The 52,286-nt window shown below is 35.8% G+C and overlaps 7 protein-coding genes, 1 long non-coding RNA gene and 1 pseudogene across 9 annotated transcripts; 5 read left to right on the top strand and 4 right to left on the bottom strand.

The window, feature by feature from the left end:
• Nucleotides 1–11,477: 11,477 nt before the first annotated feature.
• Nucleotides 11,478–12,424, bottom strand: LOC137581274 (uncharacterized). The gene is made up of 3 exons (XM_068295486.1): nucleotides 12,255–12,424; nucleotides 12,086–12,199; nucleotides 11,478–12,025 (listed from the first exon to the last, which is right to left on the bottom strand). The coding sequence occupies exons 1-3, from the start codon at nucleotides 12,324–12,326 to the stop codon at nucleotides 11,588–11,590; spliced, it is 624 nt and encodes a 207-aa protein (XP_068151587.1). The 5' UTR covers nucleotides 12,327–12,424; the 3' UTR covers nucleotides 11,478–11,587.
• A 7,578-nt stretch (nucleotides 12,425–20,002) lies between these two features.
• NLaz (Neural Lazarillo) lies at nucleotides 20,003–21,847 on the top strand. Its single transcript, XM_068295186.1, has 6 exons — nucleotides 20,003–20,087; nucleotides 20,145–20,253; nucleotides 20,769–20,899; nucleotides 20,957–21,036; nucleotides 21,098–21,196; nucleotides 21,460–21,847. Exons 1-6 carry the CDS (start codon nucleotides 20,065–20,067, stop codon nucleotides 21,693–21,695), a joined length of 678 nt encoding a protein of 225 aa, XP_068151287.1. The 5' UTR covers nucleotides 20,003–20,064; the 3' UTR covers nucleotides 21,696–21,847.
• Nucleotides 21,848–22,127: 280 nt separating this feature from the next.
• Nucleotides 22,128–23,092, bottom strand: LOC137581086 (transforming growth factor beta-1-induced transcript 1 protein pseudogene; annotated as a pseudogene).
• Nucleotides 23,093–23,399: 307 nt separating this feature from the next.
• On the top strand, nucleotides 23,400–24,306 carry LOC137581234 (apolipoprotein D). The gene is made up of 4 exons (XM_068295426.1): nucleotides 23,400–23,733; nucleotides 23,788–23,876; nucleotides 23,938–24,036; nucleotides 24,094–24,306. Exons 1-4 carry the CDS (start codon nucleotides 23,423–23,425, stop codon nucleotides 24,231–24,233), a joined length of 639 nt encoding a protein of 212 aa, XP_068151527.1. The 5' UTR covers nucleotides 23,400–23,422; the 3' UTR covers nucleotides 24,234–24,306.
• Nucleotides 24,307–24,507: 201 nt separating this feature from the next.
• Nucleotides 24,508–25,601, top strand: LOC137581233 (uncharacterized). The gene is made up of 5 exons (XR_011033108.1): nucleotides 24,508–24,556; nucleotides 24,616–24,852; nucleotides 24,911–24,984; nucleotides 25,050–25,148; nucleotides 25,205–25,601. It is a non-coding gene; the product is annotated as an uncharacterized lncRNA (long non-coding RNA).
• A 3,199-nt stretch (nucleotides 25,602–28,800) lies between these two features.
• On the top strand, nucleotides 28,801–29,680 carry LOC137580957 (probable pseudouridine-5'-phosphatase). The gene has a single exon (XM_068295107.1). The coding sequence runs from the start codon at nucleotides 28,855–28,857 to the stop codon at nucleotides 29,584–29,586; it is 732 nt and encodes a 243-aa protein (XP_068151208.1). The 5' UTR covers nucleotides 28,801–28,854; the 3' UTR covers nucleotides 29,587–29,680.
• Nucleotides 29,681–29,682: 2 nt separating this feature from the next.
• On the top strand, nucleotides 29,683–30,858 carry LOC137580956 (probable pseudouridine-5'-phosphatase). The gene is made up of 2 exons (XM_068295106.1): nucleotides 29,683–29,868; nucleotides 29,940–30,858. Exons 1-2 carry the CDS (start codon nucleotides 29,760–29,762, stop codon nucleotides 30,716–30,718), a joined length of 888 nt encoding a protein of 295 aa, XP_068151207.1. The 5' UTR covers nucleotides 29,683–29,759; the 3' UTR covers nucleotides 30,719–30,858.
• A 1,461-nt stretch (nucleotides 30,859–32,319) lies between these two features.
• Nucleotides 32,320–33,241, bottom strand: LOC137581288 (pseudouridine-5'-phosphatase). Its single transcript, XM_068295497.1, has 2 exons — nucleotides 33,079–33,241; nucleotides 32,320–33,020 (listed from the first exon to the last, which is right to left on the bottom strand). The coding sequence occupies exons 1-2, from the start codon at nucleotides 33,143–33,145 to the stop codon at nucleotides 32,365–32,367; spliced, it is 723 nt and encodes a 240-aa protein (XP_068151598.1). The 5' UTR covers nucleotides 33,146–33,241; the 3' UTR covers nucleotides 32,320–32,364.
• Nucleotides 33,242–40,626: 7,385 nt separating this feature from the next.
• Cdlc2 (Cytoplasmic dynein light chain 2) lies at nucleotides 40,627–41,553 on the bottom strand. Of its 2 annotated transcripts, XM_068295075.1 has the most exons (3): nucleotides 41,492–41,553; nucleotides 41,328–41,412; nucleotides 40,627–41,275 (listed from the first exon to the last, which is right to left on the bottom strand). In XM_068295075.1, the coding sequence occupies exon 3, from the start codon at nucleotides 41,239–41,241 to the stop codon at nucleotides 40,972–40,974; it is 270 nt and encodes an 89-aa protein (XP_068151176.1). In that variant the 5' UTR covers nucleotides 41,242–41,275; nucleotides 41,328–41,412; nucleotides 41,492–41,553; the 3' UTR covers nucleotides 40,627–40,971. The 2 variants fall into 2 exon arrangements, with proteins under 2 accessions (XP_068151176.1, XP_068151175.1); XM_068295074.1 differs by having other exon boundaries at nucleotides 41,328–41,506.
• Between the last annotated feature and the right edge of the window lie 10,733 nt (nucleotides 41,554–52,286).

Genomic DNA, 52,286 nt, shown 5'->3' with positions numbered 1-52,286 from the left:
TCCAGACCAATGTACAGTGGGAATGCTTTCTAAAATGCTAATACTGTACCATTGAAAATGAATGTTTTTTCTGCTTACTATGTATTTTAAATTAATTAAAACCCTCTTCTGAAATTAAGCGGGTGAAATTTAGAGTTTACAAAAGAATTTATAACTTTAAATTACGAGAACATTTTATTTTCTGCCAACGCTAGTGACACTTTAAAAATTGTTAGACCATAAACAAAAACAGCAAGGCGTGCAGCAGTAATTGACTTTGTCCATCCTTCTACTAAATTCAATGCTTAAATTAATATATTAATCGACCCTATTTTTAAAGAAGACTTTTTTTTTGTTGTTATTTGTTAGATTAAGTGCCTACATAATTTACCAGCAAACCAAAATTTAATTGATTTAGACGTTACCAGAAACTTCATCAAATTTGGCCACTGTGCATCGGTTTTAATTATAAAACAATGTAGTTGATTTCATTATAAAAAGATTTAATTCTGCTCAGATCGGATGTTATGCAAAAGCTCGTTATGAAAATTACATATTCCTTAATAATCTACCTCGTCTTAAATTCCACTGCTGGATTCATTAACGGTATTCAGGATGCGGTATCGATTTGCTTTGAAATAAATGGCAAAAGTGCAAATTACTCCTTTGATTCGGATAAGGTTTCCTTTGAAGAAGCTCGATATATATTAAACCTTTCATCCAGTGACTCTTTCTTGGACGAAGGAATAGTTATTCCTAAAAAGGATGAACGCCGAAAACTGGTGAACACAGAGGAATGTAATAAAGTATTTGGTGAAAATCAAAATGCCACAATCACAATTCAGATAAGTGACGACCAAGAAACCACTATCACTCTAAAGAACGACGCCAAGCTGAATGCAGTGCGTGCTGAATTAATGAAATCGTTGCCTGAATATTATGGAAACAAAAAGTGTGCGGACTTATACTTTTTGGACAAAGAAGGATATGAAGTGTCAAGAGTGAATGAAGTGAAAACGCAGTTTCAGAATATTTTGTCACCCAATTCTAACATTATTGTAAAAAACAGATTCATTCAAAATCGAACAAATGTGGAAATTGAATGGCTCTTAAAAAGTTGGCCAGTTCAAGTTAATATGCGTGCGTCTCTAAGTGATTTGCGTTCTTGGATCACCAATCCAGGCGATTGTCCGAACTTGAAGATGCCACTACATCTTCCCGATAATCCATTATTCAACACTAAAAACAATGCAGATAGAACCAATTGGCTTGCCAGAGATAAATATGCAGAGCTTAAAAATGTACCAAAATTTAAAAGCATGAAGACCTATCCGACGGCATTAACTGCACCGTTCCGGAAAGAGAAGGAGCTGATCATCGAGTCTTACGTGTATACTACAGAGTCCTTGATCAAAAGAATATACTATGTTGACAGCTTGGAATTAAAGAAAATTTCATTTGCTGGTTCCAAAACCGATGATTTTTCTGGTGATGGCTTCAGCGTTACAGTGAAGACCGCGAGTCAATTTAAAATATTGAACAACCTAAAGTTTTTGTTATTTATTGGACTTCCGTATTTCGACACTGAAACACTTCTTCTACTGAAAAATGTTCGATCTACAAATAAAATAGCACTATCTTGGGATAGCATTGTTTTAACAACAAATAATACTGAAGCAGTTGTTGAAGTGGAATACTTGGATCATCAAGTTGATTATGTGTATCATTGTGAGTTATTTGAACACCGTGCCAAATACAAGCCTTATTCCTTGATGGAGTTTATAGCTACCGATACAAACAAATGCACCTTTGACACCGTGGGAAGTCTGCGGAGCGCTAGCCATTTGATCCTTAACAAGGAAACTGTAATTGAAAAAGGCGAAGATCTAACAAAATATCGATATGAAATCAGTGTAACTATGACTCCATATCGTAACGGCACATATTCATGTTTTATTAGGCGTGGTCGTCGTCGCAGGAGCCCTCCATCGGGCAATGTTGATATACATCATGACGAAATAACAATGGGTAACATCGGAAAAGGAAAATACATAGGCAACATATGGGAAGGTGGTTCTTGTAGTAGAAGCGAAAATCGTTTTTCCCGTGATAACAAAAAAACATTTGAGTTTAATGTATTTATTTTCAAGTCACAAGAAATAGCCGAAAGAATAATCGGAAATATTCCAGCTCTGTAATGAAATTCTTAACTTAGGAAAACACAAATTCAAAATTGTCAATATATTACAACAATCAAAAATTAAATATTCTTTAATGTCTTACAAATACACAATATTGAAATATTCAAGAAGTCTTTGTGAGTTGTTTTAAATTAATCTTGTGTACCCAACATATTGTGGTAAAAATAATAATGTATTAGATTCATTTGGCATTTCGTTTAATAAGATTTTAAAAAGATCTAAAAACTCAAAAATACTGAAAAGTATTAATCAAAAATGACATCATCACTTGGTATTTTACTTCTTTTACGCTTTATAAACTTAGTGCAACAATTTCAATAAAAAAAAAAAAAACGTATTCCCATTTCCGAATGAATTTTTTGCATTTTCAAATGGCCTCGAGTAAATCAAACTTCGAGTTTCCCTTTTTCGTAAAAACGCCAATAAAATTTCAAAATAAATCTGGCATTCCATTATCTGAAATAATTCAATGAAATAATATAAATAAAAGTCGCCAATGGTCAGCTTACAAAAGTACTCACTTTGGAAAGCCCAGCAAAAATGAGCATTAAGGCACTACAGTGCTTCAATCAAATGCTGATCCATTTAAATCACCTCTTATTTCCCTTATCGCTATTTAGAGGGCAAAGAGAATTCTGAGAATTCTCTCTTAATGTGCTTGTTTCACAATAACGCATAAACAACGACAGGTTTAATCGCTTATGGACCCGAGAGCATCAGAAATAAATATAAAGCAATGTTACTTATTTCAGTCATTGAAAGATTGTCTTGGTTTGGTTCAGATCAATTGCAAAAGCTCGCAATGAAATTTGCATTTTCGTTAATAGTTGTTTTTTTTTTAAATACCTATTTCGTTTTTGGCAGTGCTCAGGTGGTGGAATCGATTTGCTTTGAAATAAATGGCAAAAGTGCAAATTATTCCTTTGATTCGGATAAAGTTTCCTTTAAAGAAGCTCGATATATCTTAAACCTTTCATCCAGTGACTCTTTCTTGGACGAAGGAATAGTTATTCCTAAAAAGGATGAACGGCGAAAACTAGTGAACACAGACGAATGTAATAAAGTGTTTGGTGAAAATCAGAATGCCACAATCACAATTCAGATAAGTGACGACCAAGAAACCATTATCACTCTAAAGAACGACGCCAAGCTGAATGCAGTGCGTGCTAAGTTAATGAAATCGTTGCCTGAATATTATGGAAACAAAAAGTGTGCGGACTTATACTTTGTCGACAAAGAAGGATATGAAGTGTCAAGAGTTAATGAAGTGAAAACGCAGTTTCAGAATATTTTGTCACCCAATTCTAACATTATTGTAAAAAACAGATTCATTCAAAATCGAACAAATGTGGAAATTGAATGGCTCTTAAAAAAGTTGGCCAGTTCAAGTTAATATGCGTGCGTCTCTAAGTGATTTGCGTTTTTGGATCACCAATCCAGGCGATTGTCCGAACTTGAAGAAGCCACTACATCTTCCTGATAATCCATTATTCAACACTAAAAACAATGCAGACAGGACCAATTGGCTTGCCAGAGATAAATATGCAGAACTTGAAAAAATACCAAAACAAAAGGCTATGGAAACGTATTCGACAGCTTTGACTGCACCGTACCGAAAAGAGAAGGAGCTGACCATCGAATCCTACGTGTATACTACACAGTCATTGAGCAAAAGAATTTACTACGTTGACGTTTTGGAAGTGGAGAAAACATCGTTCGCTGGATCGAAAACTGATAAGTTTTCTGGTGAGGGCTTAAAAGTCATAGTCCGATTAGCGCACCCATTCGGAACTTCCTTTAGTCAAAAGCTTTTGCTATTGAAAGATGTTCGATCGACTAATAGCTTAGCGTTAACTTGGGATAGCGTTGTCATTTCAACAAATAACACTCAAGCAGTAATTGAAGTAGAATACTTGGATCATCAGGCTGGTAATTTGTATTATTGCGAATTATTTGAACACCGTGAGAAATACAGGGCTCACTCCTTGATGCATTTTTCATCTACCAATACAAACAAATGCACCTTTGACACTGTGGGAAGTCTGGAAAGCGCTAGTAATTTGATTTTTAACAAGGAGACTCTAATTGAGAACGGCGTAGATCTCACAAAATATCGATATGAAATAGGTGTAAATATGACTCCATATCGTCAGGGCACATATAATTGTTGGACTCAGAGTGGTCGTCGTCGCAGGAGTTCTCCACCGGGCAATGTTGATATACATCATGACCAAATAACAATGGGTAACATTGGAAAAGGAAAATATTTAGGGAACATATGGGGAGGTGGAGTTTGTAGCAGGAGCAAAAATGATTTTTCTGATAATAACCAAAAAACTTTTCACTTTAATGTATTTATTTTCAAGTCGCAAGAAATAGCCGAAAAAATAATCGGAAATATTCCAGTTATGTAAGACTTTTAACTATAGATTTTATTTGTTTACTTGATAATGTAACAAAATGTTTATTCCATAAAATTTTTAATTACAACACTCAAACATTAAAAGAAAGGCTTGACGTTTCATTTATCTTGTGTACCTTTTTATAAAGGGAATCGTGATTTTTATAGCATTCGGTATGGTATTCAAATTTGGCCATAAAACGTTTAACTAGATTAAAACAAATACATATGTTTTTATTGAATAAAAAGATTTAATTTATATAAAGTCTAGATCAAAAAACTTAAAAAATTCATCGACATATTCGCTCTTAAAGCTTCAAATAATTTTGACAATTGGCTTGAAACTTTGTTATTAAATTAAATTGTGTTGTGTGTATTTAGACAACTAACAAGGAAGTTCAACACAATTTCAACCAAAATATCAGTCGAAAATGTTTTTTTTTTATTCCCCTTTAGGCACTTTGTGGCATTTTCAAATCAAGAGTGCCAGCAAGACCAAATAGACTTTTGATATATTGAACCAAAGAGTGCTTGAGTCTTTGTTGCTTACCTTGAGGCGGATCTCATTTATTCTTATAAAATTTTTAATCACCCGAAGGAAGCCAAAGTTCAGTTCGCGTTTTAGCCATAACCACAATTCCATAACTGTCAATACCAATTAGTTGAGGTGGCTCAGAAAGGACTTGCAATTAGAAATTCTATGATTTATTTTTATTATTGTGACTTGTAACTTTATGATAAGTATTTATTTATTTTTTTTCGTAATGTAGTTAATAATTTAGAAAAAGTGGAAATTTTTCAAGATTAGACTAAATGCAATTGATTTTTAAAATTTTTCAATTTGACATTTCATCTCTTTACGTTAGAAAAAAATGACTCTATAAGAAGCAAATTATTTCTTAGACATTGTATGATCTAAATTTGAAATTTCCAACTACTAAATGTTCAGGAAGTTAAGTTGATTTGCATTTGAACTCAATTGAATGATAACTGGCCTGAAAATCTTTGTACAGAATTTATATTTAACTATATGGAATGCTAACTTTTAAAGATTTAACTAATTTTTCCATTTATCATTTTTGTGGTACAAATTTTGTGGGTCAAACGCAAGACAAGACAATTATATGCCAATTTGTGTGCCTCAAATATCAAATTAATAACAATTGTGGCCAATCTGTCACCAGGGAGACTCAATCTTGTTTAATTTTCAATAATCGAACTTAAAAATGGACCTTTCTGGGATAGAAGGTTAACTTTATATGTGTCCTTGGACAATTTCAAACAAAAGATCAGTATAAACTAATTTTCAGCTAAAATAAACTGGGCTATTTAGCATTTTGGCTAGAACATTAGTCAAAAAACCTAACATAAGTAATTGGATTTGTTTACAACAAAGAAAACCTTAGACAAAAAAAAAAAAAAAAAGAAAGAACAAAACTTTTAATAAATCCGCAAATTACTTTATAAGCAACTCGTTCTTCTCTTGCTCTTGTTGTTGGCGTTGTGTTCCTGTGCCAGATGATGACAATGCGAGGCGCGATAAGGATTTGTGGGAACCATAAACCAAAGGACAAGATGTAAACTGGCTTGTTTGGCATTAAAGTTAATTCTGGTAGATGGCAGATGTCCAGACAGGAGTTCTGTTCAAGTCAGAGCATAAAAATTGCCGCGTTGGCAGTTTTTATTTAGCTTTTGTTAGTTAATTTGTACACCATTGTGTTTGCGTGGTGTGTCCAGGACCTTGCCAATGTCCCTGTAAGCTTAACAACTACATGGCAACTAACTATGTCTATATATATGTACATATATACGAATGTATATATGTGTATAAAAAGCGTTGGCCTTTTGCACTTTTTAATGTAATTCAATTTCAATGAAATTTAATCGTCCATACAACAAACTCCAGCCACCATTCCTCTTTCTTTCAGCTCTATTTTCCATTCACTATAGTTCATCCTTGGTCCATGCTGCTCTTAACATTATTTGCGTCATTTTGTGGTGGTTAATTTTGCAGTGCAATGCCGCTTTTACTATTCAATTATGTTGCCGCTTGTCGCCTCGTAGCAATTTTTTATACACTCTCTCCACAGACTCCTTGCAACCTTCGCCACAGACTCCACCCACACCGCTCCAGTGTGTTTCCTTCTCTTGTTTATGGTGGACAAGAGTCGGCATCCTGTTCCTGCTGATGCCGCTGCCTTTTGTCCTCTTATGAGGCACATCAACGCGCTAATGTCACACTGGTTGTATGTGTGTGTGTGTGTGTGTGTGTGTGGGGTTGTAGTTGTTCTTCCCTTTTTTCATTGTTATGAAAAATTAAATAGGCATAAATCATGCTAATGGCGCATTCAAAATTTATTATGCTTTAAAGCATCGCAACAAAAACGAGACAAAACGAGAATTTATTTATGTATTTGCAATTATATGAGCTTGCATTTTGATCGGTTCAGGGTGGATTATTTAAATGACAGCCAGTGAAACAAACTACACACGCAATATACGAATAAAAAAGAAGGGTGCCCAGTTAGGTCCCCTCAATTGAGACCAGAGTTTGGTGTTTGATGTTGACGAGCGGGTGGAATTTGATTTCAATTAGATGATTAAGGCAACTCATTTCATTAGAAGAAATGATGTCACACAATTGGTGCTGTTTTTTTTGGGGGGTGAACTTTTTTCTAAGATTGTTTGACATTCTGTCTTTTGTACGAATCATTTTTGTACTCTATTAAATTAGCAGTCGTTTAGCTAAAAGGATTTTACTATCAAGTTAAATAACCTACTATCTATTAAATCTTCTAAAATATATCTTAATACCTCTGAATTCTCAATTAGTGTATTAAGATCAACTTTGAAAGTGTTTTAGATCAACACAGAAAACCATTAACATTTGGAAAAATGATTCATCTCAATATAATGCAGAACTAGAATTCTGTAATGTCTGTTTAACAGTTCGTATTCTCAACTTTACACAAAAATTTAAAGATTAAAGGAATGTCAAAATAAGTAAAGACTTGATTGAGATAACAACGATTTATAATTACTAACTGATTATTTAAAAGAATTATTTTCAAAGCAATCGTTTTTGGTCTTTAAAAACGTTTTAGGTGCATACAAATGTTGGCACATTTAAGTATCTACTTTACGCATAGTTCTCGGTTTTAAAATCTAAAATTTCATTTCGCAGCTCAGCTGGGAGCAATGCGCTTAGTCCGCGTTGGTTATAATATTTAATCCGAAAAATTGGGGGCGCCCAAGGCGACCCACATAATGCAAATTGCTCTTATAATTTGCACAGCAGCGACGTCATTCATCAGCCTTACAACGCAAAAAAGGAAAGGCAGCAGAGGCAGTCGAGCTGGCAGGCGGTTAGTTTAGACAAATTTCTAGGGATTAGTAGCAGCAGGAGCAGGAGCAGCAACGTTGCCAGTTGGCTGTTGCCGCTGATGTTGCAACATTCTGCAGCAGCTCAACGTTTTAGCGCTTCGTTCCATTTATTATGACTGCGTTTTATCTCGTTTTTCTCTGGGTTTTTTTCTTCTCTTTTTTAGGTTATTTTCATTGCCAAATATATATTTCAAGTGGGTTCAACTGCGTCGAGCATTTTATTTGGTTTTCGGATTTTCTCTCAGCCATTTGCAGGAGTTTGTTGCGAATTTTTCATACGCACACCCAAAAGTTGACGCCTGCTGTGCAAAAAAAAAAAACAGAACCATCTCTATATATATGCATTTTGTGCGGATACATTGCAGATCTACATATATAAAGTTACTAACATTGGCACTGAATGCCAAAAAAAAACCCTGTAGAGTGAACTATGTACATCCTATTTGTTGGGTATATTCGTGATGTTTAGAAAAATTGATTAATCTTAACAGACTGAGAGGGGAAAATATTTGAAATTCAGGTTCTTTCCTTTCATTTTCTTTAATCTGTTAGTTACAATCCTGTCAAGCTTTTATAGATGGAAAATATGATGATGAGAGAAAAAGTTTTCAATGAAAATTGTTACGTCATTTTATTATCAGCCAATCAAATTAATAATTTTGAGTAGATTGATTGATTAATATACAATTAATAAAAAGAACTAGAGCTAATCAAACTCCAAACTAGACATAACTAAAGTTTGCTTTGGTCATCAACTATCATTTATTAGTTACTCATATTTGTTTATTACTTGTCATCAATGTTAAATAATTCACTAATTCATCTTAAATACCTTATATATAGAAAGAACTCTGAATTTATTAAAAAGTTTCTTATTTGTGGACATTATGCATCTCTTTCGTATTCTAGGTGCTCCATTTAGTCTACTAACTGCTTTGGTAAAATATTCAGTGCTTTTAGTTACCATTTTTCTTGCATGTTGCAGGATCTTTTTGTTTCTCACGTTGGTAGGTGGATGGCGCACCTAGCATTGTGTTGTTTACATGTTCATTCGCGGGATTTTTCACTTGAAATTGGAAAGTCGATGTCGACATTTGTATATGCATCTGTCTGTGTGCATGTGGGTGTGTGTGTGCGGCATACAAAAGAGTTAAGTCCTCACCAAAGTTTCCTTTAGTCTGTGTGGGATGCTTTTACCTACCTTCTCTGTAGCTATCCATTCATTTTTTGGGCTCTTGGCCAGTCTTTCTCCCATTCGCCATTGTTGCATTAAATGAAGTTTGCGATTTGGGTTTTTTTTATTTTGCTATGGTATTTTATCCTGCTTTGCGGTTGTCCTGTATTAAGCTTGTTATGGCCTTAATTTAGAGGCAGCCTTTGCGAAATCGCATCAACGCAGCTGGAGATCGTTAAATAATTCATGTCAGACTAAAAGAAAATCGGAGGGGAATCAGACACACACCCACACACATCTATATACAGATACATCCATACATATATAGACAAAACGAAATGGAACGAAAACGAATGAAAGTCAAATTAAGCAGTTGAAAACGTTTAGCCTGGATATTTGCGGGTGTAGGTGTAGGAGAAGACGCAGCTGGGAGTCCAGGATGCCGGGACACACGCCTGATTTACGTTGCAATAATTTTCATCTCATTTTCATTACTTGCTTGGAGAGGCAAAAAGGTGAGAAACACAGAAAGTAGCAGCTTGAACCTGCTTGCCACTTGAGTTTGGCTATTTATCATTCCCCTGAAATGGGGTATGGAGTATAAGCCAACTTTGGGGTTCCTTTTTGGTTATATGTAGGCCTTACCTAGTCTGTAGTCCCGGGTTACTATCTGCTCCATGTTCACTTCTCATCACCCTCTTATACACGCAGCTGTGAAGTTTCCATGGTGGATACACATAACTTTTTTTTTGTTTTTCATCTGAAAACGCCCTTCCCCCAAAAAGTTGTGAACAAAAAGGATCAACAAGGCACTCAACACCAAGCAACAACAACAACCACATCATTGGGAATGAAAATGTCTGTGACACTTAACAGTGGCAACAGATTTACATCAATTATTGAACTGGTTCATGGGTAACAGGTGGATTGTAGGTAAAAAATGAAGGACGAGGCCAGCCAATAATAACCAATGACAACTACATTTTACTATATGTGTTTGTTGTGTAGGAGAGGACTTTGTATGAGGTATGTATATATATTGACAAGAGTTCAAAAATTATTATTAAAAAACTATCAACCTAACTATATTTAACAAGCACTGGCCACTTTGGCCTTCAGCTAAGATGAAAACTACATCCATACACCAGCCTGGGATTCGAAATCGGATCCTCGTTGTTCAGTTGGCTAAATGACTGAGCCACTTATAAAACTCATCTACCGAGGACTCACAAACTATCAAAAAACTAAATTAAAATTAAAATAAATAAATCAAAATCGAATTAAAGAATTTTAATCTTATCTTTGTGTTATTATCATTAGTTTGACGTGTCTTTGTAAACGCGTTCTTAGGGAATTTAAAAAGCTCATTAGATTCTGGTATAAAAATATCATTTAAAGTCTACAATTGAGAATTTTCTTTTTCTGTTCTTGACCTAATTAAGTTTATATTTTCCTTAAAAAAAAACAAAAAACTAAGATTTTCCTTTCACAAATCCTCTGACTACATCCGCCTCATTAGGGACAAAGCCATTTTACGTTTTTATTCCATTTAATGCCGTTTGCAAATGCAAAAGCGGATTTACCAAAGCCTCTGCTCCATCCATTCATTCATCTCTCAAGCCTTTTTGGCCGCAAAACTAAAAAGGCAACTCAATTAATTGCACGCATCCATTAGATATTCCGAGCACAGTTCGAGAGGAAACGATTGCAAAGCTATAAAATAGCCAAAGGCCGCATTCAAAAAAGGACCAACAATGGCCAAGGATATATAATCTGTTCATATTTGAGAGGTCAAACCACAAACAAAATTCTTACCAAAGAAGATGTCACGCAATGGCCATGGCCCAAAGGGATTTTGGGACCAGAGAAACAACAGAAAATATTATATATGACATTTGGTTATGAATACTAATGTGAGGCAAAAGAGAAGTAGCTGGGCGACAAACGTATAATATCGAACTTTAAAAAGAACAAGAGTTTTAGACTCGTTTGACTACTTAAGGGAAGGGGGAAAATTCTTGTTTTGACAACTCTCAAATCAGTTAAACGGATAAAGACAAAATTGGTCTTGCTTAACGTTAGTATTTGGACAATGTGAAAATTTGTATACTCTCAGATAAAAAGAAACCCCATACAAATTTGCTAAAAGATTTTAATAAAACTCAAGACCTAAAGTCGTGGTATACCTCGTCAAAGTGAGGGTAGAGAAAATGAAATTATTTTCAAGATTTTATCATACTTCATCGAACTAAAAAGGAAAAAATTGTCCGCCATAATCAATTTGCAAACAACAGAGCAGACAGAGTACCCTAGCCCAGTCAACTGAAACTAATATGTCTCCATCAGATATTGGCAATAGCCAGAAAAAGTTTATTTAGTATAACCAAATAAATAAGAATAAATGCACTGAGACAACTGGGTTGGGGCAGATGGAAATTCTACTATTGTTCAATTGTTCTTTTTGTAGGTTTGCTTTCGGCAGAGATTACGCAGGACATCTGGCAGTGTCCTGCCCGATAAACTGATCACTTGAGAGGGCTGCAGTTTGCTCACCATATTATAGACACGCTGATGTTGATAGTTGATCGAGGGAGCGCCATGATAGATTTTATCATCCACATAGACAATGTCGATTCCCTCATCGACGATGCGAAGATGATAATGATGAGAGCGCGGAAAGAAATTAAGCTCGTTGCCCAACTCTTTAGTAATAAGAACATTCTTATCACTGGCCGTAAGCTTGATCAGAAAAACGACCACATCAGACTCACTGTGAGGCGATTGGCCAGCTGGTAAAGCTGTTATCTCCAGTACACAACGTTCGCAGCAAATAAGCTCCGGTTCGTATGGTTGAAGAGCATGAAAGGTAAGCAATGTCGAGTTTGGCTAAGGTTGGAAAAATACATAATGAACTGCAGAATAAATATCAATTTCCACGGAACTCACATTAAAACGCCTGCGATAATTATCCAATAGTTCCTCGGTGCTATAGATGGTGCCATGCCAACGTGGTGGTATGTAGACCTCGAAATCCGATGAGGTCAACAACATAGTTCCGTGCTGGCCAAGTATTATCGTTATGTGTGAAATATATTCAGTTTTCGTGAATTCTTACCAAATCATAGGGATATTCTTTCAATGTATCGGCTGTTACCTCCTTGGGTGCACCAAAAGCGTCTAGAAACATGGCAAAGTATTTCCGTAAACTATTTCGCTATTAATACCAATCAATTTTGCTTAAATTCACATTAAATGTCATATAAAATATTGAATTTAACTCAAAGCCTGCTATTGTCCGGAATGTAATTAACAATATATCGATAATATTTATATAATGGAGTCTGGTCACACTAAAGGCTCTTTCCAATTCGCCGTTCGTTTATTCCAGTAGTGAGTCCAAACTTAATAATAAATCTTTCGAACTATAAATGCAACCAACTTCCATCGCTATTCTTTAAACTATTCTGGCCTTAGAGAAAGCCCAACTTAAGACTATTTGACAATCGAGCGGAACTAAAATGATTTATTCAAGCGTTATCTCTTTGCATTCTTTGAAACTATCACCAGTTGTCACAATCCGCTAAAACATGCCGACCCAGAACCTCCTTTTGAGTCTGCATTGCAAACGGGTTTAAGTCTTACCACTAAATAAGCCTAAGCATTGTCAAAACTGGACATAGTAAGGCCGCTTAATAGACATGTCCATGGGTGGGTCATCCCGACGACAGGACTTATAATTTATTACTCTCAATGTGTGTGTGTGTGTGAGTGTGTATAACTAGCAAAGAGGAAGTGGAACGAAAACAAGGATGGGGATGAGCATGAGTTGGGCTATGTGTGCGTGTCTTTGGATTGCACATGGAGTTGCTTTTGTGGCTGTCAGTGTCGTCTGTAATTGTTTTCCTAATGGAAAGCCAAAACCCAAAAGCATAACCGCCGCACTTAAGTTGTCAGGCCAATGTGGTGTGCAGGCTCTCTTTGAACGCAATTTATGAGATTTTACCTCTAAGACCCTCTTTCCAAAAATAACCCAAGTGACTTGAATAACTAACTGGCAATTGGGCTAATTAGGAGTTTTGGCAACAACTTCAAAACTCAAGTTTGGTTAAGAATTTTCATGCGACTAGTTGCAATTCGACATGCTTATCATAAGGTGGCAATTTTTTTTTTTTTTTTGGGATGGATTCTTATGTCTTTCTCTGAAATGTGCAAACATAAATTATACAAAGTGTTTTGGTTCCATTTTCTTTGCTCACGTAACGATTTGGCGTCACATGTGTGTCTAAGTGATTTTCAATAAGTTGGAATATATATATATACATTTTTTTCTCCTTCACGGCTTTAGTTGACGTGGGTTTGGGTCAAAGTTTTTGGGGCACGATTTTTCACACAGCTACAGATGTCTATATATACATACATACATAGAAAACTGGCATAATTTATGGAGCTTGGAGCAGACATGTGTGTGTGTGTGTGTGTGTGTGTGTGTGTGGGTGTTGGGCGGGGAGTTTTCACAGGCTTCGATAATGACGAGTGATTTCTCATGGCATAGAGAAACTCTGTTGAGGGTTTCCTCATTTTGCCAAAGCACCAGCCATTTGCAGCAGCTGCGACCTTTGACATCCCAGAACCGCCAACACCAACACCAATGTCGACGATGCCGCCGCCACCGAACGATTCAACCACGTTCCAAGTCACTGCATGGCACGTAAAAACAAACTTGATTTTCGGCCATCAAAAACGCCATCAGTCTTACAGTCGTTTCCCTTCTCTCCTAAAGTCCCTACGCGGAGTTTCTTACAAATGTTTCGCTTTGACTTGACTTGAGCATATACAAGACGTGCTTCAATATTTCTGTGAAATTATTTTTTAATCATAGTGTCAAAACGAAGAAGAAGAAGAAGAAATCACAACTTTTTGGCATTGCTTGCATTTTGGTTTCTTTACCAGAAAAACCAAGATCTTCGTCTTAATTAACTTAATTTCACCACAAAACTTTTCTAATTTCGAAAAAAAGGAGCCTTAAAAACTACGATTTGCCATCGATGGACATTTGTTGGCTTTGGCTTTTGTAGTTGGTTTTTTTCTGCTCCTCAAAAGTTCTATGAAATGGCAAGCAAATCACAAAGCCAGACAAGTCAAGGCAGGAAAAAAGAAAAAGACAGGGAGATGGAAAAAATTGCAATTGTGACAATGCTGACAATCTGCAGGCGACAGGCAGAAAGCAGAAACAGGCATCTCTAGACAGGCAGACGGCAATTTCTTCTCCCTCCCATCCACATCTACTCATTCTCTCGTTCACTCTCATTCCTTGGCCACGTCAAGCAAAACGGCGACACTTACAATCAGTATGAAATTTACGCGATTTTCATTGCGGCAAATGGTTCGTTTTTGGTATTAACATTTCTCAGATGTGGGCGAAGTATGATGAGGGGGATAGAAGGAAAGTTAGCAGCCGACAACTTGTGCCAATTCTCATATCTCTATACACTTTAAGTCTAAAATACAGATATATTTCTCTTAGACTTCTTAAAAAAACTAATATTGTATATCATAACATAACAAAGCTAATATTGGAAATATTTAATTGAGTGAATTCTTTTTAGGAATGAGAAAAAAACTCAAGCAAGTGAAAAACTCTTAATTCTGCCATATAGCCATCTAGACCATCTAAACCAAGAAAAACATCAACATGATAGAAAATTTTAGGAATTTCCTTTTAGTAGTTCTTCAGAAATTCTTACAATTCCAACACTTCTTCCAATATGCAGAGACAGGGAACAGTTTCTCAAATAGACATTATTCTCTTTATTATTAACAATTTACAATTTAGGGTTAATTATTTAGAATTTAGTATTATATTTAGTAATTTTTCATAAATAGAATTAAACATTTCTTTCTAATCCATGTTGGATTTCTAAATTGATTTATTTTGGAAAGGGTATTGGCCTATTCGTCGTGGTAGAAATTTCGTATAACTTTCATCTCATTTTTCCATTTTCTTTGGTTTCTTTTTCTTTTCTTCGTTTTTTTACACGCCATAACCAACAAACAGGCAAACAGCTCGCGGCTGCCACGAGCCAAAAGTGGCATCAGCTGCACTTGGCTAGGATATATCCTGCTTGCCACCGCCTTTACTCTCCTCTTGGGTGTGTATGGGTGTCTCTCCCTTGTCCTATCTGAGCACGCACATGACTCCCAACTCATGCGCTGGCTCTCTGGGATAATGCAATAAGCGTTGCCAAACGACGCCGTCGACGTCTTCGTCTTCTTGTAACTTTGAGCCTTACAACAAACAACACGGCGCTAAGTCGACGGCCACGATAATAAAGAGAGGGGGGCCAAAACGAAAAGAAGGGCAGGAATATCTGGTGGGAGTCCTGCCTAGCGTAACCCATGTGTGCCAGACAGGTTATGCGCTATAAAAAATTTAAGAAATTGCCAGCCAAAAAACGACAATACTTACGAGCATTTCACAAATCAAAAATACTTTTTTCATGATTCCAACCCTGGCTCCCCTCTCTCCCAAACTTTATCTCTTCCTTTGTGTTCGATATTCCCCCCCAATACAGGACTTGTTGTCTGCAACTGATGCCCAACATGAGCAAGACGAAAAAACAATGTGCTAAATAAATTATTTGCTCCAAGATGAAGGAAAAAGTTGCATACGAGGGAATCTATAAGTGTTTAAGTTGCGGAAAAGTATTTATGATATTTTCGTTTTACGATGCCATAAGCTGACGACAATTCAAAACTATAGAGAAATTGTCTGTAAGTATATAGAAAAATACTTTTGAGGGAGACTAAAAAAACAGCATCAGCGAGCTTGGTAGAACAACTATTTTCAACTTTTCAAAGACTGAATAGAAATAAAAATAGAATAGAAATAGTCGCAGAGGGTTAAAATGATATTAAGATCAAGATTTATTTTGATTAACCAGTTTTTTTTTACTAGATGTGTGTATTATATAATCTTTGTCGGACACAGATGAAAGGAACTGAAGAACAGTCTTTCATCCCCATTAAAAGTTGCCCTGAATATCTCCCTCTCACCGCCCTTTGCTGCTATTGAAAAATTATGAAAGATGTAGACCTGAAATGTTTGCAGGAGATTCTTTAAATACAAGGTGGCGCAACAGATGTCATCCGGCGCAAAAGAAGTCATCCGATGTTGTTGTATCTATTCATTTTTAAACAAAAGCTCAATACACAAAACTCAAAATTTTCAAAGCATCAAACTCGTTCTTTTAGTAAAGCATTAGTACAGTAGGTAACTGTATATATAGCCAACATTCACAATCTTTTGGTTTCCACTTAATTTACTTTTAGCAAATAAACTCTAAAAGAATTTTCAACCAAGTTTCTTTAGTTAAGATCAATTGCAGCAATATACATGATGTCCAGCAAATAATTATTTATAATTAAAATAAGTTAAGAAAACATCAAAAATAAAGGAATAGGATAAACAAAAATGGATTAAGAGGATAAATAAATAAAAAGTTATTTTTATCAAACATAGATAAAGATTAGAAAAAAAGATGGAAAAAATCATTGAGAAAATAATATAAACATTTGGCCACATTCTGAAGAAATTTACTTTCATTAAAGGAATTGGGTTTTTTTATTTTTTGGAAACCCAATTTGAATTTAATAGCTTCTCGTCAGTTAACTGGTAATCTTTGCAGTTAGAGAGAGAGAGAGAGAGAGATCCTCCATTGTCCGAATCTCGTCTCGTTTAATCTGCCAGGGAATTTGAAAAACTCTACTTAATTGCAGCTGCGCTCTGAGCATTCATGCCCTTTGAAAAATGCTGGAAAACAGTTTTCCTCAGAGCGTAATATCCTTGCAACATGCAAAAAGGGCAGCAGCAGCAGCAGAAGTGGCACTGGCAGCAACAACAAAAGGGAGGAGAAGCAAAAATTGCGTCATGTTTTCCTATTCCCACGCATTCTTTTGCCAGGGCTAAAGGTCATGAATGCATCTCCGCCCAGTTGATGTTTGTTATTTAGTTTAGGATGAAGCTCTGAATCTGCTCCATTTGGTTGCAATATTGTTGTCATTAATTCAATTTTGGTCAGCAATTGGTAGTTTTTAAAGGTAGCCACTTAATTAAATGGCCGGCACACGCATATCCTGTGGCCAGGACACTGATTTCATTTTAAACCCATATATGTAAATATTTTTTTGTTTGTTAAAATAAATCAAATTACATTGAACAAAATGTGCCCATAAAGCGGCATAACCGCAAAATATTCATGCACTTAAAAGGGTCATATGATTGAATTGTGTGTGCGTGTGTGTATACCCTAGATACATATATGTACATATAGGTGCAGGCATATGTATGTATATGTGTGTGTTTTCATGGGATTGAATGTTTTTACCGAACAGGCCATGGCAGGCTTTCGTCCATCGGCTTATGGTTTATACTCCTTTTGATCAAATTATCCCTCTCTGGCATGGTCTGGACTTGGCTTGGAGCTGGTGGTGGGGAGGAGGAGACCCTCAGACACAAATTGCACCTGTTTTTAAACTCAGATGTCCGGCAAATGTATACATATTTTAAATTTAATTACTACACGCTGCGAGCCACAGTGTTTAAAACAAAAACAACAGCAACAAATCCAAGCAGCCGTCTATCCAACCATCCATCCATCCATTTGACCAACAGCCAACGCAATCCTTTCATTTGTCGCCCTGCAAGTGGCCAACGTCATAAACTCTTTTTCAAAAATAGTTGACCTGGCCATTTCGCATTTCTCGCTAGCAGCATATACATGAATAAACGGTTTCTACCTTTAATGACGAGGGCCAAATTAGAAGTTACAAACGCTCTCTAAACGCCACAATGACCTTTTCTAAATTTTCCAGTTCCATTTCTTTTAAATTAACATGGAGCCTTCATAACTATTTTTTAGCACTGATCGAGAAAGTATTAAGAAATTTCTAAGATGTTTGAATAATTAATCTAGCCTCACACATAAACTATGTATATGTACAAAAATTCTGCCAAAAATCAACCCCAAGAGAATCCTTAGAATGTTATGGCCTACTCTTACTTTTTGCTATTGTCCTTCACTTTTACTTTCTTGTTAAATCTTAGTCTCTCTATATATAAGCAAGTATCTGCCTTGTATAATCTATGGATCAAACTATTTTGTATTTTTTACTCAACTTTCTTAATCTCATCAAACATCCCTCGTGCCTGCTTGAACATATCTTCCGTATAAGTATTTGTTTACCTATTTTACCTTTAAATGTTTGCCCCAGAGAAAATTGTTGCACATTTAACTCAATTTGTGGTTGACATTTAATTAATTTAATCATATGTAAACGGATTTTTTATTGCAAATTAACCGCATAACATCTGGATCTGACTACAGACAGAAAATACATGCCAAGAGAGTCAGCAGACTTGCCATTTGAAAGCATGCCACAGATGGCGCTAGTTGAAACAACCACACAGGAGGCAATAGATGGCGGAAGCAAATGGATTCCACTCTTGGATAAGAGCTTTTTGCCACCCATGTGGAAGGCAAGTGAAATACATTTTCGTATATGAAATATATATTATAAATACAAAGGGATTAAAAGTATAAACAAACTTAGTCGTAAAGAGTATTTGAAGTGGTTATTTTAAACTATTTTAGGCATTTAAAATCGTTTTTTGCTCTATGTACTGTTCAGACCATAAGGTTATTTATTTGTATTATTTTAAATTATTTAAAAAAAATGTTCAGCCATTCCCTTTGAATTATAGCCATGAAGTATTTAGCTATTGAGGAAGTTAAAATTTAATTATTTTTAGTAAAATTTTATTTGGAACTTTTAAAAACTTCTACTGATACTCTAAACGTTAATAGCAATACGTAACATAATTTTCAATTGTTATTCCTATATAATACTTGTGTAAGCATTATCAATAATATATATTAAATAATCTTTAAAAGTCTATTATCAACTATAGTAATAATACATTCTAAATAATCAGCAAATACTCACTACTTATTGGTTATTTATAAATCTTGTGACTCCCACCAATTTGCCGTTGCTAAAAGTGCAAGTTAATGGTTATTGAGTAAACAAAAGACTATTTAGCTAGCCTTGCATTAATACTTTTGAGTAAGGTCAAGTTAAAACCAGAGGCTTACTTTGAAAATGGCAAAGTTTACATACCCTAACTAGCGTGATTTGCAAATGATTGAAACGATACTCTTTTTGCAAATGGTAAACCCTCCAAAAGATAATTTGACAATCGTATGTAAAATATACAAATGTCATAGATTTCTTAATTGTATAAATACTTAAGCTTATGCACGATGTCTTTTGTGTTTTTACCTCCTCAAATAACCAAACATTTACCTTACTATAATAATTATCTATTTGTAAATTTTAACATAAATCGTCTAGTTCTAGGGTAAATAAAAACCAAAAGACTCCAAAGTTTATGTAGGTCATTCACACGTTGACTCAAATTCAAGCAATTGGCTTAGTAAGCGAAATCACTGACTAAGCTAATATTTCAAACTATCACAAATGTAAACCTATTGACAGAACAAAGCAACGAAAGCAAAAACGCTTCACGGAAGACCTTATCAATAACTGCACACATTTGTAATCAATGTAATTAAAATTTCTTTGCACATTTGGCATGTGAGTCTGTCTGGTAAAAGCGACGCGCTCAGCTAGTGTAACGAGAACATTACGAATACACCTTATCCAGAGATCGGCTAACTATTACATATACATATGTGTGTATGCATATGAACACTTTCCATTTTCCACATTCGGCGTCGACGCAGTTGGAAAAAGCTTTTGACTTAAAAGCTTGTGCCTCAGATGCAACATCTATAAATGATGCACTGCAGCGGGAATTGAGTTTCAGTTCTAATTGAACCGCATCGAGAAAACGAACTTCAGTCAGCATGAATTATCATTATCAGCTGGGGTAAGCATTTGTTGTTTAATTTTGAGATCTTAACTTATTCTCGTTTTGGGAAAACAGATACAAAGTGATATTTCTAATCTGGTTATGTGGAAATGGCATGGCTCAGTTGCCATTCCCTGGTCAATGTCCAGAGGTTAAAATAATGGATACATTCGATTTGAATGCGGTAAGCAATTTGAATTATATCAATTGCAATTGATTGCATGAAATTGGACTCTCGAATTGATAAAAGAAAAATTGTCAACAAACTGTTTACACAGATTGCGCCCTTGGCGTTTTGAAGTGCCTTTTGTTTAGTTACTTTATTACTCTTTATGAAATTCAAAGATCTTAAGTATTTCTTTGATGACAGTAAGAAAACTTTATTTGTAGATTTTTTCGTTTAAAAAATTTGTTAAACAGGTTTCCCATTGATGGTACGTGATGCCAAGGTGATAAGAGATTGGATGATTTTGGCCTCTGTCATGGGCAATTAAGCATTTCTTGTAGAAGAAAATTTTTTGCTATTTAATTTTAGCTTTTGTCGATGGTAATATAATCTTATGCCAAAGTTTCTAATTTTAAATATTTCCAGTTTATAATAAGATCAAATCTTAGTTGTATGCTAGTCAATTATAATTAAGTGTTGCCTGATTTACTCAATACACATTTTGAGAATAACTTCTCAATTTCTTGTTTCAGTACTTGGGAATTTGGTACGAGTATTCGAAATATCCATTTGTCTTTGAAATAGGCAAAAAATGTATATATGCCAACTATGGAATTATTGATAATAGCACCGTTTCTGTAGTCAATGCGGCCATCAATCGTTTGTGAGTAGATATTATGTAAAGTTTCCTTTTATGATTAAATATTAATGAGTAATTTAGCACTGGCAACCCGAGCAATGTAACAGGAACGGCGAAAGTTATAGCACCAGCTCAATTGGCTGTCACTTTCTCTGCCAATCGTGAGTTTTCATTTTGGTTAAACTATTGGCTCCTCTTTAATTGTTCTTTATTTCCCAACAGAACAAGCAACTAAACCCAATTATCTTGTATTGGGCACCGATTACATATCATATGCCGTTGTCTATAGCTGCAGCAGTGCAACGCCCTTGGCTAATCTAAGTAAGTTGAAATGAGGAAATCGAAAAATTGTCCCATTGTTATTCATCAGACAACTCAGGCATAGAACTTAACTGAGTACAGGGACTGAGTCTTTGGCTAATTTGTCATGCAAACGACAAGTCAATTATTCCATTTGGCATAATTAATGCCAGACCATAATTAATTGCAGTTTCAACTCAGTCTCGTCGCGTCTCGCCTTTGGGGGCGTCATTTCAACATGCTAATTACAAGCTTGTGACCTTTGGAGATTTCTCAATTTGCAGGAATCGTTTGGATATTGACACGTCAACCTCAACCCACACAGGATGCCATCGATGCGGCTTTCAAAGTTTTAGATGATAATAATCTATCAAGATCATTGCTTATCGATACCATACAAAACGATAATTGTCCTCAATTGGATGTAAATGGCACTGCCATCAATTTACAATTGGATAATGTCGATCCAGTAGATGAATTTGCTACAACTGTTCTGCCCGATGCCATAGCCAAGGCATGAGAATGGCTAAGACGCTTCTATGAGCGTCTGTTTGATATATTTGTAAATTTTGTAAGTAATTAAATGTGAAATATATACAAGAGCATGGCCAAAAAATATATTGGAGCAATTTTTTCTTAAGCTCCTAATCAATACTTAATCGATAAACGAAATCATTGTTTTATTACAAGAACAGTTCAAAAAATGTTTAAGCTAAAAGAATTACCTTACAGATATGTGGCGATAACCAGAAAGATAAAGATCTGAAAATTTATGATGGCCATATTAAGTCTTGAAATGAACATTAACATAAATCCAAGATGCAGTTATGATGTCAAAATGGCATCTATTCTCCAAGATATTATACAAATTATTATAAATCTTGACTACGCCCAAACCTCCCTTTTTACAGTCTGTTTTGGACTTTTATATTTAAATCAAACAGTTGAGTACTTTGGTCTCCATTTGTGTTTTTATTGTTTGTGGCAACTGCATGTGGATATTTATATTGCGTAAATGGCGTGGATATTAGCAAGTAAAAGTGTTATGGGTCTAAGGGTTTCGAATCATTCGACAATCCAACAAAAAAGAAAATGTTTATGGGGGGAACCAATCGATATCCAATCAGGTGTGATTGGAATGGATTACAAACTTATCACTGGCAGGCTGGACAGATGGGCTTATCACCGACCACGGTGAAAGTCTGACTAGTAATAGGATTCTCGCATCGATTGCAACAGAAGCAATCGCGATGCCACTTCATATTCATGGCCACCAAAGCGCTGTCTGTGATCGGCTTCGCGCACTTGGCGCACTTGGTAGCAAACGCATCCTCGTAGTCCTGCTTGCAATAGACCTTGCCTTGTCGCTCGAAGAATGGCTGATCGACCAAAGGTTTCTTGCAGGCTCCATCGCAGCAAAAGCACTTCGCATGCCAATTCTCACCCAGGGCACAGATAGTGCGTTCCAATATGGGCTCTTTGCAGCTGGCACAAATGTGAGTATAGCGCTCCACAAAGCACTTGGCACAAACTGGCTCACCATCGTGTATATTGAAAGTGGCATCCTGGATCTGGGTCTCACAGTGAAGGCATAGAAAGTGCTCTGGATGCCAAGTCTTACCCAAAGCTGTGATCATTCTTTGTGTGATGACCTCGTTACATTTGTGGCACACAATTTGCTCGCTCATCTTGATTGCTTTTAGCTGAAATTTGTCTTTGTGGATTATTCAGGTTTTTAATTTTAATCGTACCAATTATATTTACCCGATGTGAAGAAAATAAATGGAAAATTGGAGAAAGACAAAATCTGAATTTTTAGACAATTTTTTTACGATATTTCTTGTTGACTAAACATGTAAAATTTCTGAATTAAAATCTAAGACAGACAATTCAAAAAGAAAGAAATTTATGACTACTTTGAATTTTTGCTGGAAATTCCAAAGCCTTCTTTTTGTATAAAAAACAAAAATTTTGAATATACACAAATTTATTAATTTTTTTGAAGTGTAGCTTCTTTAAAGAGAAGAGTTTTTAGGATTTATTATCTGAATTTAAGGAATTCAGTCATTCATTAAACAAATGTTTCAGTGTAACGTCCCATTAAGTAGAAAAATCGACATGAAATATTACATTAGTCTATTTTAGCCGTTGAACAGCCATGAATAAAGAATTACACGATATTTATTTTAGCAGTCTTGATCTCTAACTATAGATGACTGAATTTGTTCTTTCAAATACCTCAGAGGAATGAACAGGTTAACGAGCGTCAAGATTATTTGCTATTATATAACAACAGTTAACCAAGTAATGATTGGCAGCAGATTCCTCATTCTAATTCTCTTATTTGGTCAACCATCATGGGCCCTCTTGGCCTTTGAAGGCTCTTGTCCAAGCAATATGACAGCTATAGCTGATTTGGACATGGATCGTTTACTTGGAAGATGGTATACATACTCAATGTATCCTAATCTTTCGCACAAGGTACCCATATGTCAATCAGTTGACTTTGTAAAAATTGACGATACAATTGCTGTTAGATCGACCCAGCTAAACTCTAAGTAAGTCAAATGATATTTATCATTAAATAATACTAAAACATTCTTAATATGTAGTACTGGAACTCTGAAGATAAGCATAGACCAGATTAAGCACGCTGAACCAGCCTTAGGAAAATATGAAATGGTTGGCGGTGATAATAAGGGTGAGTAAAGTGTTATGACGAGATTTTGTTCTAGTTTATGCTCCGATGTCTTTTTCTAAAGCCTTTCCGGATGGCATCACAATGTACGTACTGGATACAGATTATGAAAACTTTATCATACGATATTTGTGTTTCGATTCGAATAACATTATAAATTTTCGTGAGTTATCTGATAGCATTTTTTAGTTTTGATTGATTATAAAAGATCTAATTTCAGAATGGGCTGTTATACAAACTCGACATCGTTTGCCTTCCTCAAACACAATATTCAAAGCTCAAGCTTTGGCTAGAGACTCGGGTATTTTAATAAGTAAAATGGTTAAAGTACGACAAGACGCTTGTCCTCCAGATACATAAAAATGATTTCTCAAAAAGAGAAACAATTTGGTTTTATTTAAATCGACTTTAATAAATGGAATCAGCTGCTAAAGCTTTTCATATTTTTTCTCCCTGATTGTGCATTCAAGAACGGTTTTTAATAGAGAGTATCTAAATGTTGGTACTGTCACATTTGGCTTACAATTAGTTGCAAAAAATTTCACCCTGATCATTTTGCAACTTATCTGAGTCGTAAATTGTACTTAACACATCAATTTGTTTTGGTAAATTAAAGTTTTCTTTCCAAAGATGAATTAAATGTAACTACCCAGTATAGTGAGAACAATGCAGCAATTAAGACTGTAGGTCGGGAAAATATTTAAAATAATTCTTTATATTATCTTTTGTGACCAATTTCTAGTTTTCTACTTTGGACATGTCTTTGGGGAGCTGTTATCGATGCTATTTTACCCAAGGAGAAAAGCTGTGAGGAGCCAAAAAATTATATGCATAACTTTGACTTGAATAAATTTCTTGGAACCTGGTATACCCATTCAAGAACTCCGTTTTTTGGTGAGCGTATAGCCAGATGCACACGCGAATCGATTAGTAGGACTAAATCGAAATATTTTTCAAGAGGATGGGAAATACATTCCGAGTGAGTACCTAATAATAGTTAAGCCGATGGGCAACGTAATAGAGATATTCCACCACAGGAGTTTAACGCCAACTATAAAAAATATTCCATTGATTGACATAAGAAACGGAACCTATGAAATGCAAACTAAAGGTAAAGTAAAATCTTTGCTAATGTTTTTTTATTTGAATCTATGTAATTGTGATTTACCTACGCAGTTAATGAAAGAGGTCCAAGGGTATTTGTCTTAGAAACTGACTATCAAAATTATGCCGTTAAGTATACTTGTTTTGATTTAGTTGGCTTTATATCTTTTGGTAAGGTACTTACAATTTTTCAATTATTGGCATATTACATATCGTTTTTCGTTTAGACTCGTGGTTGATCCAGACACGTCACCGCAATCCACCACAAATTTATATTGAAAAAGCTAAAAAAGTATTAAAAGCGGCCAACTTGCGCTATGAGCAAATGATGACGGTTAATCACAAAAATTGTAGTGTCGCTAAGAAACCGAAACACAACGTAAAACCAAGTACAAAAGTTCAACGAAAGCTTAGAACTCGGCACTAAGTTATCGAAAAAAAAAAAAACAAATAAAAATGTTGACCAACAAGAAAGACAAACAGAAATATAAATCACAAACCGCACACGAAACGGATGCGCATAGATAACTCTAACTGTACTTGCCTCACATACACACAGAGACACGAACTCGCACACACACACACACACAGAAAAAGGACAATTGTAAAATTAAACAGCGAAAAGGCAGGAGAATTGTCCTTCCTCAAAAGCAAACAACGTCCAATGGGGAAATTTTATGCTACACCGATTTTAGAAATTTCTACATATTTATATATTGTATGTTGTTACATAAATACAATATAAGGTCTGTATTGAAAAGAAGCTCTTCATTTAGTAATTTTGCAACGGTTGGTCCAGCAGAAGCTATGAAATCCTCAAGCACACTTATCCCACATAAAGATTATGGCACATTATATGGAATGCTACATTTAATTTCAAGTTATCCAACCTTGACAAAATCTAGAAATTGGAAGTCCAAGAATGTTTCCATATTAAATGGAAAAGTTTTGATGGTTTGGAACTTATATACATAGATATTCCTAAAAAAGTCGACCAAAGCTATTTGAAACTAGTTTAAAGGCAAATAAATTATATGTTGTACATGTTGTAGTTTTTCGGTACAGTCCTAATGCTTTAGTCTCAGTTTGAGTTCAGTTTTAGCTTGCAGCATGTGGGTGGCTATTCTATTCCCCCCATTCTTTTGGGATCCCTTGGTTCTTTGGCTTCTTCTCTGGCCCTTTTCTGCCCCCAAATACCACAACTACTCGCTATGCATACAAAATTTATTTTGTAAACAAAGTAATGCCATTACAAACAAATTGGACTTTATGCCAATGCTTGTTGTACTTTGTTGCGGAATCGTGTGCACTTTTTGTTCTACTTGGGTTTTCATTTTCGGCTTCTAACTCGTACCGCTGGGAAATCGCTTCACAGAGCGTGAGCGAGAGGAATACAGGAAAATCGAGTCTTGAGATGATTGAAGGAATATGTGACTGACATTTGAGACCCCATTTTTTGTCCATTCGAACTAATCATTCAATGCAAAAAGAAAATGTTGCCGCCAGCTATTGGTTATGTGGTGTTTATTTAATTTTGTATTCCGATTCCCGCCGGCGACTAAAAAAAGGTTGTCGTTTTGCAAGAGGGGTGCGAAAAGTGGGAGTGATTTTCCTAAGTCAACAAGCTTGATTCCTAAATTCAAAATAAGAGTACGGCATCTGCTTTTCTAGTTTATCCTACCAGATCTTTCTAGGACAAAATACCATTGTATACTGAATCTTTACATGATATTGATGTTTTAAGTTTTATGCGGAAAACATAAGCTCTATATTTTTATTTCTTTGGCTTTCCAATTTAATCGTGAAAATATGCTATAGAATCGAACATCTATCTGACCATTTTATTACCCTTCATTGCCAAACATGGATGCTCACAATCTGCTATCGGTCTCAATCGCTGCAGTCAAAACCATTGACCGTAACGCATTAATGTGTCTCTGCTCGCCTCTCTCCATCAGGATTTCGGTTGGCAAAGTCATCTGAACTTTTTACGTGCTTTCGAGGATTTTTTGGCTTGCATATTTTATGACCAAGTCGAACTTTAATTGGAACAATACCAATAAATGCCAAATGCAGAGAAAGACTGAAAGAACGAGCCAGAAAAGTTTGATGTGCATTGACCGCGATTTCCACGGGGGCAGTCAGGCGGCAATAGAGCTGAACTCAATTCCCAATGGGCCGTAGCCGTTGGAAATCAACTCAAGGGACCTAAAACAGAGCAGTTGCCTCTGCTGCTATTGCTACTGCTGCCGCTGCCGCTGCCGTTGCCGACCACAAGGATAACAACGGCTTTTAGCTGCCGCTGCAAGAGTTGCGGTTTTGTGGGCCGTAGACAACCAGACCTGTTAACAATTCAATGAACGCAATTACTGGTTGAATGGGATGAGAATTGTGGACTGAATGTGGGCAACTGATGCAGAGGCACACGTTGCCAGGACAGCGGCGATTAGAGACGCGTGCAAATTAAACGTTTACAACATATTGTCCTGTGGCCAAAAAACCAAAGGCCCTGAAATTGGTTAGCTGCATAATTTATGCGCACAATTCATCCTCGTTTGCTGACTGCATTCAAATGGCTGTCCAATGTCCGTGTTTTCTCTCATTTCGTTGCTCGTTTTACCATTGTGTTTGTGTGTCTGGTAACAGCTGACGCAGTTTCCCCGATTAATTAAAGGCATTTTATTGACCAAAAAAGAGAAAAGGCGCTACAGAATGACAGAGTGTGAGGTTTGCATTAGTGGTTACGGTTAGATTTTTCTTTCTATAGAACAGAATTACCTGATTAGACTAATTCACATGCTCTCAGTCATGTTGCCACCTGCTCCAACTTTCAGCCAGGGATCAACTGTCGCCACAATTCGTCCATTCAGCTTTGTTTCCACCGTTTCCAGTCTCCAACCACGTTGCGAAAAGTTTTTGGCGACGTGTCGCCCCACCCCTTACTAGGTTTATCTTGGCTTGTTGGCAACTGCTTAATCAATTACGCAACTTTGTAACAACAGTCGCCCCAACCAAAATCCAGAGCGTGCATGGCATGCATTAGACTTAGAGTGGCCCCCAAAAAATTTGAAGAAAAATCGAAAAGAAAATACAAGAAAAACTTATATAATTCCAAGCATCCCAAAAGACGACAACTCCTACAGCTGCAACAGCTGCTGCTGCTTTTACTACTCTCTGAGTCATCCGTACATTGAGAAGTCCTAAAAGTTGCCAAACTATTTTAAATGGCACGTCACAATGTCTGAAATAGTTTAATTAAAATTTGTTGGCGTCAATTAGACTCGGGCCGCAAATGTCATGAACTCACTATAGAGAGCACTCATACGTGGAACTAAACTTGGAAAATTTAAAACAACAACTAAATATCTAAAAAGGACAAGAGGCGGCCGCGAGTGCAGAACAATTACCTTTATTATATATCTCGGAAAATATTTTTTTTTTTAAACCAAAATATTGAAAAGGTTGGCTAAAATTATTAACAATACCGAAAACTAATATCTCAGCAAAGTCAACTTATCTTAAAAACTCAAGAAATTGTATAGTCTGAACCTTTGAAAGAAACAAGTCCTTATAGATTCATTAGCTAAATATTTTTGTTATCTTTCTTAAAATTTATGAATTACGTTATACGGATGTAGTGTTATCTCTCTGTATGTTAGGTCTTAAGTTTTCCTTTAGATCTGTTAGACCCTTGGAGACCGGTTTACATAATAAAACAAAGAAATTTTATTTACAAAACAAGAAATTATCTTTATGTACCTATATTTCACAATACTTTTAAAAATCAAACAAAGCATATTTAGTTTAATCTATCAAAATTTCTAGTAAAAAAAAAAAAAAAAAAATTAGTTCAAAAAAAAAAAAAAATATTTTAAAAATGTCAGAATCGGAACTGGTTGCCAAATCATCATCGCGACAATGTTGCTTTCGGCCTGTAACCCATTGTATTTTCGAATTGGATGGGCTGCTGATCGATAGCGATCGTTTGTATACACAGACAGTACAAAAGATACTCGATCCGTTTGGCCATATCTATGGATTTGACCAGAAAGTACGATGTATGGGAAAACATATGTCGGAGATAGCGGATATGATAATAGCCAGCTACGACTTACCCTACAGTCGGGCGCAATTTCAACGGTTGCTCCGCATACACAGTCGAGATCAGATGCATAAGGTCAACTTGAGGCCAGGGGTCGAACGTCTGCTGCGTCATTTGCAGGCCACCCATGTGCCCATGGCAATTGGGAGTAGCTCTACGAGGGAGTTTTACGAGTTGATTACTCGTCCGCATAAGGAACTTTTTCAGTGCTTTCATCACACAGTCTTTGGCAGTTCAGATTCGGTGGTGAAGCTTAGTAAACCGGCTCCAGATATATTCCTATTGGCCGCTTCACGTTTCGAAGACAAACCACGACCGGAACGTTGTTTGGTCTTTGAGCATTCGCTGTTGGGCATGCAGGCTGGACTGGCTGCTGGAATGCAAGTGGTGCTCATACCCGATCCTTTACTATCAACACAATTGAGTGCTCCTGCCACGCTAAGATTGCGCTCTATGGAGGCCTTCAGGCCGCAGTATTTTGGTTTGAGGCCACTCTCAATGAAATAATTAGTTGATTGCAAATTGTTTTACAAATGACTTGTTTTTGAATTATTTTTGGATATAAAAATAGTGGACTTTAGGTTCCCTTCGACCCTTCTTAGTCTCTATTGTCATTATTTGGCTAGAAGTTTTAGTCAGTTTGATTGGAAAAATAAATTTGATTTTAAACTTTTTTGGCCATGTGTAGAAGAAATTGTAGTAGTTGCCGCAAACCGCCGCCAGGATGTGCCCGCTGCTGTGCACCATCTGTGGTCAATTGCATTTTCGATCTAGAAAGCGCAGTGTTTGGTGAGATTGAATTTGAATGTTTCCTCTTTATAACTCTTGAGACTAAGAATTTTGTCTACTCGCTAACCTAGACACACGTCACATTTATCAACGCGCCTGCATCGAATTGGTTGCCAGCTATAATCGCACAATACCCGAAGCTCTTCTGATGCGCATAGCAGTCATGGAAACACAGGAGATGGCCGAATTGATTTGCCACAAATGTAAAATCCCATTGTCATGGGAAATGTTTCTATTATTGGTCAACGAACGGGCCGCCGAAATGATAGCAAATCCTCCACTAATGGACGGCGTGGAGAAACTTTTGCGGCATCTTGATAAATGTTGCATACGCATGGCCCTCGTGACCTCGTGTCCAAGTGAGCTCTTTTTGAAAAAGATACGTGGCCAGGAGGAGCTTTTCGAGCTCTTTTGCACCATATTGTGTGCGGATGATCCCGATTTGGTCAACTCGTTGCCAAAACCAGAACCCGATATCCTATTGAAGGCCATGCATCATCTGGGTGAGGCCACTAGAGATTCCACTTTAGTGTTCGATGGCAGTCTTAAGGGTCTGCAGGCAGCTTACGATGCTCGCTTGCCAGTGATCATGCCGGCCGAAAGGGATTTGCCTTGTTGCTGGTCTGAGTTGGCTACAAAGCGTCTAGAGACTCTCGAAGAATTTCAACCGGAGGAGTTTGGCATTCCACCCTATAAATGCGATGAGCCACCACCAAGTCCTGCAAAGAAGACCAAGAAACACAAAAGTAAGCAGACAAAGAGTCCAAGACGAAGCTCCGTGAAGTCGGTAAAAGAAGAAGAACCCAAGGAAGTCAACGAAGAAGAAGCAGCGGAAGAGGAGCAAGAATAAATCCGAGTAGCTGAGTTTCCGTTGTTCTTATTTGAATCGTGATTTCATATCTATAGTACAAATCTTCTGCAGGTTCTACATCTGCTTACTTTGTATCCTTATATTTCGTTTCATTAAAATTTTCGGTATTTCACTTTAAATTCAGCTTTTTTAAGGGTTAACCTAGAAACGGTAAATGGTTTCTTTTTTGTTTTTGTTTTTTAAATTGAAATAGAAATGCAAACACTCAAAAAGTTGCATATCAATTTACTACAACAAATCCAGAGGCGGCATATTCATTCATATTAAAATAACAGTTTGAATGGCTTTGTGGTTAATCTGCATAAAAGCTTTTACCATTCACACCGAATGAATCATTCACAGCATTTATATACATTGTGTGTTTTTGTGTGTGTGTGATATTTGAGATGAGCTAGAACTTATTTTTGTTTAGATGAAACAAAAATGTTTAGTTATTTGTTGATTTCCAATTAAATTTTTTCATATTGACCGAGCTATTTTAGTTTCTAATTGATAATAAGAGAAGAGAGCAAAAAAAAAGAAATAATCAAAATGATAATTCTAATTGAAAAATCATTGAAAATGTCAAGGAAATTGAATTGAAATCAAAATGCAAATGGAAAATGCAGATTAAAAGGCATTATAAATAATGCATGCACATACACGACTAACACCAAAAAACAATTTATATTGTTTATAAATATCGAGGTATCTATGTATGTATGTATTGTGAATAGGGGAATTTTTGGCCATGTCATCAAATGCATTTCAATTAAAGATGATTAAGCGTTTATAGGCTCTTTTGTGCAACTAAACAGGATGAGCTAGACAATAAATCGTAAGTAAATTTCAACATTTTCCTGTCATCAACATCATCATCTCGACGATTTTGACTTCTTCTATTTCCACTTCTTCATTTTCAATTGTTTGACAATTTAATTATTCAACACATTACGCATACGACGTGTGTACGTTGATAGATACATACATATACATACATTATATGTGTATATGTGTGAGTGTCTGTTGGAGTAGTTGCATACAGATGCCAACTTGCAACTTTCTGCCAAACTCTCGAGCAACTTATAATTACTTAATGTTCACCAGCCGACAACCAACCAGTCAGCCAGCCAGTCAGGCAGTCAGTCTGCTAACTTGCTGCTGCTTCAAATTGTGTGTCTATCCCGTCATAAAAGTAAAGTGAATAAACCTTTTAACTCTTTAGACTTTGACTATAAGAGTGCTGAGCATTTGCTTCGCCTTTTTTTCTCTCGTTTCATTTTATAATCATTATTTTTTCACTCCTTATTCCCCGCAAGCTTCCGTTTTACCTAATGAACGAACGCCACAGGAAGCACTCAAGGGCAAAAAGCTCAGAATGAAAACCAAAGCGAAACAAAGAAAAAAATGATGAAAAGAACAAAAAAAAAAAAAAAAGAAAATGAAAGTGAAAAATATAATCACAGACTCTCTAGAAGTATGATGTACAAACAAATTCTGTAGAGTTTTTAATTTCTTAATTTAATTAAGTAAGCCAAATGCCGTAGGACTTGAGATAGTAAGAGATTTTTCCATGAAGAGGAAAGAGAAGACAAAAAAGATTGGTAAAAAAAGATATATGTTTAATATTTAAGCTAAAAGAAATGTCAGCCAAATTCGAATTTCGAACAACAATCATAGGCGGGCAGCCCAAAATCCTGTGGATCAAAGTCAGCCATTGAGCCCAAAACTTGGGTGGCTCCTTTTCTTAGTACAAGCGGCAATCGGGGATCGGGTGTCATGATTACTTGCATGCCTGCAGCTACACCCGCGCGAAGGCCAATTGGTGAATCCTCGAATACCAAACAATTCTCGGGTCGAGGCGGGGGATTAAAGCGTGAAGCGGCTAGAAAGAATATATCCGGTTTAGGTTTACCCCGACCACGCATCAATTCCGGATCATCGCCACAAACAACATGATGGAAGACAGGCATAAGTCGACAATGCGGCCTAGCTTTGATGTCAAAGGCGGCCCTCGATGAACTTGTAGCTATTGCCATATTAATCCTATACTCATGCAAATGGAGTAGAAGATCTCTAACTCCTGGCATTAGTTTAACATTCTGGGAACTAGTCTTTATAATGGCCTGCAACATTTTCATGAACTCCATTTTTGATATGGGCAAATTAAGGCGGTTAATCAAAGATTTGGCAATTTCTGTACGCGTCTTGCCCATATATTTCAATTTCATTTCATAGGTAAATGTATGGCCAAACTTTAGTAGAACATTATTCGTGGCATTTGCAAAAATATTCTCGCTATCTGTTAAGAATGAGTAGAATAGATGATTGGGATAAAAGAGTACCAAATAAGGGCTTACCCATCAAGGTTCCATCATTGTCGAAGATGACATGAGTGACTGGACTGAAGCGTGGTCGAGCCGCCATTATTTATAAATGGGATTCTAGCTGCCCATCCGTTTAATTGTTGTACTTTTTTTTTTTAATTTAAATTTTAAAATTTTTTAAATTAAAATAATAAAAACTCAAACTTAGTTTGATGAGTAGAAACTAAACTGTTGCCTGGAATTTAACATGTGTCGACGTTTGCGAAAAGTCCTTTTCAAAGTCCTTATGCAGCATTCCACTAAATTAATGTTAAAACGCAGGCATGATGATGGCGACGGCTGGGTAGGTAGCAAAGTGTAAAGGGTCGGGAGAGGATTTTGCCTTGTTATAAAGCATTAATCAAGCATACCTGCTGGGCAGTAAAGCCTACAGGCTTTGGCTTTGGCCTTTTGCTTGTTTGCGGTGGCGACAACGACCCACACACACACATACACTCACAAAAAGGATAAGGATGGGGACAAGGGACATACATGAAATTGCCGCTCATTATGATGTCCACATATATGTATACATATATGTCCCTCCCTTTTGCAATTTTCCAGCTAAATGGCGTACATTAATTAACGGTTTTGTATACGACAGACTCAGACTCATAGCTACTACCAACCTCACTCTCTCTTTCTGTTTTCCCACCTCTATTCATTCATTTTGTCCGGGCAAAAAGATTAATGGTCCGCTATTAATGTATAATGACAAATGTTAGTGCGGCCCTATCACAACATCTGAGCATGAGATCTTATTCAACCGCTTGGATTTTGCTCATGTGTTTTTGTCCCCAAAATGATTGAAATAAATATTTAATTAAAGTGCCAAAGTGTAACAAGAAAAATCAGCAAGAATACAAAAAAAAAAAAAAAAAAAACGTTCTTGCTCTAAATTTTCATAAAAAATTCAATGGCACGTTCCGACAACATTCAGCGACAACGATATGCAATAAAGTGCGGGCAGCACAAAATGTGTCACAAAATGTTACAAATAGAACAGGATGGGAATGGGAACTGGGTTACAATTGACAACGAAACAGTTTATACTCTTTCTCTGACTTCAAGTAAAGAAAGTAATAGTAATAGTAGAGGAAAGTTGTGAGTGAGAGTAGAAAGTGGCGAGAACATTAATGAGAACATTTGTTTTATATAAGGAACAATTAAAAGTTACGATATAATTATACACTTCAACCTCCAATTAATTGAAGTTAGGTTCACAAATATTACATTGAAATGCGATGGATACTATTTGGTACACATTTTTACCCTTGTTTAACTAAAGTAAAAAGCTAAACAAATCAAAAAAAACCGACTCAACTTATTCCAAAGATTTAGACCGAACTCTTTTGCAGTATTTATCTTTCATTTATAAATTTAAATAGATTAATTCTCAATCGTGTGTCCATATTTTGACTGAGAGTCACCAATGTAATGATGAATTCCATATACTTTACCATCCAAAAAAAGAAAGCAAAGCGCAACAAAGGCCACACTGCACGTCAGCATCAAAGTGACAACAACAGACATTAGAGACGCACACGAACGAACATTCACACACATAGATAAACACACACACACACAAACAAAGACAGGGTCGAGGTAGCCGAGATAGAGATAAGACTAGAAGTGTGTGAAAGAAATACAAAATTAGTGAATGAGTGAGAGAGATGGGGCGACCAGGCCAGACTTGGCAGCCTGTTGTTGTGGCAAACAAGTAAATAAATGACAAACTAAAGCCAAATTAAGTAAATAAAATTGTTGCCGCTGTCAGGCGCATAAAGTGACGCCTGACACGGACACGGACATGGACATGGACACGGACACAGGCTGACAGGATATGTTGTGCCCGGCTCAGGATCAGGCTCGAGTTTGGGCTCGGGCTCGGGCACACTATTTAGGTTTTAGGTTCAGGTTCCGAGTCAGTCGCAACACTTGGGTCGCCCTTTGCTGTCAGTTTGTGTTTTGTGACAAGCAGCAAAATGTCAACAAGTTGATTGCAAGCAACAACAACAACAGCATTAACAAAAGATACATTTGAAATCTACAGCTAAATATACATTACGGGGTCATTCAAAGGTCAAAGGTTGCTGCAGCCGATCTAAAGTATCAACAAACCTTTAATTGGTAATACAATCTGTCAGTGCTTATACTAGATTTTTGTTAATTAAACACAAATTCAAAATAATAGGAAAGGACTTGTTTCAATTTTAGTGTTAACCCTTAAAAGTATGCTAAGTTTTTGTATACTTTTCACTCTCAGCTTTTTGAAGCCATAAAAGAAATTTACGCATTTACCTCTAGATTTTGAAAAGGAATAGCTAAAAATGTTCATTTGTGGGAATTGTGTCTCTAATCTTCTTTTTCTGGTTTTTTTGTGTTTCTTTAATGCTTTAATTGTCTTCAGTCTGGCAATTGAAAAGTACAATAACCTTCCAATCTGCCCCCCAGAATAAAATACAAAATGAGCAAATAAAAGCCAGCCGATGTAATGAATGTACACCATAAACACACATACATACCATAGGCCTTCTCACAACTGGCAGACAAACGCTGACATGTGTCAAAACGAAAGGCGCACAATTTATCAAACGGCAACAATAACAAAGGAAAAGAAAGAAAACCAAAAATAAAAAAACACAAAAAAAACCCACACGAAAATCCAAACTACTAAGAGAAAGGAAAAGAATGGGTGGGGGGACGAGAGAAAGAGAGGAAGATTTAAAACGACAAATGTCCACCAAACCGAGACCAAAACCAAAATCGAGTCCAAGCCAAGACAGGAGCTTAGTTGAAAATGTAAAGAAAAATGCAAAAAGGAAGAAGGAAAAAACCCATGACGACAATGAAAATGGTCAGGGAGCCGCTAGAGAGCTAGAGACAAGTTCCAAATGAAAAATCGACGCCAGCATAAGAGACTCTCTTGGAGTTCGTTCTGCGTGGGCTTTTGCCCCGGTTGCTCATTCATCACGCCCCGAAAAAGACGAGGCAAGTTTCCGTCCGCCAGCGATGCATGCAGCATCCTGTGAGTCTATTTGTATATGTATGTATGTATGTATGTGTGACTCCAACGGAAGTTCTCAAAAAGAATCCTCCTTCTCTAAAGAAATTTTCATTTATTTATATTTTTTTCTTTCTTTTGCCCTGCTACTATTATTATTGTTTATGTGTGCGATTATCTGTAGGGAAATTTTTAGTCAAGCCCACACAATATATTTTCTGAGTGCCTTTGTGATATATGATGAAATCTTTTTCGTACAAGTATAATACAAGTAAACAATAGCATAGTTAATTTGATTACGACAGCTCGAATTAAAAGTTTATCACATAAGACGAAAAATTTTCAGTCTTTGTTGTAATTTATTTTAAACCCTTGACAGTTGTCCTGTTCACGCCACCGGGTGAACAGCAGAGAGTGAGGGGTAGGGTTTTTCCCAAAACCGAATTCGGTCATACTGAGGAGGGTGACGAAGGGTTCTCCTGTAAATCGCCATAGTGAGTCTGAATCGAGGTCTTCACCCGAACACCCGTTCTTTTGCTTTTACGATTTGTCATTTTTTTCAACCCGAACCATTTCGTGTGTGTCGGGCTCCCTGTGAATATTTAATAAAGCATAAGTTTATTTAACCGAAGTTTTCGCGCGTTTTTAATTCACCACTCGCTCACCATATCCAGAAGAAATTGGCACCCGCCAACTACTTGTATTTATTTGGATCCTTCCGCCCCTCCACGAACAGTCCTAATCACTTTTAATTATTATCAATCATTTAGCAATTATGTACAGATTAAAACACTTGAGATTAACAAACACAAAAATATAAAAAAGGATTATAAAAGTCAATTCTATTTTAGAACGTTTTATATATGCACTTGTCTTAATTTACTTCTCAGACTAACTGAATCTAAAATATTTTAAGTTTTAATGACTTGTGTGAATTGAGTTTAGTACAAAATATGTTTATGGATAAATCAAACGATATTTAGTAACGAAAACATTTATGTGTTAGTAAATCATATCCTTTAGCTGACCACATAAAAACAAATTGATCTTCTTTAGCTTAAGCTTCTGTATAACATTGCCTCTTGTACTAAAAATCGAGACAACTATTTCATTCTTATTTAATCACTACACGATGGCTATCATTATCAATTCTGTAAGGCAAAAAGTAATTAGTAGTAGTAAGATTTGTTAACCCCAATGGGTTAATTACAAAGTCGTTTCACACAATCAGACCTAATGCCTCCGATTATAGATTGTAATCAACTTAAAGCCAAACTACTGTAGACTTTTTGTGATCAGTGAATGAAAAAACAAAAATAGCTTTTATTTAATTGCTCAGCAAATTTTTAAATTTTCCATTTTTTTTTCGCAGCTGTCTACTGGTTTTTATTATTGTTTGGCTAAAGAGAAGCTGCTCTTACCCTTTATGTTTATGTTTCATTAAGTTTTCTGTTTTCATTGTTGTTTTTTTTCCCCCCTTTTGTCGTTTTTGTCATTGTCAGTTTGGTCTAGTGTTGACTTTGCCATGGTCATAACAAGTGACCCGCTTTGTTGCTGCATTTCTCTTGCCCTCAGAGTTACAAATGAACAACGGAGGACAACAAAAAAAAAAAAAAGAACAAATAAAATAAAAATAATAATAATAATTGCCACAAGTGGGGGCAAAAATGCCACCCACACAATGGTAGACAAAGTTGCATAGATACAGACATATGTTCATGTGTTTTTCCTGCGGTTGGTTTGGTTTGGTTTTTCTAGCCTTTCGCCTCAGCTGCAAATGCAAACAAAGTGAAATGCAATTACATTTGTATCTATTGCATTTGCAATTGTTACCATTATTCTTTTTGTTTCGCAGTGGTTGTCCTTATGTGTGAGTGCGTGTGTGTGTGTGTGTGTGTGTGGCGTGGGTTAAGTTATATAGTGTAATTTGATATTGAGGTCAGAGCTGCTGACAATAAATTATAAAACTTGTTTCTATTTGAAATTGCAAATAAGGGTCAAGTTTTTTTTTAGTAACCGACTACGATTAATGAGATAGATATTTCCACATTAGCTTTACGATATCTATTTGTATCTTCAAAGGGTATGTATGCTCTTCTCTTCCCTCATCAAGAGACAGTATTAAAGAAAACGTTAAAAATAATTCCAAATTACAAAAAAATTAAGCTAAAAGTAAAGTAATTTCTTACATTATTTTTATTTGTTTGTTCTTTTTCAAGCGACTGTAATACAATTTAGAATTAGTTTCTCTTATTATAGCCAACTTTGAAAATTGTTGGTTGAATATATCGCAGAAAAATTATAGTTGATATTTTTTACGATCTATTTTTATTAACTTATTCTCATAATGAGGCTTTTGGAAGGGTATATAAACTTTGGCAAAACATTTTTATTGTTATTTATCTAGTAATTTATATACAATTAGCTAACAATTATGTCTATGAAGGAATACTCTATATAATTTCCTTCGATTATAATATTAATTTTGATGACCTTGTAATTGCTTTCCCATTATCTATGTATATAAAATACTGTCTACTATAGTTTAGCTTAGAGTCTGATTGCTTGTTCGCTTATCACTAACAATATGAACAGAATCAGAATCTTATAGAGAGAGCTTCTCATTTCAGTTATATTGAAATCAAGCTTAAATTATCGATATCACATTATCATTATAAAGACATGGTGCTCTGTTATGATTCGACTTTTCTTTGGTGATAAATCTTTTAATCGATAGCCAATTTTCGTATCCAACTGCAGATTAGCTGCAACTAGTCGGATACGACCTTATTCTTAATTTGTATAAATGTAATTAATAATCAAATATATGATTTCTCAAACAAAAATACTAAATCAATTTAGATGTCATAGTTAACAACAACAATTCAAGCTTGAAATTTGAGTTACATGAAAAATCTAATCTAAGAAATGACAATAAAATCTATTTGCAGCGAGAACTTCAAATATCTGGCGCCATCTACACTCGCTGTAGAGAAACGCGTTCCCCTCGACTCATGAATACAATTGCGCAGACTCAACACGAAATTGTGGCCCTTGTTCGTATTCAGCGCTCAATGCCCAGTTAGGAAGTCCATTCAAATGGCTAAAACAGCTGGCTATCGTGAAGTGAAATGACTTCAATTCACATCTTCAAAAACTTCAGAAGGCAGAACAGAACACAAATCCACATTCGCATTTCAGTGTAGGGTCAGAAGGGCATAACAATCCAAATAAATTGTATAATGTCATTTCTTGTTACCTTTATATATGTATAAAGAAGCCGGGGCTTTGTTTTTTTTTTTTTAATGTTTGAACATAAAAAATATTATCATAAATTGACAAACATAAAAAAATATTAATAAAGCCTGCCCGAGAGAGCGTAAAACTGATTGCAGAGAAGTCCTAAAGTGCGTGGGCACTTAAATTTTTATTGGCTCCATATAAACAAAAGAGCGGAATGGAAAACCCCAGAAAAAAAAAAAAAAAAAAGGATTCCTGTATTTAAGCCAGCCATGCAATATGCATGAGAATCAGTCTGAGCTGAACTGAACTGAACTGACCTGTACCTGTACTTGGTATGACCCCTTTCCTCACCTTTCCATCATTCGTGTATGGGCAGGATACGGATGCAGAAAATCGCGTCAGCTGTCTCCCAACAATGTGAAGGCCAAAAGTCGTCGAACTGTAAAAGCGGCTCAGAGTAAAGGAAAAATTTGCATATGTTGAACCAGAGAGGATGCCAGAAGCTCGATGGAATGGGCATCGTAAAAATTAAGAGGGGGAAGGGAAAGATGTACATATATAAAAATAATAAATATTTTTCATTCTTTGCAACTTTATTAATATTATTGTTATTATTGCGTGTGCGTCCTGGCATAATTACCTGCAATGTCCTGACCAAAAGGTCCGAAAATTGCGAAAATCGACGAGATAATAAAAATACATAAATGCCACAGTCCGGAAGCAGCTTCAGCAGCAGAAGCGACATCAGCATCGACAACAAGGACACCAACAATATTTTAATTAAGTTAATTAAGCCATTTTTATTTGTCCATCACCAGGTGATTCCCCTTAGTAGCCGCCTCTACCCACTCCCCTCTACCAACATCCGTACAATGTTCGCCTTATGATGAACTCCCACGAAAATTATCGATCAACGGAGAACGAATGACAAACAAATGGGATAATGGAATTACTCTCACAAGTTTTTTTTAAGGCCTCAACCATTTCAATGGAAACTATTTATAATGGAATGCTGTCAAACTATTCGGCAACTACTTTACTGAAGGCTCAAAGACCTTTAAATTAGAAATAAATTAACCTTGAACTTGTAGACAAATACATAACCTATTATTGAGGCTAATTGAAAGACATAATGAGACTTGGTTTTCAATTTCAACTTCAAGGTAACAACTTGTCTAACAAATATCTGTGGAATTGTGGCCAAAATAAGATGGGCAAGTCATTCCAACCATTTCAATTAGTCAGATTTTGTTAGCTAAATTTCACAAAATAGTTTCCAATTGATTTAAACAAACTTTAACTGGTTGCAGGCATCTTTAATTGAAATCGAAAGTAAATAAATCAATTAACTAATGATGTGTTAATGCAATCTTTTCAAATTTAGATTCCGAATTTTGTTACATTGATGGGGTTTGTGTGCGTGCTTTTACTTTTCTTTTTTTGGGTGATGTGCGACTATTAAGATCTGGACCTATACTATATATATATATATATATATATGTGTGTGTGATTTTTTTTTCGAATTACAAAAACAACTTTAAATGCCATTTCAAATCATGATTTGTGTGTGTGTGTGTGATTTTCTCTATATGTGTGTGTGTGTCTTGACTTATTTCAACTTGCTGCCGGGCGAATGTGTTTTAACCGCTCTTGAAAAGCAAAATGGCCACCTGTCCCAAGTAGAAATAGATAAAGTGACGAGTCTCGTGCGTCACATATGAACCGAAGTTACGTCCGACAATACAATGCCAGGTGGGATTGTATTTCTTATCGAATTCCTTTTTGATATATGCCGCAATGTCCTTTTCTATGTTGTATTTCTCTAATGCCTGGGTGGCACAGTCGACTGCGTCCTGCTGCATCTCCTCACTCATATCCGCATTCTTAATAACCGCCTTGCGATCCGACATTCTGAGGCTTTAATAAAGTATTTTCTCCGTGTTTCTAGAAATCACTTAACAATGATTTGGCAAAATTTAATCACATGTTTTCTTACCTTGTGGTATGTCAATTATCTTTTTTTGGTAGAGGCTGGGGAGGATTGGGTCTGGTCTGTAGGCAATACGCCCGCCTATCTGTATCTGTTTAATCCAAACACAAAATTTAAATTTTTTGACAAGAAAATATAAAAATTTCTATTGATTGGTAGAACGAGCTTACTTGTCCCTTGAAATTGAGAATGACTTCCACTTTCAGCAGTGACAGCTATAAAAACAGTGCTGTCCACTTAGCTTGACAAAGCCTAGATGGCAACGCTGTTAAGGTTTGTCAAATCGCTCTGGTCACACTGCAAAAAGCTAGCCAAAATTAGTCTCCAACCCTAGCAAGAAATATCTCTTCAAAATTTGCAGAAGGCGTTGCCATGCTCGATTGACAAATGTGATTGATATTTATTACATGACAGCAAATTACGTTAAGTAACCGGAAAACTTAACCAAAAAGGTTTGACTACGGACACGCCATCAAAATCACATGAATATGAATCGCCCAGCAATTGCATGACAGGAACTTCCACTGCTACTGCTTTTTTCTCTGCCGGAATTTGCACTTAATATGAAAATTCATTAATTTCCTCCTACTTTATACTCTAGCTAAAAGGAAAGTTTTTGGATTCATATGAAGAATTAATCAAAAATTTGCATTTCAAAAAATGTTTCGTCAATTTTAAATTATGCAATTAGAGTGAGTTCTATTTAAAGTTACTTAAAAAATGAATATGTTGGATTTGAAATATGTAAATTTAAATATAACAAATCGGTTTAGCTTATGTATCGAAGTCGCAACTATCTGAGAACCCTGTAAGACTTACATATGTACATATGTACATGTGTATAATGAAAAAAGTAAAATTACAAATAACAAAAGATTGTCAATACGAATTGGTTAAATTTAATACTTTTATGGGATTACATAGAAATCAATCACAAATCATCTTTTCGACATCTTGTTGCACAACCAAAAATGTACACTTTGAAACAAATTGCCGAAAAGCAAAAGACACAACAACTGAAAACAGGAAAGTATAATTAACTATTAATCTGGAATTTTTTAACAAAATCAAAGAGCATTTGCATGTTTACTTTAGCAGTATCGAGCTAAGCCTGACTCTTCATTTTGCTCTCCTTTGTTTGGATCCAATGCGAAGCGCGTTACATTTATCACAAATGCAAAATGCAAAAGGTTGTTAAATTCGATTAGACATGCAATGTTGCCCCAACTCAACTTAACTGCCGGAAGGAAATTGAATTTTAATAACAGTACCAAAACCCTTTCCCCCCCGGTTTTCACTCTTCCCCAACTAACGCTAATCAAGTAATGCAAATGCAACCAACCGAACAACATTGCGAACAAATTTTGCTTGTTTTTTCTGAATGAAACGCTAATTTAACGGCCACACGCCATTGTTATTAGTGAGGACAATGCTTGAGAGAGAATCATGTCCGGGCAGGGTTTTTATTATTATTATTTTTTTTTTATAATTATCATTATGCTGATTCATTATACCATGGCATAATACGTATTAGCTGTGTGTCACAGGATGTATTGCGCAAGATTTAAGCTTTAATTTTACTTTTTTCTTTCCACATTGTCACTGCTAACACAGTTCCCTTATATACAAAGAATTCCAGAAACCATATAAAAGTTGACTTGGCAAATTCATACAAAAGATAAAGAGGCGGTTGAGAATGATGCTGGAGAAGGACACGAGGACTCAGTGAAGCAGGAACAAAGGAAATGAAATAAAAGCGCATTAGTTGACACTTTTTGTTTGCTTTCAAAGAGAAAGATGCCGAATCTCATGGCAATGAAAGATTATTATCATCATTTGTATGGAGTATCGAAATGGTTTGTCAAAGGCTTCCCAAATATTAAAACGAATGATTCCCTACGTATCCTCCAACTAAATATCACAAAAATTTAATCTGTGTGATAAGATTAAGTAAAATCGAATTAGGATTAATTTCCAATAGAAGACTAGATAAATGTACCAAAAATTGTATCAAAAGACGTTTTTCTTTTATAAATGTGTCATTATTTAGTAAATTCACTTTATTTGCTGTCAAAAATTTGTGAACATATTTTCAGTTTATGTAAGTTGTTGAAATTGTTGCTAAAATTCTATCTGCATGCTGCTTGGCAATTGTTTTTCCATTAAATTGAAAAGACATACAAAGTGCAAATGTTATGCATTTCGAGTGCGAAGAAGTGAATTCAAGTTTCGAGTTTGTGTCATAGAATTGTTTGTCCTGGCCATTGCATACTTTTAGGCGTACATATATGAAGAAACTTTCTCTACATTTTTGAGAGAAAATTTTTTGATGTGCAAAAAAAAAAAAAAAAAAACAAAACTTTCGACATTTGCATCTGTCACCCAATAAGTGTGTGTGTGTGTGATGCAGTTGTTGAGCATATACAGAGAGAAGAAAGGGGAAGAAAAGTTTTCAGCTTAAATTCCAACACGCAATTGGCATGTGACGAAGTCAAAATGTTTTCACAGAGCACCGGAATCGAATTCCATTTTTTCTCGTTCTTTTGATATATCAATTTGAAAAGTTTGACTTAGTTTCCAGCAGCTTTTCGATTAAAGTTTTCCTTCTCTCTTTGCATAGAGGCAGATTAAAAACTTTCCTTTCACCGAACATTCTCTCATTCTCCAGACTCGAGGGAAACGGAGAAAAACATTTCTTGGCAACATTCCTGGTGGATCTGTGGAATTGGTTTTGTGGGTTAGCTGCCAAATGCAACACAATGGAACACATTAGCTAAAGCCGCTTGAACTGGTTCAGCATGACAAATGTGCAAGTAATGTAATCAAGTCTGGCATTAAACTAAAGTACTTTTCCCTCCATCATCATCATCATCATCGTCGTCATCATTATCAAAAACATTGCCATGATAAAAGTCAAATAATATTCAACAATTTTTAATTAACCAAATATGAGCATGAATATGCACACACATTCAGCCAGGATCCGAAAACCAGAAACAGCATATGAATTCAGAACAGAGAACCTACATAGAACAGCAAAATGCAAATAGAGCAGGCTAAATTAATTTGCCCAGTGCAAATATGCAAAATGTGAAATTTCCTCTCTCTTTGTGTGTGTGTGGGTGTGTGTATATATGCGGTGTCATAAATTTTGCGAGCAATGGAATCTCCCACCAAAAAAACAAACCCAAAAAAAAAAAATCATGCCAAGCAAATAATACCAAAATTCTCGCTGACGTTTACGAGTTGAGTAGCGTAGAGAGTAGACCAGGCAAAGTCAAGCTCGAAAGCAAATATTCTATAAATACACACACACAGGCTCACATACTTACCACTCACACAAGTAAACACTCTAGTTCACACACACAAGGTCTCAAAATTGCATTGCAAGTCATCAGCTAAGCAGTCTCCATCTTCATTCCAAAATGTGGAGTTTCCAAGAAATTTCACCTGGCTAGGCAACTCTAAGCTTTCTCTCTATGTCTCTCTCTCTTTCTGTCTCGTTTTCTCATAAGCAACTATATTTTGTAGTAATATGACTGCAGCTTCGTTGGCTGACATCAAGCTGCCCGACTTTAGCCCCCATATGACTGCCAAATACTGCCACTTGCTGTCATCAGTGGCACAGAGTTAGTTACCCAACGGGTGTTGCACCCACTTGCAACTACATGGTGAGGTAGATTTGGTTCTACTCTCTGGCAAACAAGAGCAATTTGAAACAAGACCTTTGAAAATAGAGCCACCTAGAGCACATAATTTGTAAGAGACAAAGATTGTCCGTTTTTCGTCCCCGTAAACGTTGGCCAAAAAGATTCTTTGTTTAAGTTTTAGTTTTCTGAGGTCTTCTCTGCCAATCTCAGCTAAGGGATAATAACTAAACTTTGAAAATATATTAGAAGTATTAAAGTATTGTTATTTTATGGGGTCGGTGAAGCGTGCTTCTTTCTATTACGTACATTTCGGCGACTTTAAAAACCTCCCAAAACTTTTAAGAATTTTAAAAATAACTAACACGAAAATTACGATAGATTTTGTAAACTAATAAAAATATCATTGGCATGAGCAATGAAATTATTTTGAAATCGTGATCGTAATTTAAAAAAAAAACTCCTCATATGGTATTAAGTATTTAATATTCTGCAAGAATTGCAAATAATGTAAGTTAGAGTTTTTTTGTATAGAAAGATGCATTTTGCATTTGTCTGGCTTTTAGAAAAAATGTTTGCTGGGTTTATTGTCAAGGACCTGTTTGATTTTGCAGTAAGAGTCTATGTGTGTGTGAGTGTCTATGGTCCAAGCTCATTATGCATAAATTGTCGCTACGAAATTTGTGCAGTGCTGAATTATGAGAAAGTTAATGGCATTATAATGCCAAAAACGTTGTATTCTGTCTGTTGGTCTGTCTAATGACAGGAGGCGAAGACTTTTGCAGTATTAGCCATGGGCAAATATCTGTCAGTTGGCTATTGCAAGGATGTTATATGAATCTATGGTTAAGTTTAAAGCCAAAAAGAAAAAAAAAACAATAATGCTCAGGTTGTTTAGCAAAATGTCTTCTCGACTTGTTGCCCCAAAGCAAACGAATGAGCCGGTGAATAGGATAGAGAACACACACAGAGAGAATTGGGGCCGAGCGACTTTAATGCCTTCGCTTGCAGTTTTTATCGCGGTACTCTCTAAAGTCATGGGACATGGCTTTGATGCTACATACACACACCGCAACAACAACAGGCTTCTCCAATCGTCTCCTTCGAACGTCTCCTGTTACATGCCGCATACCGCCACCACAAACTTGCGGCAAGAAGCCCTGTTCTCACTTCCGGCTTCCGGTTTGCCTTGCTAGTTGGTTACTGTTAACTTGTTTTGATTTTTTAATGGCTCGCATGTTGGCGATGACGACAACGACTACGACCTAAGCGACGAGGCTAGCAGCAACAACAACAACGACCTCATGCTTTTATAATTTTCAACTTAAAGCTACAAATCGAAACTCCAGTTCAATGGGTGTATAAAGTCCTGTTTAAACATTTTATAAAGGATTAAGTTTTGAGCAACTGAAAAGACTTTTTCGTCACCTTTTCTCAACTGCAAAAAATCTTCTTACTCCAAACCTCTCAGCAGTATTCGAACACATTTATTTATTTCTATTTTTAAAATTTAAAGCTCAAGCTCAAGTATCAATAACTGGTAATACTCAAAGGATACTTTATATTATTGATATATATGTATACACATACATATGTATATAAGCCGTATCAATGGCATTAACAAAAGATGTTCACAATAATGTTGCTGGCAAAAAAATGTCCCAGACATTTTTTATTTCATGCTTATTTTATTTGGCCATTCATAAAATGATTTATTTCATTCATACACATATAAAGACAACAAACAACAACAACAAAAACTGGCAACCAAGAGAAAGAAAACATTTTGTTAATGCCATTTAGGGAAAAAATTCGTGCGTGTTGCCTACTTTTTGGCGTTTATGCTCTTGATGGGCCATGCATATTACTCGTACGCATAAGCCAACCACACACCACACAGAACAAAAAATATTTAAATTTTTAATATTATTTCAGCGTAATTTGGCAGTTCGTTAGGCTTGTTAGGGACAGACACAAAGTGGAAGCGAGTGGGCGAAAGCCAAAAAGAAAACAGCAAAAGCGAATGGATGGGAGGCAAAAACGAGAGTGAAACACGCGTAGACAGGCAGTCTCATAAATATGAATAACAACAAGAGCTAAAAAACGAGCAAGTGCCACATTTGCGGTCGATGTGTGTGTATCTGTGTGTGGCTGAGTGTGCGATGCTGGCTCGTTATGACTCACATGACACATCGTTATGCTTTGTTAATGGACTCCTCCTGCCACCTCTCGCTCTGTGTAAGATGAGGCACCTAGCTGGCAAAAGAAACTGTCTCAACTGTAAAGCACATCAAATTATATTTAATTATTTAAATCATGTTAATTTGCATGCATTTAAAAAATGCCAAAAATCTTATATTACACTTGACAACAAGTGAGCATAAAATTCGAGATGTGTTTTAAAACGATTCACAGCAATACTGGTATCATAAACATCACAAAAACAGTTTAATACGATCGAGAAATCGAAGTCAGTTCACCCCTAAAGTATGTAATTGAATGTCGAGAATTGCTAGTTAAAAATTTTTTAATATTAGTTATATACAAGAAGAATTTCTTAGCTACAGCGCATTATAAGTTTTTTGTAGATTTAAAAAACAAGCTCTTGAAATTTAAATGTTAATTACGCATCACTTTGCATACTTTTAGGTGTAATTGGTTTCAATTGACTTGCTCTATTAACAAATAGGGTCTTTTCGTATTATCCATTTAATAAAAATGTTTTCTTTTTAAATTATAACAACAGTTTTTATATAAGACAATGTCTTTCTGTGGTTTAAAAATTGTTTGGTAGTCTCTTTGTTATTGTTTAAGTTGAAAGCTTTTGATTGGTAACTAAAACTTTGTAGTCCAATGTTGCCAGGCAAGCACAATATAATTTTTTCCCCTTATTTATTTTAAAGGTTCAAATGGTTTCTGGCCATGCTTTGCCTTGCTATGGCAAGAACGTACAAACACATTCGACTAAACAAATAAAGGAGAATATTTTGGAGCATGGACTAGCTCTGAGTCCACCCATCCACCCAAAATGTCGAAAATGTAACTTTAAACTGCCAGCGGGTGAGGCAACAGCAACAGCAACAGCAAAAGCAAAATCACCAGCAACAAGAACAACATCAAACACTTTGCTTCCAGCGTCAACTCGGAAAACTGCATGCGTGTGTTTACTCTGCGTTAATGAAGTTGTGCGATGTCAGTGGGTGGGTCGAAAAGGGAGAGGGGGTGGGGTGGTGAACAGGTGGGTGGAAATTCGCCTACGCATGCAGACAGCTTAGCGTCGGAAAGGTAAATGGCAACGGTGACTGTTACATTGCACATGGAAGCGCAAATGAAATGAAATTGTAAGCAGTTAGATAGAGATAGTAGCATAGATAATACCATATTCTCTCTCCCTTTCACTCGCACTTCCACCCTTTCTATCACTCTCCTCAGTCCTTTGGCAGACATCAGTGTCAGTCAGTCAGCTAGTCGGAGTTCGGAGTCGAGTCAGTGTTGTATCTTCTATGCAATTAGTACTTTTTGTTGATTATGTTGCAAATGTGTATCTGTATGTGTGTGTATGCACGTGTGAGTGTGTGTATGTGTTAGGGATTTTGTCTGGCTTTCGTTTTGCAACTTTTACAAAGCGCTTAACGCTTTTTTCCCCTTTCAACTTGCCTAATTAATCAGAAAAATTTGGAATGAACTGAACAAGTGTAACCTAAGAAATTGAAAAGGATACAACGAAATTTAACTTCAATTCTGTCACTTTTTGTGGAAACAACGGACAATGGGATTGACTATTTAACATATATTTAGGAAACCTTAAGTATAAGTAAACATAATTTGTTTAAAAGTCCTTAACGAAATTATCTATTCAAATTAATCTTTACTACATATCGTGAGGTACATACATATACATTCTTGATCAGCACGTCGAGAATGGCTTACTTAGCCTGACAGTTAAACTTACAGAGCTACTTTACATAAAGATTTATAGAAGTATCAGAAAGACAATTGTACATCTCTGTTTCAGGCAGTTCATGTGCAGCATTAATATTGGTAGACTGTTTTTAGGTGTTTGTTGTTTTTGTATATATTTTTAAACTATTAAAAATCTGAAATGATATCTGCTAAAATAATATAAACTTTTTTTCATTCAGAGAAAAAACAGAAATATAAAGCAAAAATAACTTTAAAAGTAATTTATTTGTTTAAGTATTAAGTAGTTTTTACTAACACTCTGGGCTATATATCAGAGATAAATGATAACTAACAAAAAGGCTAATCTTAATATACCCTTACAAAGCCAACCGTTTTAGAATCTTCAAAATCTTTGATTAATTTTTAACAGACCCAAAAATTTAGATGATGCTGCTCAAAAATAATAGTTTCAATTTCAAAAGAGTTTTCTAAATATCTTAATTATATTTCTTAGCAAATTAAGCTTTACCGGTATGTTATAGTGTTTCGATCCGTCCAATTGTCATACTTAATCTCAATCTATTGCCTGAAAGCTTAGAATCCAGTCGTTTTTACATATTAGACGGTAAGTTAATTATCACTAATAAGCAGACGGACAGACAAACATTGCTGTATCGACTTGGCTTTTTGATGATCAAGAATTAATAACTTTCATTAAGATCGGACACTAATTTTGTAGTAGTCAAGTGGTAAAAACTAAAAAAAAATTGTTCTTTGCCTATAATTAACCAAGGCAGATAGCTATTTGGGTTCCTTAAAAAGTGAAGGCACTTTCATTTTATCAATAACTTCACAACAGAAATTGTATTAAGATAAGTTCCTTAATAAAGTACATACTGGTCGTTATATTTTTTACTTATACGAATTTTTGCTAAATTAAAAATGTCCAAAAAGATTCGATAAACGATTTCAAGATACATTATGAATGTTTTTGTTAACATATGTTATTTTCATAAATGAATCTACCTATGTACGTATATTTACATATGTTGCCCATGGCTAACAATTTTCATTTTGGTCAAAGTTCTTTTAATTGTCTTTCGTATAGATGAAAGCTGAAATGAAAATTATTATTTTCATTTATTACCATTTGCATTTTGCCCAAGGGGCAGAATTGCTGTTGATGCCCTATATACAATATGACAGGACTCAATTGTGAGAATGAAAAATAACTTGATAACCGCATGTTAAATCTTTTTCCTTCTCTCGTCTTCTGCTGCTGGCCACATCCTGGACGCAACAAGAGGCGTAGTGCACAACACAATTGCACAATATTTCCGGGCCAAGGTAATAAATAAATTGCATACGTAATTAAAATCGACGACTGTGCACAACAGGACTCCAACGGACACGAGGGACAAAAGAGAGAGAGGGGCTAGGACAGGGGCAGGACAGGCAATTGTTATAGCAATTACAGCAACAACTGAACAACAAGAGGCAACAAAAAGTTCTCCGACTTGACTTGTGCTTCCCTTTAACATCAACTGCATTTCGTTTCGCTTTCCTTTTTGTAACATTATTGTTTTTTTTTTCCCTTTTTGCACTGTTGGCAGCTCTTTTGTTTCATTTTTTACCTTTTGTTTTTGGTGTGTTTTCTTTTTTTGTTGTGTGTGTGTGTGTGTGTGTGTGTTGCATGTGAAAACATGGAAAATTGTTAATGGGGGTAATAGGGAAATGGGTTGGCCTTCTCCTTCTCCATCGTAGTGTATAGGTAAGCAAAGTTAAGTTTCTTACTCTGGCCTTGTTTGTTTTTAATTTTATATATACATATATATACATTTATATATATACGAAGGTATTTCAGGAAACGTCTTTGGTCCGCCTCGCTTGTTGAGCAATTTTGCATGACAAAAGCTCAGCAAAAGGCGGCAACTCAACTGAACCAAACCCAGGTCGAGTGTGGTATAGAGTGTCTAGGGTGGAAACACCTTTTCCCGATTCTTATGGGTCGGTTCTCATTGTTTACCAGAAGTCACGCAATTCGTGTGGCGCTTGCTGGGGAACAAAAGGGAACTTCTCATGCTCATTTCATTTTTCACAACTTAACAAAGAGGTAAACTATCGAGACTTGTTATTAGTTATAGCCATTCATTAGGCATGAATGTTTTTGCCATTGTTCTTTTTCTTGCTCGACATATTCTTGTGACTAATTCTACAAAAACGATCAAATTATTGATGTTTGAGATTAAGTTAGATACAAGACTAAGTAAGCAGATATAATTATGTTTATGAGTATATGCTTTGATATATATGGTTAAGGTAAGCTGAAGTTAAGGTAGAGATAGAGTTTGGTAGAGAAAAATTACTAGTCATTATCTTTTTCAGTAAGAAATTTTCGATTTGTCTATGTACTCTTGAAATGTGGTGCAGTTTTTAGGTATTTTTTATAAATAAATTTACTTTCTAGACTTTTAGAAAAATGAAATATGTAGCATTGGTTAAAAATATTGGTTACAATTTTTGAAAATATTTACCATCCTTTGATGAAAATCCTACAATTTACCATGTAAGCATTATAGGAAACATTTTCTATTTCATAGCATACTTATCAGCAGCACACACACACACCCATACACATCCCCTGTCAAAATGATCCATGTGGCTAATCATTTGCATTGCTGGAAATGGAAAAAAATATTTTTTTAACGAATCGCAGGCAGAAAACATATTTTAGAAATATTGAAAAAAAAAAAAAACAATATGAGTAGAAACGAAAAGGAAAAGCAAAGCTTGGCAACAATTTTTGGAAAATAAATGGGAAAACATTAAACAGATTTAAGTAAATTTGTTTTGCTGCGTGTGCCATCAATAACTTTGGCAGCATATTTGACTTGCCAACCCCATTGAGTACACCAATCTGCCCTTGCTCCAAACATTTTTTCAACATATTGAATGAGAGGGGAGATGGTTTGGCAAGGGTTTAAAAAATGTTTGCATTAGCTTTTCCCTCTCTACTACCCTCATCTGTCGTTTCTCGTTTCATTTTAGTTCACTTTTCCTAGCTATCTAACTGGGGGTCTTGTCTTTTATTTTTCATGCAAATTAACCCCCCAAACAGAAAAACATAAAAAGAGTAAAAAAGGGAAGAATCCCCCCTTACACACTCACACACACATACACACATACTTACTTGACAGTCTGGTTGGCTAATTTTGTGTTTCCTTTTCTTACACTTTTGTTGCTTGTAATTTTCAAAATCGATAAGTTACAGAGCAACACCAACTTACCTTATCTTCCCCACTTCTACCCCTTTGCCCATTCACTTTGCAATATTTTTGCATGAAAATCACGAAGTCGATGTCAAAAATTTCACTTTATCGACTTTTTAGGCTACGGAAATTGTTGGCAACGCAAT

Source organism: Drosophila tropicalis, unplaced genomic scaffold (assembly GCF_018151085.1).
Source record: "Drosophila tropicalis isolate 14030-0801.00 unplaced genomic scaffold, ASM1815108v1 contig_845, whole genome shotgun sequence".
Lineage (NCBI taxonomy): Eukaryota > Metazoa > Arthropoda > Insecta > Diptera > Drosophilidae > Drosophila > Drosophila tropicalis.
This window is presented reverse-complemented; position numbering and strand designations above follow the sequence as displayed.

Excerpts from the sequence above, each read along its gene's own strand:
- LOC137580957 (XM_068295107.1), top strand. The coding sequence starts at position 28,855 with ATGTCAGAATCGGAACTGGTTGCCAAATCATCATCGCGACAATGTTGC.
- LOC137581274 (XM_068295486.1), bottom strand. The coding sequence starts at position 12,326 with ATGTTTCTAGACGCTTTTGGTGCACCCAAGGAGGTAACAGCCGATACA. Across the intron at positions 12,200-12,254 it reads AAGAATATCCCTATGATTTG|CACGGAACTATGTTGTTGAC; the intron begins GTAAGAATTCAC and ends ATACTTGGCCAG. Across the intron at positions 12,026-12,085 it reads ATTATCGCAGGCGTTTTAAT|CCAAACTCGACATTGCTTAC; the intron begins GTGAGTTCCGTG and ends TTCCAACCTTAG.
- NLaz (XM_068295186.1), top strand. The coding sequence starts at position 20,065 with ATGAATTATCATTATCAGCTGGG. Across the intron at positions 20,254-20,768 it reads ATACATTCGATTTGAATGCG|TACTTGGGAATTTGGTACGA; the intron begins GTAAGCAATTTG and ends TTCTTGTTTCAG. Across the intron at positions 21,037-21,097 it reads TGTCACTTTCTCTGCCAATC|AACAAGCAACTAAACCCAAT; the intron begins GTGAGTTTTCAT and ends ATTTCCCAACAG.
- Cdlc2 (XM_068295075.1), bottom strand. The coding sequence starts at position 41,241 with ATGTCGGATCGCAAGGCGGTTATTAAGAATGCGGATATGAGTGAGGAG.
- LOC137581288 (XM_068295497.1), bottom strand. The coding sequence starts at position 33,145 with ATGGCGGCTCGACCACGCTTCAGTCCAGTCACTCATGTCATCTTCGAC. Across the intron at positions 33,021-33,078 it reads CAATGATGGAACCTTGATGG|ATAGCGAGAATATTTTTGCA; the intron begins GTAAGCCCTTAT and ends CATTCTTAACAG.
- LOC137580956 (XM_068295106.1), top strand. The coding sequence starts at position 29,760 with ATGTGTAGAAGAAATTGTAGTAGTTGCCGCAAACCGCCGCCAGGATGT. Across the intron at positions 29,869-29,939 it reads TCTAGAAAGCGCAGTGTTTG|ACACACGTCACATTTATCAA; the intron begins GTGAGATTGAAT and ends TCGCTAACCTAG.
- LOC137581234 (XM_068295426.1), top strand. The coding sequence starts at position 23,423 with ATGAACAGGTTAACGAGCGTCAAGATTATTTGCTATTATATAACAACA. Across the intron at positions 23,877-23,937 it reads GGTTGGCGGTGATAATAAGG|CCTTTCCGGATGGCATCACA; the intron begins GTGAGTAAAGTG and ends CTTTTTCTAAAG. Across the intron at positions 24,037-24,093 it reads GAATAACATTATAAATTTTC|AATGGGCTGTTATACAAACT; the intron begins GTGAGTTATCTG and ends ATCTAATTTCAG.